This window comes from Oryctolagus cuniculus, chromosome 7 (assembly GCF_051225735.1).
Source record: "Oryctolagus cuniculus isolate XC-2025 breed Fujian yellow rabbit chromosome 7, ASM5122573v1, whole genome shotgun sequence".
NCBI lineage: Eukaryota > Metazoa > Chordata > Mammalia > Lagomorpha > Leporidae > Oryctolagus > Oryctolagus cuniculus.
Window position 1 is genome coordinate 18,248,913 of NC_142873.1, and position 70,783 is coordinate 18,319,695.

At 52.4% G+C, this 70,783-nt stretch overlaps 1 protein-coding gene, 1 long non-coding RNA gene and 1 pseudogene across 2 annotated transcripts; 2 read left to right on the plus strand and 1 right to left on the minus strand.

The window, feature by feature from the left end:
- Window positions 1-6,428: 6,428 nt before the first annotated feature.
- On the plus strand, window positions 6,429-16,989 carry LOC138850377 (uncharacterized). The gene is given in 10 exon segments (XM_089299373.1): window positions 6,429-6,734; window positions 7,885-8,573; window positions 8,575-9,016; window positions 9,952-10,043; window positions 10,357-10,411; window positions 12,299-12,551; window positions 12,885-12,942; window positions 12,944-13,089; window positions 13,874-14,323; window positions 14,326-16,989. Coding segments are annotated over 10 exon segments (2,979 nt in total). The 3' UTR covers window positions 14,814-16,989.
- A 6,137-nt stretch (window positions 16,990-23,126) lies between these two features.
- LOC138850272 (adenomatous polyposis coli protein 2-like) lies at window positions 23,127-36,306 on the plus strand (annotated as a pseudogene).
- Window positions 36,307-48,647: 12,341 nt separating this feature from the next.
- On the minus strand, window positions 48,648-51,066 carry LOC149125337 (uncharacterized). Its single transcript, XR_016211376.1, has 3 exons — window positions 50,755-51,066; window positions 49,677-49,725; window positions 48,648-48,843 (listed from the first exon to the last, which is right to left on the minus strand). It is a non-coding gene; the product is annotated as an uncharacterized LOC149125337 (long non-coding RNA).
- Window positions 51,067-70,783: the final 19,717 nt, after the last annotated feature.

Below are 70,783 nucleotides of genomic sequence, written 5' to 3' on the forward strand. Positions count from 1 at the left end.
GGATCGGCACAGCTCTGGACATTGCAGCCATCTGGGTAGTGAACCAGCGGATGGAAGACCCCTCTCTCTCTCTCTTTGCCTCTGCCTCTCTGTAACTCTGCCTTTCAAATAAATAAATATTTAAAAAATAAAAAAAAGCATATACTGTCTCGTGTAAAAAAGACATTTCACAATGTATGTCCATGTAAAAGGCAGACAACAGAACCAGCGAGCTACCTGCTGGTTCACTCCCAGATGCCTGCAACTGCCAGGGCGGGGGCCCAGCCAGGAGCCTAAAACCCAGTGCTGGTCTCCCCTGTACTTGAGCCATTGCTGCTCCTCCCAGGGCACACCTTAGCAGGAGCCTGGAATCTAAAGCAGAGCCAGGGCTGGATCCCAGGCCCTCCGATGTGCAATGGGAGTGTCCCAGTGTCCCCATAAAAACAAAAAGAAAAGGTCCTATTGGAGCACAGCCACACTGGTCATTGTGCCCCGGCTTTGGCTGTTCCTGGGCAGCGGAGTGAGAGCATCCGGGCGGCCAGGGCCTGAGCCTGGCGTGGTCACCGTCCGGCCCTTTGCAGACAGTGGCCACTCTGTACCTCTCTCCAGGGCCTGAAGGGCTGGGAGCCACGCTCAGTCCACTGCCGGGCCGGCCTGGGGAGTGCTGTGCCCAGGGTCCAGGGCAGGCGACGGCTCATACGGGGCTCGGTCAGCCTAGGCTGGGCCACTCTGTCTGCCAGGACAACGCAGTGAAGAGCTGGAACACCCAAATGCCCCACGTGGGATGCGGGCGCTTGCCCTATGTGCGGGCCCCCCAGGAGCCCCTGTGCTCAGAGGCTGGGCGCACGGTTCCCAGATGTCACTGATGTCCCTGTGCTCACGGGGCCCGCCCATGGCCATGCACAGCTGTGGTCCAGGCACTGGAGACCACCAGAGGCGGGCGCAAGTCCCAGAGCCCGTGCCCAGCCTACGCTTGTACCACCACGGACAGCGGCTGTGAAGCCCCGGGCCGTAGAAGCGCCAGGCTCCCATCTCACGCAGAGACCCGGCTTGCGGCCTCAGTCGTCTCTGCAGGGCAATGGGCGGCGGGCGAAGCCCCCACGGCCCCTCTGCAGCGCCCTGCCTCCCCTTCCCGACCGGCCCGCCCCTGGGTCACGTGTCGCGCGGGGGTTTTCCCGTTCCCCTGCCTTGATGATGTCACCGCGGCGAGCGGGCCAATGTGCACGCAGAACGGCGGCGCCTGGGAATTCCGCCGCCCCCCTCCCCGTGCCCCCCAGCAGCCCCGGGCACTGCGCGTCCTGCCCTGCCTGAGGCCCCAGCCCCTGCGACGCTTGTCCAGGCCACGATCCTCCGCGGGACAGCTCGCGTGCGCGCTTGGGTCTGGGCCGGCCTCCGAGCCGCGCGTCCCCGCTGGCCGGGCCATGCCGAGTCGCCGCGTCGCCAGACAGCCCGCTGCGCCGGGGCTGGGGCCCTGGATAAGCAGAGCCCGGGTTGGGAGAGGGATGAGGGGGCTCCCGCGGAACGCTGGGGGCGGTGCGGAGACGCTGCGCTCGGGGGAGAAAGCCGCAGAGTAGAAGGGTACAGCCCTAGGTGCGGGCGAGGTTTCCCAGCGAGGAGTGAGAAGTGGGCGGGACCTGACCCTGAGGCGGACAAGGGGCGGGGCTCCGAGAGGCGAGCGCGATGGGGAGGGGCCTGGCCCGCGGGGGCGGGGCCTGCGCGCGAGGATGGGACAGGGTCTGGGCCCAGCGTAAAGAAGGAAGCGTGGCGCAGTGGGAGGGCCGAGGGGGCGGGGCATGCCGACGGGAACGCCCCGCGATGAGGCCCGCCTCCCTGACCATGCAGCCAGGCCGGGTGTGACCCTGGGAGTAGAAAGGGGCTGAGGGCTGGCGCCGCAGCTCACTAGGCTAATCCTCCGCCTAGCGGCGCCGGCACACCGGGTTCTATCCCGGTCGGGGGTCTGGGTGCCGGATTCTGTCCCGGTTGCCCCTCTTCCAGGCCAGCTCTCTGCTGTGGCCAGGGAGTGCAGTGGAGGATGGCCCAAGTGCTTGGGCCCTGCACCCCATGGGAGACCAGGAGAAGCACCTGGCTCCTGCCATCAGATCAGCACGGTGCTGCGGCCGCGGCGGCCACTGGAGGGTGAACCAACGGCAAAGGAAGACCTTTCTCTCTGTCTCTCTCTCTCTCTCACTGTCCACTCTGCCAGTCAAAAAAAAAAAAAAAAGAAAAAGGGGCTGGGGGTAGGGGGCTTCCAGGCTCACCTTAGCAGGGAGGAGGGGGCCTGAGCACGAGGAAGGATGGGGTGCTGTGACAGGAGCTGAGGAGCGGCCGGCCTGCGAGTCAGGGAAGAAGACAGCGGCCACGGGTGGGGCTTGCGCCCGAGGGGCGGGGCTTGGAACCGAGGGGCGGGGCGTGGGATGCTCTGGTCCTGGGGCCGCCCCGTATCCTCCCCAGAGTCCAGCCTCTCTCTGCAGGGTCTGCTGACCTGTGCTCGCACTCACCGTCTCCAGGACCACAGGTGAGCATCGCTCCATGGTCCCTGCGTGCCGGGGATCTCGTGCGAGTGGGGCTGGGGGAGGCCGGGTGGGCTCCGTTTAGGGGGGATTCTCGCCTGACAGGCGGTTGAGGTGGGCCCCGAGGGGTCCCCCCGAGACAGGAAAACCAGTCACCTGCTCTGAGAGCTGCACCGTGGGACTGCAGGGGTGGGGGTTGGATTTCAGGTCTACAGGCTGTGTGAGCTTCTGCAAACCGCCTCCCCGCCCAGGCCTCAGTGTTCCTCATCTGTAGGATGGGCATGATTGAGAACACAGGGACCCCGGGTCGGTGCACCGGATTCTGTCCCGGTTGCCGCTCTTCCAGGCCAACTCTCTGCTGTGGCCAGGGAGTGCAGTGGAGGTTGGCCCAAGTGCTTGGGCCCTGCACCCCATGGGAGACCAGGATAAGTTCCTGGCTCCAGCGCGGTGTGCCGGCCACAGTGGCCACTGGAGGGTGAACCAACAGCAAAGGAAGACCTTTCTCTCTGTCTCCCTGTCCCATCTGCCTGTAAAAAAAAAAAAATAGCAGAAAAGAAACTATGCTTATAGACAGACTTTAGCAGGGGAATAGAAATTATAAAAATATTCAAATAGAAACTTTAAATTTAAAAAGCACAGTATTGGCCAGCGCCGTGGCTCACTTGGTTAGTCCTCCGCCTGCAACTCCAGCATCCCATGTGCTTGGGTCCCTGCACCCGCATGGGTGACCATGAGGAAGCACCTGGCTCCTGAATATGCATCGGCGCAGCACCAGCTGTGGCAGCCATTTGGGGATTGAACCAGTGGATGGAAGACCTTTCTATCTCTCCCTCTCACTGTCTGTAACTCTACCTGTCAAATAAATAAAAATTAAGAAAAAAGTTCATGGAGCTGGCACTGTGGCTCACTTGGTTAATCCTCTTCCTGAAGTCTGGCATCCCATATGGGCACCGGGTTCTAGTCCCAGTTGCTCCTCTTCCAGTCCAGCTCTCTGCTGTGGCCTGGGAGGGCAGTGGAGGATGGCCCAAGCACTTGGGCCTCTGCACCTGCATGGAAGACCAGGAGGAGGCACCTGGCTCCTGGCTTCACACTGGTGCAGCGCCAGCCGTAGCGGCCATTTGGGGGGTGAACCAATGGAAGGAAGACCTTTCTCTCTCTCTCACTGTCTATAACTCTACCTGTCAAATTAAAAAAATGCAATATCTGCAAATCAAAATCTTCATGGGATAGGCTTAAATTCAAGATGTCTCTGGCTAAGGAGTCAGTAAATTGAATATCCATCAGAAGCAATTAAAAATTTGGAAATGTAGATCAAAATGAAGTGCAGAAAGGTGAACAGTTTCCTTGTAGTATGTGGGACAACACACATGGAAGCCAAGTCCAAGAATCATAGAAAAAGAGGGAATGGGGTAAAAGATACAGAAATGATAAAGTCTGAAAATGTCTCCAACTTGATGGAAGATGTAAGTTGACAGATACAGAACGCTCAGCTTCCCCAGATAGTGTAAATGTGAGGATGTCAGACTGATGGAACCAAAGCTAAAGAGAAAACCTGGAAAGCAGCTCAGGACAATGACTCACTACAAATAGGGGCAAGTGATACGTGTGACAGCTCATTTGTCAACCACAGCTATGGATGGTAGATGGTAGGACAACATCTTTAAAATGCTGAGGGAAAATAATTGAGCCAGGCCGGCGCCGCGGCTCACTAGGCTAATCCTCCACCTTGCGGCGCTGGCACACTGGATTCTAGTCCCGGTCGGGGCACTGGATTCTGTCCTGGTTGTCCCTCTTCCAGGCCAGCTCTCTGCTGTGGCCAGGGAGTGCAGTGGAGGATGGCCCAAGTGCTTGGGCCCTGCACCCCATGGGAGACCAGGAGAAGCACCTGGCTCCTGGCTTGGTGCACTGGCCGCAGCACGCCAGCTGTGCCGGCCATTGGAGGGTGAACCAACAACAAAGGAAAACCTTTCTGTCTCTCTCTCACTGTCCACTCTGCCTGTCAAAATAAATAAATAAATAAATAAATCTTAAAAAAAAAAAAAGAATGCAACTCGCTACATTGTTAACAGTGGCTTCAGCCTGGCCCAGCCTAAAGGACTGCCTAAAGGATGAATGCTCAATGCCCTCCTTAGATCTGCATTATAATACAGGGCAAAGGGCAGTAAGGACGGAAGTGGGGGGAGCCTTCTACCAGTGGCTAACAGACGTGGGGCTACGACCTCTGGCTTGGACAGAAAAGCAAGAAAGCAGGCCAGAGATGCAGAAACGGGCCCACAGTACCACACTGACATTGGCCTGCCGACCCCCAGCCACACTCCCCACCCTTCCAGGTGGATTCTAGAACAGTTCCATGGCACCGCATCTCACTTTTGCCACATTTTACTCGAAAGGCAAAGAGGCAGAAACCAACAGGGAGAGATCTTCCACCTGCTGGTTCCCTCCCAACACACGATGCCCAGGCTGGGCCAGGCTGGAGTCAGGAGCCAGGAACTCCCTCGGGGTCTGCCACGTGGGCGCCAGGAACCCAGCCATCACCTGCTGCCCCCCAGGGCCCCTGTGCAGGAAGCTGGGAGGGAAGCAGAGTGGGTAGGATTCAAGCCAGGCCCTCAGTGCACACTGGGTGGCCCCAGCACCAGCTTCACCTCTGTGCCGAACGCCCACCCTACCTCGCAGTTCCTGAAAGAAAATTCCAGAACCCCATCGAGACCTCTGGGCCCAGAAGAGCTTTACAAAAGTGCAAAGAACAAAGGCAAACAGGATATTTTATGAATTAAAAGTTTTAAACTTCTTTTTTTCTGTAAGTGTAAAAACAAAGGGCAATCGATCTAAAAACACAGAACAATATTTGCAAAATACATGCCGGGCAAAGAGGAGCCCGGCGGGCGTCTGCAGAACCCTGCACCCCAGTAAGGAGACGTCCAGGGTGAGCGCTGGTGAGAGCACTTCCCGAGAGAGCGCACAGATGGTGAGCAGCACCCGGGAAAGCAGCCAGCTCCGAGCCACAAGGCGCACGCACATTAAAGTAATGAGAACCCACTTTCTCTCTCCTCGCCAGATTGGAAAAGAAATAATTTTAATAAATGAGACCCACTGGTAATCAGGAAAATGAAAATTAAAACAATGGGGCAGCATTTACAGACCCTCGGATTATCAGCGTTTTTAATCTAACAAGAGAAGGACTGACGTCCGTGAATGGGGGAACCGCTCGGCCCAGCCACGCGTCCCACAGATGACACGTGTGGGGCCTGGACAGAGCGATAGCAGCGCCCTGGACGGCAGTGACCGCGAGAACTAGACGGTGGGCACGGGCACTGGAGGGTGGGCACAGGTGCTGGACGGGGAGCGTGGGTGCTGGACGGGGAGCATGGGTGCTGGATGGTGGGCATGGGCGCTGGACAGTGGGCACATGCAGGCAGGAACAAAGTTTGCCCTTGGCAGCCAGGGTGTGGGAGGTGAAGCTGGTGTCCCAGCAGTGCTCTGCCCCAGGGACCTGTTGATCTATGGGCGTGGCACAATGGAAAGCTGTCACTTCAGTGGCTCAAGATGTCACAGGACAGAGGTCAGGGCAATGAAGTCAGAAGGAAGATGCTGAAGAGGAGGCGGCTGAGGGTTCGAGACCCAGAATCTGGGCATCACGGCTGACCACGCAACAGCTCATATGGCTGACCGTGCAATGGCACACACGGCTGACCACACAATGGCACACTCCGGGTGGCTCAGGGCCTGGAGATGCAGCGCTGAGAAGAGCAGCTTGGAGCAGGGAGGAAGGGGCGTGTGTTGGACGTGGGCCCAACTCAACTCCTCACTGGAACCCAGACAGCTGCTTGGAGGAACACAGCTAAACACGGAGTCTACAAAGCAGGAACAGAAAACAGAAATTACCAGGCTGCACGGAAATGGGCACTGAACGCTGAGCCCCAGCCAGGAGGAAACGAGGCGATGGACGCTGAAGTCATCCAGATGCTGAAGCTGTGCCAGCAAATGACTCAGAGGGCACATTCCAGCACATTCCAGCACATTCCAGCACATTCCACTACATTCCACTACATTCTAGTACATTCTAATACATTCCAGTATATTCAGGACCTCAGTCATCATGACCGAGCTGATGCGCTCTCAGCAGACATTGCACAGAGAGCCACGGAAATTCTAGATCTGAAACACATCAGAAGCAGAAGAGTCAGTGGACGTGAGGACGGAGTGAGAATCGAGGTGCAGCCCCCGGGCCACACCAGGACACCCCAGGTATGTGACCTGTGACCTGGGCCATACCAGGAGGTGCCAGGTGTGTGACCTGTGACCTGTGACCCCGGGCCACACCAGGACGCCCCAGGTGTGTGACCTGTGACTCCTGAGCCACAGCAGGAAGCCCCAGGTGTGTGACCAGACTCTCAGAAGGACAGAGGTAAAAAACTCTACACCCCAGACCACCGGGGTCTCCTTGGATGCCACTCCCCGGGATCCGTGAATACTTGTAAAGCTCCGGGCCGGTCTTGCTCTGTGCAGCAGCGACCAACAAGAGGGGCTCGCGGCTGCTGGCATGAGGCCGGGGCCTCTTGGCGGCGGTGGTGGTCTCAGGGTTGATTTCACACTGGGCTCTGGCCACCGTGACGCAGGGACAGCGGCAGCTGGGTGCACGCGTGTGTGCCTCCTGGGCCTCCTGCCCGCCAAGGGGTCTGGGCGTAGAGGATTGCCGCTGCTGCCGCTGCTGCTGGGGTGAAGGAAGCGCTGAGAGCCTGCAGGACCTGGGAGGAACGCTGGGCACAGGGTCGGACAAGCGGGCTGGGCCGGGAGCTCTCCTGAGCACTCAGGGCCCCCCATGGAGTACGGCTGGGGGAGACAGAACCTTGGGCTCCTCCTGGCCCTGGGCCTGCTGCGCTGCCTTCCCCCTCACACAGCTCCGTGCACGCACATGTCGGGGATGTTCGTGGCGCACCAGGCCCGGCCTGACCCACTGGGTCCTCACAGGCCCATGTGTGCCGACCACTGGCATTTCTGGGCCTCGGAAATGAGGGGACCCAGGAAAGGTCCCAGGGCCCGGCAGCGGCACTGCTGCCTCTTACTCCCCCCTGGCCTGACAGGGAGATCCAGTCCAGAGAGGCACGGACGCCTGGGGTCTCCAGGTGGCCCCCAGCAGGCAGGAAACCCAAGGCCCCTCCCAGCGCAGGCAGAGCCAGGGCCGGTCCGCCTAGCAGAGACCCCAGTGCTCCAATTCCCTCAATGACCGCCAGGGGGCGAGGAAGCTCCAGCTCCAGCTCCACTTGGGCTCTGGGGTGAGGCGGACACAGCGGTGCTGGGGGCAGCGCCGCCCATCCCAAGCTGGTTATGGGGTCTGCTTCCCACCCTGCTCTGTCCCTGAGGGGCTTCAAGACCCCCGTGTCCTCGCGGCCCCAAGTCCTGGACTGCTGGGCGCCAGAGTGAAAGTAACCGCAAGGGGTCCAAAGTCCCTGGGCAGGGCGAGAGGCCTCGGGCGCCACCTCTCAGGGGGTCCCCAACGCCCGTCTATTCCCTAGGTGAGCGCCTGGCCACCCTGCTGCTCACGCTCGCCGCCTTCTTCCTGGACAGCCTCGCGGAGGATATGCTGCGGGATCTGCACGACGCCTGCCGCGAAAGACCCTCCGCCGCGCGCTGGCAGTTCCAGGCCGTGCTGTCCGTCCGGGACCAGGAGCGCGTCCGGGCCCAGGCCCAGGAGGCCGCGGACCTGGGCTTCGCCCTCTTCCAGGAGGCCGTGCGGAGCCGCCCAGAGCTCCGCGAAGACGCGGATCGCGAGCTGCTGGCACAGGTGACTTGGGCGCTCTGAATCCTGCTCCGCGTGGCACTAACCGGGGCCCAGCCTGCGCTGGGAACCCGCCTGGCCGAATGCCTGCTGCTGGCCGGGTACGTGGCGGGCGTCCGGGCTCTGTGCGAGGGCCTGCTGCGGCCCGCTGGCCCTGGGGATGCCACCAAGGTCCGCGCCGGGGAGCGCGCACCACTGCTGGCGCTGCGAGGCTTTTGCGTGCTGCATGGCAGGGACGCGCGGGGCGCCCGGGAAGACTTCCAGGAGGTGGTGGAGCAGGGGGCGCCGCACCTTGGCGGCTGCGTGCGCGCTGTGTGGCCGCGGGCTGCTGCAGGTGCTGGCCAGCAGCGCCTTGCTGGGCACATTGGACTATGTCACCGCGTGCGGGCTTTGGCCAGAGGAAGCGCTGTTGGCCGCCAAGGCCTTCGTGCCCTGGAACCAGCGCAGGCTGCTGCTGATCATGCTGCTGGAGGAGGGCCGCCTGATGCTGCAGCGCCCGCCCCTGCTGGGCTGCGGAAGCGAGGCTGCTGGGCCAGGCGGCGCGGCCCGGAGGGGTGAGTACCACCGCGCGCGCGCCAGAGCTGCTGTTCCTGTCTGGTCCTGCAAGGCTGCAGCTGTGTTTTTTCCTGTTCTGGGCGAGCTCCCGGGCCCAGGGGTCACCTTGGGCTCTGGGTTGGACACACCCCTCCGCCAGACACAGAGACAACAGCACCATTCAGCCCCTGTTCCATTTCCTTCTGGTCCTTTCTCTGTGCACCTGCCATACCGGTCACAGCGCTGAGCTTGGCTGTGCCAGGTGTGTATCAGGCGTGCACCTGCTCCCACCCCACAGCCCCAGATGTTTTGCTCTTAGTTCCAAGGCCTCTAGGTGGCATCCCCCCTCCCCTCACCATGGAGATGGCCCTGGGGGTGCTGGATCGGGGAGCAGCTCCCCTGCATGGCCCCTGACTTCGGAAGCCCCTCCCCCCATTTGATAGACTTAAGGACCCAACAGGTGAACCTCCAGCTGCTGCCATTCGTTCTCCTCAGTTGGGGGGAGGTGTGGGGGAGGTGCTTCAGCGGGCAGGGGGCAGCGGTGACAGCACACACACAGGTCCTGCAGTCCCCTGCTGGATCCTCTGGGGAGGAGAAACCCTCAGGACCAGGGACTCCCTCCATTCTCTCTGGGAAGTGTCACCGTCATCCAGTCTGCCCCCGACTGGCACCCCTGAGCCCACAGGGCCAAAAGGCTCGCGCCTGCTTCTGCAGAACAGAGAACTGAAGCAGAGTCTGCTCAGGGTCAGCCCTCCTGCTTACCCTCTGCCCACCCCCAGGCCTGCTGTCTGAAGAATGCCCACCCACGGGGTGGCAGGAGGCTGGAGCCAGAGGCTAGGGCCCAGGGTCAGCCACCAGGAAGGGCAGCCAGGGCCCTGGGGTGGGCGCAGCCCGTGAGGGTCCCTCTGGGAGCCCAGTGTCTTTACGGCCTGACTGGAAGGGCAGCCCAGGCCAGGTGCACAGGGACGCCTGCGCACCCCCCACCTGCATGGGTGAGAGGTGCATGACTCCTTCCTGCAGGGATGCCCGTGGTGTGTACCAGCTGGCCTCACTGCTAATGGAGCTGGACATGGAGGACAAGGCTGCACACCTGCTGGCTGCCGATGCCCTGTACCACCTGGGCCACCTGGATGATGCTCACGGGCCCTGCAGGTGGCCCTGATGCAGGGACCGACTACGGCCACGGTGCTGGTGCGGCTGGCGCTGGTGCAGCTGCGCAGGAGCTTCTCCTTCAACGCCACCAGGTGAGGAGCCTGGGCAGGGGCTCCGACTTCCGACCCCGTCTTCTGAGCTCTGCCTCGCAGGCTGTCCAGGACACAGCCTGGGCAGGTGTCCCCTGGCGGTCAAGGGAGAATCCTGGCCCTCGGGGCCTTGCCTGCCTGGCCCTGTGACCGCTTTGCTCCCCAGTGAGACCCACCCACACCTGTGTGCATGCTCCAGGGGCCTCTCTCTTGGAAGCAGGTTATGTGCGGAGCAGGGAGACTTCAGGCTGGGGAGGACCGGCCAAGGGTCCTGTCCACACCTCTGTCACCCCTGCCCTCCCCAGCATCCCCCTAGCCCTGGGGGCAACCGCGTCCTGGAACAGGAGCTGCTGGCCAAGGCACTGGAGCGCGCATGAGCGGCCAGCAGGTGGCGGCAGGGGGTCTCCTTAGGGACCGCCTCATGAGGTGGGGTTCTGTCCTCCCTGAGCCTTCCTGCTCTGTTCTTGGCTCTGAACTTGAGGATCTGGAAGCCCCTCCCTACACTCTGGCACGCAAGGCGTTCACCTGTGTGTGGGAGCCTGGTGACCCTGAGACCCCCACCCCAGCCTCATGAGGGCATAGCAGGGCCACACCCTGCACTTTTTGGGCTCCAATCCAGGGGCGAGTTGGGAGCACCCCCAGAGTCTCAGGAGCACGGGGAGGACCGAGCAGCTGTGCCTGAGGGGCACCAATGACCGGCTCCCCCTGCAGCTGGTGAAGAGACTCATCCAGGCCAGGGACACTGCCTGCCTCCAGCCCACCTTGGATGTCTTCTGCCCCGAGGACCTGTAGCTGCTCCGGGGCCACTGCCACACTTGGGCCCTGGCCATCCTGCGGGCACGGCCAGGCGCAGCCGACAGCAGGGCCCGCACCAGGGATGCCATCACCTATCTCTGGCCATCTTTGCAGGTAGGGGCCGGCCCCCTGCCCGAGAGGCCCATCCCGTGGCAGGTGCATGAGGGGGTGGGGGTGGGGTCTTTGCCGAGCTGCAGGTCAAGGATGTGAGGTCCGAGGACAGGGCTGGTCTCAGGTGTGTGCGCCCCGGGAGCATCTTGGGTGGGGGCACCTTGCACACAGGCCCTGGCCACGCAGGTGAACTTGCAACGCCCAAGACACGTCTGCAGCAGCTGGGCACCAACCAGGCGTCCATCCCAGCCCCCTCAGCCCTGCGGGCAGTCAGGCCCCTTTCCCAACTCTATCCCCACACCCAAGTCCACCTAGGGACAGTGACCGAGTGGTGGGTACCTGGCCTCCCCTCCTGGCTGAGCTCCGGGCACAGGGGCACAGCCCTGGGGGGTGAGACCCTTCCCACAGGGGATGGGGGGTATGGGCCAGGGGCCTGCCTGCCAGTGGTTCCTGGTGGGCCTTGCTGGTACCCCCTGGTCTGACAGAGACCCCTGCAGGGGGGGGGGGACTGAGTGAGTCCTTCCTGGTGAAACTGGTGGGGAAGGGACACGGCTGGTCGGCCCCCCCAAGCTGACCAGAGGCAGACCAGGGCCATGTCTGGGGCGTCAGACTCCCGACCACGAAAGGCTCTGTGCCTGGCAGATTTTCCGGTGAAGCACCTATGTTTAGACAGACCCACAGAGGAGGGAGAGACCCTGACCCCAGAGCCAGGCAGGTGCCCCCTTCAGAAAGCCAGTGGGAAACAGCACAAAGACCAAAGAAAGCAAAGCTCACCTAGACTCCGCATAACATGTGTTTTCACGGACTGCTGAAGCCCTCATGCAAGACCCCTTGTAAACGTGGGTGCACACTCAGCCAAACACCCACAGAGCAGATCCAGCTGGGCTGGAAGTCACCCCAGGAGTGGGAGGCAAGGTCAGCTGCACAAGGAGAACCACTCCTCACGTCAGCTTGGGCAGTGGAGACATGGGTCGTGGCCCAGGCACCCTCACCCCTGGCTGCCTCCTGGGCTGTGCAGGGCAGGATCCTGACTCCCGAACCCTCAGGGCACAGTCCCCAGTGGCCCAGGCACGAGGACGAGTCCCAGGCTGGCAGGCTGCCCTCACTGGGAGGGGCGGGCACAGGTGATGGGAGGGTGTGCTCTGGGGGCTGTGTCCAGCCTTATTCAGGAGCTCTGGGCAGCTCACTTCAGGACAGAGGCCAGCGAGAGATCCCCTCTGGTGCCCAGCAGAAAAGGGGTGGGGGGTAATGGGGTTCATTGTCGTGGCGGGGGGGGAGGGCAGGCAGGGCAGGGTGGGGCAGGCAGGGCAGCCCCTCCAGACGGAGCCCCACCCCACCCACCTCCCTTCCAGGAAGCCGTGGCTGACATCGTGTCTGCCCTGAAGCTGGACCTGGCCACTGTGGTCCCTGAGCTCCGCTCTCTGAGGCGCGATGCCCAGGACCTCCTTGTGCAGGGCCTGCACGCTCACTGCCGGGCCTTGCTGAGCCGGCCCCTCCGGGAGGACGACACCCAGGGCCTCCTGGCCACTGGGGAGGCAGTGGTCCAGATTGACGGCGCGCAGCCCAGTGGGCACCTGCTGCTGGCCAACGCCCTCATGGCACTGGGTATGCCTGGCCTGCCCCACCCTCTGACCTGATCAGCAGGGAAAGCGACCCTGGACGGCAGTGACTTCGGAGGCCCCAGCCATGACCACTGACCCCACTCTACGCCCCACGGAGGCCCGGCTCCGCCTGGGTGGCCTTGCCCCACATCTCCCTGGTGCTGTGCCAGCAATGTCCTGAGAGCTGGGTCCCCATTTCCGGTTCTGCTGGGGCTGGTGGGGGACGACCCCTTGCTGTGACCATGGGGGAGAGGCAGGGGCTGTGCAGCAGGTGAATCTTAGTGCCTCTGCCTGCAGCCCCTCGCCCACGCCCACACACCGCCTCCCACCCCCACAGGCAGCTTCCAGGCAGCCGGTGCCCATCTGCAGGGGCCCTGCGCTCTGCTCTGGCGTCCGCGTCGGCCAGGCCCAGCGGGGCCTGCCCAGGCTGAAGCAGGGAGACGTGCGGGCCGCGGCCCTGGATCTGCAGGTCCTGGCCTAGCCGGACGCCATGGACCTGGGCATCCTGCCTCTAGGCCTCCGAGCCGTAAAGCCTCGCCCAGGTGTGCCCGCGGGGTGCGCATCTCATGTGCGGTGGGCGAGAGCAGCATCACTGGCAGGGCCCGGGTCTCAGGCCGCCAGCCGCGAGGGCCACGGGCCTCTGGGCTCGCTCGCAGGGGGCATAAGCCTCCGGGGGGTGGAGGGGAGACCCCTCGGAGCCCGTCCTGCATCAAGTCCACCTCGTGCAGGGCGTCGCCACAGCTTCTCCCAGGCCTGCGCGTGCCAGGGGATCCCGCGGCCTCAACCAACAGCGCCCCATGGTGGGATGGGTACCGGAGCCCGGGACCGAGGGCATGCGCGGTGGTCTCCGCTCCAAGGTGGGGGCGGGCGGGGCCTCTGAGCTCGCTGGGGGCTGGGTGGGGTCTCTGGTGCTACAGGCGGGGCTGGGCGGGGCCTCTGGGGCCTCAGACGGGGCTGGGCGGGGTACTGAGCTCACGGGGGAGCTGGGCGGGGCCTCTCGACTTAGGGGGCATGCTGGGGGGCCTCTGGGCTTGGGGGCGGGTTCTCAGAATTCTCATAAGCACCTGGGCAGGGATCCCTTGGCTCTAGGAGGAACTGGGCGGGGCCTCTGGGTCGGAGGCGGGGCTAAGGCAGCATCCTTGAGAAGCTGCGGACTTGCCTCTGGAGTCCAAGAGGCTGCTGAGAGACGCGAGCAGAACCGGAAGTAGCCGTTCCACACTTCCGGTGGCTGGCGGCCGGTCCCCCCACTCGGTCTGCGCGCTCCTCCCGCTGCCCACCCAGCCTAGCTGTGTGGGGCCTGAGCACGCCCTCCGGGCCGGGCCGCAGTCTGGCGCGGGGTGTCTGTACAGCCTCTCCCGGGAGTTCATGAGCCCAGGAGGGTGACCGAGGGGGCTTCAGCTCGGCCCGGGAAAGGAAGGCGCCGGCGGCATGGCCCCGGGGAGGGTGCAGGGAGGGGGGGGGCCGGGACTGGGGGAAGCGCCGAGGCCTGGTCAGCAGCCTGCTTGTCACTCGGTTGGTTCGCTGCCTTCCTGGTTTTGGGTCGCGGAGGCCGGTGGGCCGCTGTCCAGGGGGCGGGGACAGCCTGTGCAGGGCCAGTGGGAGGGGCTGCAGAGCCAGCTGGGATGGCTGGGAGCACGGGGAGGGGGCCCCAGAGGTGGGCGGCGCTGGGAGCGGGCTGGGCCTACCCAGGCTCCCTCGCTCCCTCCCTCCCTCCCTCCTTCCCTCCTTCCTCTGTGCAGGCCGCTGCCCAGGAAGCCAATGCCCTCCTGGACACAGGGGGCCTCCGCAGGCGCTGGGCTTCTGCTCCCTGGCCGTGCTGGCCGGTGGTGGGGGCACCTGCCACCTGCGCCTGCGTGCCACCTGCCTGGCCCAGCTGCGGGAATGCAACCTAGCCCTCAGGGACCTGGACCAACTGCTCTAGGAGGGTGCAGGCGATGGGGACCTCCCGCGGTGGGCGGAGGACCTCTGCTCCCAGGGCCGCCTGCTGCTGAGCCTGGGGGACGAGGTGGGGGCCGCTGCGCCCTTCAGCCAGGCCCTCACGCTGGCACCTGCCCCTGCCCAGAGCAGCCTGTGGGGGCAGCCGTGCCGGACCCCCACCGTCCGCCCGTTCTTGCACCAAGGGCAGCGCTGCCTGGAGCAGCAACGCCACGTAGAAGCCTGGACAGCAGCCCAGAGAGATCTCCTGGTGGACCCCGGCCACCGCGGCCTGAAGCAGCTGAAGGCCAGAGCCCAGAGAGGGGTGGACTCGGGCTGCCGACTGCACTGACCCAGCCACGGGAGCCCATCATCTTCAGCCTCGGGGTATCGCCTGCGCAGCGTCCCAGATCAGGAGGTGCCCGGCGCCAGGGTGGGTCCCAGTGGAATGAGCAGCCTCCGTCTTTTTGACCCTGGGAGTAAAGGGACAGCTTCCTGGGAGGGTCGTCCTGAGGCTGGGGACTCTGGTGCGCACCTAGAGCTGGGAGGCTGAAGCAGCAGCCCAGGTCTCCCCCTGGCTGCACAGGACCAGGCCACGCCCTCACACTGTGCCTGGAAGCCCCTCTTTGGGTCCGAAGCTGCCTCCCACCTTCGCCCTGGCCTGAGTCTGAGGGCTGCTGCTGAGTGCTTTCCTGGAAGTCACTCACGGTGCTGCTCCCTGTCTCAGGCCATCGGGGTCCCAGTGAGCCTGCAAATCCTGAGGGGACCCTGCTTGGTACTTCCCTGGATCTGGAGACAGCTGGGGACTAACCATCCAGGCAGGCTCTTGCTTCCTGCCAAGGATCATGGAGACCCCTCCCAGGCAGGCGGGGGAGCCCAGCCATGCCCTGTCTCTGCCCATGCTGCAGCATGCATGACAGGTGCTGGCAGACCAGACCCCAAACCCCCTCCTGGGCCACCTGCCCCAGTCTCTGCCTGCTCCTCCCTTGGGCGTGAGCCACAGCGCCCCCGCTGCTCACCTCCTGGTAGGCACCTGTCCCACCCCAAGCAGCAGAAGTGGCCCCCAGGGTCAGCAGCTCCACCCCCATCCCCTATGGGCCCTCCCAGCACCCCAGTACCTGCTGGGCTCTGACCGCAAGGACAGGGACTACAGGGACAGTGCCTCCCACTGTGAGGATGAGGGGACTGGGAGTCCACAGTGGTGGGGGAGCTCCACCGCCTCTCTCCTCTCTGCCTCCCCACTCAGAAGCTCCCAGGAGGCCTTGGCGAAGTTTCCTGGGGCACCGTTTTCACCAAGTTTCTCCTCCAGTGTCCACGGTCATCCTTCTGTGTCCACCATGTGCTCGTGGGCTCCACAAAAATGGCCTAACGGTGTGAGGAGCCAGGGATGGGGCCAGGTTCCGGTCAGTGCCCAGGCAGTGAGGTGAGGGCAGGTGCCGAGGGGCTGGGCAGCCATGCCTCTGCCCTTGTCCTCCCCACCCCGGTGCCCTGCCCTGTCCATCACTGGGAGGCCATCAGAGCTTGGCTGCTGGGGTGCAGACACCCGACCTGCCTGGCCCCTCCCACCCCAGGGGGCAAGTACCCTTGGCTCATCTGGCAGGGGAGGCACTGGGCTGACACCCAGTGTCAGGTTGAAGCCCTCACCCCCCAGGGGGTGGGACTGTGAGGTGATAAGTGGTGGGACTCACGGGGGAGAGGACATGGCTGCGCCCTCCTCAGAGTCCGCTGGAGCCTTGGCCTTGAACCCCAGCCTCCAGACTGAAAAAAACTCCTGTGCATTTGCAGATATAAAACTTAGTTTTGCGGCACCTCGGTGGAGGATGGCCAGATCCCCGAGTTCATCTTCTACACCTAGCAGGGCCCGCGAAGTGGGGAGGCAGCCTCGGTCCCCAGAGCCCCCTGGGCCCCGAGGTCGTCTGCACCTAGCACAGTGCCCCCAAGCTCCCTGGGCCCCAAGGTTATCTACATCTAGTGGTGCCGGCTGCGGGGACCCCGCCCAGGGTGGGCAGGTGGGCCTCGGCCCCCCGAGCCCCGAGGTCTTCTATACCTAGCATGGGGCCCCTCCAGGAGGGCACCCTTGGTCACCCAGAGCCCCCAGGCGGAGGCTGGCCATGGCCGCCGTGGCCATGGTCATGGCCGTGGCCATGGCCACATAGCCCATGCCCAGGGTGGCACCTTTGACCCCGGGGCCGGGTGCTGGCCGAGGCTGCGGCCAGACCAAGAGCGGTGCCCACCTGTACATAGCCGAGCCCCCACCCCCACCTCGCCCCATGACCCCTGCCACGGGAGGCTGCTCACGTGCCCCCGGATGATTTTTTTTAAATAAAGGAAGAAACGCAAAAAAAAAAAATCTTAGTTTTGTTCATTTAGTTTCTGTTTAAGCACCTTCTATAATGTAACAGTGCCAGTTAAGAAAGTAAAACCCTACAGGTGTCCCTCACGTCTTTCAGAACACAACAGAAACACCTTAAGTTAGGCCCTCTTGGTGCTTCATGACCAGATTCCTGCGTAATTTTCACACATTCAGATACAAAGCATACTTGAAAGCCAGCTTCAGACACCATCCGCCACAAGTAGAACATTTTTCCAAGTCCATGATTATACTTGCTCATTTCTCTCCCAGATTTACTTATACCAGAATCCTTGTCATCCTCTATAATGAGTATACTCTCCATTTATAGTCCTTTTATTATTTTTTAGTCTATTTTAGAATCCATTCTTTGGATTATTACCCTCCCTCCTCTGCTTGACCTTGAGTGTGTGACGTGTGGTTTTTGTCGCTCCCCCTCTTCGTGGAGGAACGACACTAAGCCCTGCCTAGGCTTCATATCCGAGTCACGGCACCATTATGTCGCTCCCCCTCTTTATGGAGGAACGACACAGGACCCTGCGCTGTTCTTTCGTCTGCTCGGCCCTCCCCGGGTTTGCTGCTGGTTCTTCCCGGGTTGGCTACTGTCCCTTCCACCTCCGTGGAAGGGCGGTTCCCCCTGGCCACATTCCCCACTTCCGCAGGGGAGCGGCACTCCGCCGGCCGGCTTTCTCGGGGGCTGCACAGGTGTTCCTTCAGCTAGATGTTCCCCTTAGATGTTCCCGGTGCATGCCGTCTCTCTCCTCCTTTATAGTCCTCCTCTGCCAATCCCAACTCGGCTGCCCACACGCCGAGTACGCTGCTCTCCAATCAGGAGCAAGTCCTACAGTTTATTGGTTGAACTGGAGGCAGCTGTGCAGAAGCTGTTTACTTCTCTCCCAGCGCCACACCGCGGGAGAGCAGATGCACAGAATAAGTCTTAACTCCAGTAACTCAGTCCAGTCTGAATTGCTCCCCACAGTTTTCTCTTGCTTCCAGCATTTCCAACAATCCTATCCACAGTGAAACCCTGGTGACTACTTCATTCCCGCCCTCGCTTTCCTGCAAACACAGTGGAATCAGGTGCTTGTTAATCATGAGATGTAAACAGTGAGTACTGGGGCCACATTGTGGCATAGTGGGTAAGCCTGCCACTTGCAATGCTGGCATTCCATGTTAAGTGCCAGTTTGTTTATGGCTGCCTCTCTTTCAGTCCAGCTCCCTGATAATGGGAAGAGCAGCAGAAGATGCCCAAGTGTTTGGCCCCTGTCCCTCAGGTGGGAGACCTGGATGAGCCCTCAGCTTTCCCCTGGCCCAGCCTTCCTGGTTGCAGCCATCTGAGGAGTGAACACATAGATGGAAGATCTCTGTTTCTCCTTCTTTCTCTGTAACTCCGACTTTCAAAATGAATAAAACTTTTTAAAAAGTGAGTTATCTGGAATCTCTTAATGATGGGTACAATCGCCCCATGCAATATGTAGGCTGGACTTGGTGAAGGCAATGGATATTTGGGTGCTTTGCCCAGGTTGTCTTTTCTGGAGAGAGCTGGAGATACGTAGAACAAGACTTCACAACAGCCCCTTGTACTACTAACCTCCCTGCTGACCACCTCTCTGCTGTTTGTATTTTTTACCACAAAATAATTGATGCTACAATTTAGAAATGATAATATAGGTCATCTCCTGAGACCATACATGAATTCTTTTTTTTTCTTTTTGAGGATATCTAGGGCTTTATTTTGGAATGCAGAGGCCATACAGCAGATGGAAGATCTCTCTCTCTCCCTTTCATTGTAAGTGTACCTCTCAAATAAATAAAATCTTGAATCAGGGGGAGAGGGAAGGAGAGGAAGAGGAGGAGGGAGAGGGGGAGAAGGAGAAGGAGAAAAGAATAAAACATGCCTTCCCTGTCCCGGAGCCGGCATGGGTTGCCACTTGCACCATGGGCACCAGTTCGAGTCCCGGCTGCTCCACTTCCCATGCAGATGGCTGGGAAAGCAGCGGAAGACAGCCTGAGTGCTGGGGCCCTGCACCCACATGGGAGACCCGGAAGAAGCTCCTGGCTTCAGCCTGGCTCAGCCCTGTCCGATGGGGCCGCTTGGGGAGTGAACCAGTGGATGGAAGACCTCTCTCTCTCTCTCTCTCTCTCTCTCTCTCTCTGTGTCACTCTGTCTTTCAAACAAATGACCCAAGACAGCTTCAAAAGCAAATGAGGTCTGAGCTCTGGGTTAACACAGGGACCAGGATCTGCCCACTCTCCATGAAAAGTCCTCTTCTGCACAGGGAATGCTGGGAGCTCTCTTTCCTTACTCAAAGCTCTGCTCAAATAACACCCATCCCAGCCTTACACTAGCTGTGCCCCCGTTCAGGGGCAGCCAAGATGGGCCCGAGTTGTGGAGGCAGGTCAGCTATGTGTGGGCTGCCTCAGGGCCTTTGCACAAGCCACTCTCCACCTGACTGCTCTTCCCATTCATCTTCCATCTGGTCGCTACTCACGTGTCACCTCCTGCACAGATCTTCCTCAGACACTTTATCCATGTCACCAGGAGGTAGGTCCTATGTCTGACCATTGTCTCTGCAGTTACACAGCCTCGCCTTAGAGTGGCTGTCTCTGCCCACACACCATGAGCACCGAGGAGCTGGCAGACAAATCTGCCCTATCCCCCTGATTTTTTGCTTGGCAATTTTGCAAGATGATTGCATTTTCCAGAGAAACCCCAAAGGAAGGTTAGTTCACATAGTCAGATAAAGCTGAATAGAAATAACACAAGACAGAGAAATGCAAGGAGGGTAGGGTTCAGAAGCTTGCAAAGCCTTTGAGATCTCAAGATTTATTTATTTATTTGAAAGGCAGAGTTAGAGAGGGAGAGATCTTCCATCTGCTGGTTCACTCCCAAAATGGCTGCAATGGCCAGGGCTCAGCCAAGCTGAAGCCTGGAGCTGGAATGCCATCCAGTTCTCCCATGTAGGTGGCAGGGCCAAAGGACTTGGACCACTCTCTGCTACTTTTTCAGGCACAAGACTCAAACAGGTTCATGTGGATTCTGTCATCAGAGGTGATGGCTTAACCAGCTCTCTTGGGGTTTGTTTCCTATTTTTTGAGAAATTCTCTAAAATAAGTTAACTTTGATTTTCATTTGTCAGAAATTTCTCAGTAAGTAAAACAAACTGCTGGTAGTTGTCATGAAAAGTGCAAACAGTTAGCTATTTCTTAAAGGAGAAGAGACTTTCACACAGATAAACCAACAGGTCACTCTGGTTAGTCAACAGTTTGTGTTTGTGCACAGTGCCTTAGGGTCCCCAACCAATGCAACAATCAGTTGAGCTGGAAAACAGGCTGAACTAAGTGGCATGCTTTCACAAAGTGACCAGTCAGGATTTCCCATACAAGAGTTCTGTGTGATTCTAAAACAAAATTCCACCAATTGCTTTGACACACATTTGTCACTGGTCTAGTGATCCTCAATTCATTAGCCCTCAGACTTGGCTTGGCGTGGCTTGGATGCCCATCTAACCTATGCCTTCTAGAATGACTCCCTTTACAATTATCAGACAAAAACCTATCACATTAAGACTTTGTATACATAAACAACTGCATCTTAAACTTCTAGTCCCTAGAACCATGAGCTTAATAAATTTCTTCCCTTTATTTTTTTAAGACTTTATTTCTTTACTTGAAAGAGTTACAGAGAGGCAGAGGCAGATACAGAGAGAGAGAGAGAGAGGTCTTCAATCACTGGCTCACTCCCTAGATGGCCACAATGGCCAGAGCTGTGCTGAACCGAAGCCAGGAGCCAGGAGCTTTTTCCGTGTCTTCCACGTGGGTGCAGGGGCCCAAGGACTTCGGACATCTTCTGCTGCTTTCCTAGGCCATAGTAGAGAGCTGAATCAGAAGTGGAGCAGCTGAGACTAGAACTGGTGCCCATATGAGAAGCCGGCACTGCAGGCAGCTGCCTTACCTGCTCTGCCACAGAACCGGTCCCAACTTTTTCCCTTTATGATTATCTAGTCTCAAGTGTTCTGCCTTGGTGACATAATAAGAACCAAGACAGTCACAAACTCTGAGATAGTAAAATACACTGAGCATCAAGAGCCCAGTGGAACTAGTCAGAAGTCAAATTACCAGTCAAATTACTGACTGCAGATCCATTGGGCAACTGGAGTTTAGGGCCCAGTCAATGCACCTGTGTTCCAAGCAGTCTATGGTGAGTCAGCGAATGGTCTCAGTAGAATCTCCAGAATGACCACTGTTGAGGATCTGAGATAAAAAGACACAGCTATGGTTAAGCCTTAGCGTTACAAGAGGAAACTCTGCTTGCAGATACAGTCCCTCAGAGCATAGCAGAATGCTGATCATCCATGACTGCTTGGGGCAGCGTGGCGCTCAGGGACTAAAGGATGTTCAGAGGGGGGGTGAGCTTGCATCACTGTGAAGTGTGGCTCCACGGGTGAGAGTGCTGCTGGCTATTGGTGCTCAGAGGTACAGTTCAGTGGTGAGTCTGCCCTGATGGGCTGACTTTCACAAGTGAGAGCTGACACCAACAATTTAGTTTGGCAAATGTGTATTCATAGAACTGCATTGTCCTTGATCATTTAGAGAGGTTTAAACAATGAACAAGGATCTTTATTGCCACAGCTACAGAACAATCAGACTTGTCTAAGTTTGCAGGCACATTTTTATTCTCACCCTTGCATAGTGGAACCAATGTGTCAGACTATTTCTAGTTTGAATATCCTGATTACTCCATCAGATTCTTGTGACCCATCATGCATTTTAACATCACATTGCTTTAGCCTAAAAAATCTCCTGAAACCACACTTCCCAAGTACAAGGTGCTTTTTTAAGACTTATTTTATTTGTTTGTAAGGCAGAATTAGAAAGAGAGAGGGAGAGATAGAGATACAGAGCTCTTCCACCCAATGGTTCACTCCCCAGATGGCTGCAGTGGCCAGGGCTGGGCCAGGCTGAAGCCAAAGCTAAGAGTCAGGAACTCATCCAGGTCTCCCACATGGGTAGCAGGGGCCCAAATACTTGGGTCAGTGCTGCTGCTTACCTGGGCCCAGTGGCAGGGAAGTAGAGCAGAAGTGTAGCAGTGAGAACTTGAACCAGGGCTCCAGTATGGGATGCCAGCATTGAGGATTAACCTGCTGTGCCACAGTGCCAGCCCTGCAGATGTGAGTCTTTGTTCCTTCATTCAAGTAGCTACTATTGATGGAAATCTATTGGTTATCTGAGATAGTAATAGGAGAGTGAAGCAGAATGGTTAGAGAGAATGTAAGAATATGCTAGGTTTGGGATTGATCAGTAAATAATTTTTCAGTATGTAGACACTTTAAAAGAATGAGCTCTAATGCAACTACCTGTCCCCAAAGAACTCATTTATTGGGGAAAGGTGAGGTTAAATGGCACAATAGCTGGGATGCCACTTGGGACACAGGCATCCAATATAGGAATGCCTGATTCGGGTCCTGGATCCTTTGCTTCCAATCCAGCTTCCTGATAAGGTGCATGCTGGGAGGCATCAGGTGATGGCTGTAGTACTCGGGCCCCTGCCACCCATGTGGGGAACTTGGATTGAGTTCTAAACTCCTGGCTTCAGCCTGACCCAGCCCTGGCTGTCATGAGCATTTGGGGAGTGAACCAGCAGCACTCTGCTTCTCTCTATATATTCATCTCTCTCTCTCAAATAAAATGAAAACAAATATTTTAGAGAATGTTTATATATGAATATGAAATTGTGAGGTATGTGTTTTAAATGCACTTCAGAAATTATTAGGAAAAATCTAGTTTGATTTGAATATTCACTTTTTTGAAAAAAATCACTCCCCTTTTTTTGTGAGTCTACCAATGAGCATGTTGAGTACTTGTAGTAATGAACATGATCAAGTGCTTCATTGCAATCATCAATTAGTAGAGAGCAAAGAGCTAGGTGGTCCATAAGTCAGAGAGGCACAGAATGAGCAAATACATCGACATCTGAAGACATTAGAGACTCAAAACTAACAATCAAAATGCTTTTGACAGTTGGAGTCTCTATCATCCAGAGGTAGCCCTGTAAATTAGCCACATTCTTTCTTCTGCCAAGGAACTTGATGTTGAATGCAGCACCAAAAGACGGCCCAGTAAAATGGTCTGTATTCACATTAGGGTAAAATACATGCATTTCTGAAAAACACAGAATTGGATGACTCAACTACAAAAAATTTCTGACTCATGCAAACCCCAAGTGTTATCAGCATCATGATCAGTGTGAGCAGTAGCCCCTCGTGACCAGTGTCCCCGGAATGATTCTGGACCCCCAGTGTCACCATCCCCGGCATGAGCAGTGAGACCAGTGTCCCAGTATGACCCATGTCACCATGCCCAGAATGAGCAGCCTCTACGGGTGACCATCTCTAGCATCCCAGGTCACCAGTGTGTCCAGCATCACGAGGAAGGTGAGTCTGCAGAGGGGAGAAGAATTCAGTCAGAATTATTGTTCTAAGTCATCTCTGGACAACCGGGAAAACTGCCCTCCCTGGTGTTCTTTTGAGACTTTAAGGAAACTGGTGGCTGTATTTGTTTTCTGTTACTGTAACCCAATACCACAGACTGGATAATTTATTAAGAAAAGAAATCCATTTCTTGGAGACTGGGAAGCCCAAAGTTGGGGGCTGCATCTGATGGGAGCTTTCTGGTTGGAAAGGAACTCTCTGCAGAGTCCTGCAGTTGTGCAGGGCAGCTCATGTTGAGACAGAGAAAGTGTATGAGCTTTGGTCTCTCCTGCTTTTCTTATAAAGGCACTAATGCAAACCCAGGAACCCCACTCCCATACCTCATCTAATCCTAATGACCTTCCAAAGACCCTCACCTCAAATACCAAGTAACATTGAGGACTAATTTTTTTTTTCTTTTTCTTTTTTTGACAGGCAGAGTTAGACAGTGAGAGAGAGAGAGAGAGAGAGAAAGGTCTTTCTTCCGTTGGTTCACCCCCCAAATGGTCGCTATTGCCAGCGCGCTGCGCCAATCCAAAGCCAGGAGCCAGGTGCTTCCTCCTGGTCTCCCATGCGGGTGCAGGGCCCAAGCACTGGGGCCATCCTCCACTGCACTCCCGGGCCACAGCAGAGAGCTGGACTGGAAGAGGAGCAACTGGGACAGAATCCGGCGCCCCAACCGGGACTAGAACTCGGGGTGCCAGCGCCGGAGACAAAGGATTAGCCTAGTGAGCCATGGCGCTGGCCTTTTTTTTTATTTATTTATTTAAAATTTATTTGAGAAACACACAACACCACTCCCACCTGCTAGTCCACGCCCCCAAATGCCCACAACTGCCGCCCAATCCCCAGAGGGCATGCCATAGCCTTCTGCTCTGGCCGCCCAATCCCAGGAGCGTGGGGCTGGGCCCTCTGCACTGGCCTCCCTATCCCAGAGGGCGGGGCGGGGCCGTCTGTTTCGGCCACGCCCAACCCTGCTCCGGGACCACAGCTGCCTGCAGATGCTGCTGCAGCACCTGACCTCGCACAGCCTAACCATTGTGAGCAACGCGTGCGGCATGCTCTGGAACCTGTGGGCCCGCAGCTCACAGGACCAGGAGCTGCTGTGGGACCTGGGCGCCGTGGGCATGCTGCGCAACCTGGTGCATTCCAGGCACAAGATGATCGCCGTGGGCAGCGCCGCCGCCCTGCACAACCTGCTGGCCCACCGGCCTGCCAAGCACCAGGCACTGCCATGGCCGTGTCCCCCGGCACCTGCGTGCCCAGCTTCTATGTGCACAAGCAGGGGCGCTGGAGGCGGAGCTCGACGCCTGCCACCTGGCGCAGGCGCTCAGCCACCTGGAGATGCAGGCCCTGCCAGAGTCCGCGGAGGCAGCCGCCAAGAAGCCGCTGCCGCCCCTGCGGCACCTGGACGGGCTGGCTGGGGACTATGCCTCTGACTCAGGCTGCTTCGACGACGACGACGACGACGTGCCGTCCGTGGCCGCAGCCACTGCCGAGCCCACCAGCCCAGCCATGCTGTCCTTCTTCCTGGGCAGCCCCTTCCTGCAGGGCCAGGCACTGGCCTGCGCCCAGCCAGTCCGCCGAGGCCTGGAGCCCGCGAAGGAGGCCGGCGGCGAGGTGGCCGTGGCGGCCAAGGCCAAGGTCAAGCTGGCGCTGGCGGTGGCGTGGATCGACCATCTGGTGGAGGACATCTCGGCCTTGCACACCTCGTCGACCGACAGCTTCAGCCTCAGCTCCAGGGACCCCGGGCAGAAGGCGCCTAGGGAGGGCCGGGCGCAGTCCTGCTCCTTCTGCCGCGGCCCCGAGGGCGGCCGGCCAGAGGTAGGGGGCCGGGTGCACACCCTGTTCTGGCTCAAGACGGCCCACGCCAGCCTTTCCAACAACGGCTTTAACAGCGGCAGCACCAGCTACTGCCCGCGGGAGCACGTGCCACCCTGCCCGCTGGCCGAGTATCGAGAGGAGCTCCTGGGCGGGCAGCTGCAGCCAGCTTGGCTCGACCTCAACCTGCGGGGCAGCCAGGCCGAGGGGCCCACCCGGGACGCCGCCAGCGCCGATGCCCGCGTGCGCACCATCAAGCTTTCGCCCACCTAGCAGCACGTGCTGCTGCTGGAGGCCAAGGGTAGGGCAGGCGCGGGGTGCCCCCCCGCGGCCCCAAGGCACACCCCCCACGGCCTGGAAGCAGGCCTGGCTGCCAGCAGAGGGCCTGAGCCAGGTGCCCGAGAAGCTGGGCACTGGCCGGCCGCCCCCAGAGGCTGGTAGCTTAGGAGCAGCCCCTCTCACTGTCCCGCTGCAGCTTGCTGTCCTCGCTATCCTCCGCTGGACACCTGGGCCCCTGCGAGGCTGGAGACCTGGACAGCGACTCCTCCCTCGAAGGCCTGGAGGAGGCCAGCCCCGAAGAGGCAGAGCTGGGCGGGGCCTGGAGGGCCCTCCTCCCTGCCCATGGCCATCCCGGCGCCCCAGCGGGGCCATGGCCAAGGCCTGGGCATGGAGGATGCCACACCATCCAGCTCTTCTGAGAATTGTGTGCAGGAGATACCGCTGGTTCTGAGCCGCTGCAGCTCCGTGAGCTCCCTGGGCAGCTTCCAGAGCCTGTCCATCGCCAGCTCCATCACCAGTGACCCCTGCAGCGGGCTGGGCAGCGGCACAGTGAGCCCCAGCGAGCTGCCCGACAGCCCTGGGCAGACCATGCCGCCCAGACGGCTTCACTGTGGAGAAGCTGGACGAGAATTTCTGCGTCTCCAGCCTCAGTGTGCTCACCCTGCCCGAACACTCCCTGCAGCAGGACGTGGAGCTGCAGCTGCTGCCACCCGCCTGCCCCGACCGCGGCACTGGCAGGGGTGGCGGTGGTGGTGGGCGCCGCTGGGGAGAAGTCGCCAGATGCCAGGAGGGGCCAGCGCCCGCGGGCTCCCACAACCACATGGCCACGGACCAGGAGCTAGAGGTGCTGCGCTAGTGCCTAGGGGCCGCAGTGCCCGCGTGACTCCGCAAAGTGGCCTCGGCGCTAGTGCCCGGCTGCCGGGCGCTGCCCATCCCTGTCTACAAGCTGGTGCCCGGGAGGATGACTCGTGCACCGACTCAGCCGAGGGCACGCTGGTCAGCTTCTCCAGCGCCGCGTCCCTCAGCGACGAGGCCCTGCAAGGGCCACCCAGGGAGCAGCCCCGAGGCTGCCTGGACAGGCAGGAGCCCCCCCGGCCTTGCGGCCCCCTCTAGCCAGGTCTCGGGGCACCGGCTCAAGGCTGGGGGCACCAGCTGGAGCCCGGAGCAGGCCCGGGGCACAGGCAGGAGCCGGGGCGGGCTGAAGCTGCCCCTGGTCCGGCTCCCAAGTGCCCATTTGGACTGGGCTTAGGGTGAAGGGGGGCAGTCCCTGTGCCTCAGGACACCCACCGAGGAGGCCGGGTACTGCTTCTAGGACTCTGATGAGACGCCCTCCTCAGCCGGGCCGCCCCTGTGGTGACCATCTGCCATCCTGCGGGCTCTGAAGTGGGGCGGGAAGGAGGCACGGGCCCCAGCCAAGGCGGCTGCTCAGGTCCAGCTGCACCCCTGGGCCCAGCCCCAGGTGATCTCCGACGAGACCCCACCTTGCTACTCCCTGAGCTTCTCGGCCAGCTCGCTCAGTGAGCCCGAGCCCTATGAGTGGCCAGCCAGCCACCTGGGAGGCTGGGAGCCCATGGTCCCCCAGGCCCCGCGCCGGGGAGGTGGACATGACAGCTCCCCCAGCCCGCACTCTGAGGAGGCGCTCCTGCACCACTGCATAGGCTCAGCCGTGCCCAGGCGCCGGTCTCCGGCCTCTGGCCCTTGACGCCGCAAGGCATGGGCTGCCAGGCAGGATGAGTGGCTGGCAGAGGCGCCCCGGGACTGCAGCCAGGAGGCGGCCAGCTCAGACAGGGCCACCGACCTGGACAGCATGGAGTGGCCCGCCATTCAGGAGGGCACCAACTCCATGGTCACGTGGCTGCACCAGGCGGCTGCAGCGGCCCCCACGAGGCCTCCTCCCAGTCTGACTCCCTCCTGTCCCTGGGTCTGCTCTGGAGGACTAATTTTCAACATGAGTTTGGACACACACATACACAGACAATAGCAATAGCTTTTTTTCCTTATTGTCAAATAACTAAGGCAAATATTGTGGCTTGATTTCTATAAATGAATCTCCTGAAATGTGTATTTAGATATGTATTAATAAAATCAGAAAAGTAATGCTGATTCCATTGGGGGTGACAATGAGGTATACAAAGAGAGATTTTTCACTAATTTTTTAAAAAATTTATATTTCCTTTTTTTTAAAGATTAAGATTTTATTTATTTATTTATTTGAGAGGTAGAGTTACAAATAGTGAGAGGGAGAGAGAGAAAGAAAGGTCTTCCTTCTTCACTCCCCAAATGGCCACAATGGCGGGAGCTGCACTGATCTGAAGCCAGGAGCAAGGAACTTCTTCCCAGTCTCCCAAGTGGGTACAGGGGCCCAAGGACTTGGACCATCTTCTGCTTTCCCAGGCCGCAGCAGAGAGCTGGATTGGAAGAAAAGCAGCCGGGACTCAAACCGGCACACATATGGCATGCCGGCATCACAGGTGGAGGATTAATTTACTGTGCCATGGCCCTGGCTCCAGATTTTTCATTTCTTAATTTGTATGTTTTTAAGGATTGCTGTGTGATAGAGTATTTGTTTCAGTATTTGTGGTATCAATTGTAATTATATGATTTTGATGATTTGATATTTTGCTGTTTTTCAAATAAACAACAGTAAGGCTGTCATACTTTTTTTCAAGGATAATAAATCTATTTTAATAACGTTACGTTTGACAGCGGTTTTTGTCCATGAATGTAAAGATAACTCTCGACACCGCCCCCCCCCCCGGTCTCTTACAAACTGGGGATTGGCCTGCCCTTGCCAGGAAGTGAGAAAGCTGCAACATGGACAGTCTGTGCCTCCCACTTGGAGAAGAGGACTCCACACCGTGTCGGGAAAAAAGACCTACGCGTTCAAATTCCTGGTTGTACACCTACCTGTACATTGGTGTCAATTAAATGGCTCAAATTAAACAAATATAGATTCCATATATACAAATATTCTATCATGTATAGGTATAGTATATCTATTGTAAAAGGAAAAAAATTTAAACTTTTGACTGTGCATGCACGACCCAAATCTGGTTCTCACTCCTTAATCCCAAAGTGTGAATGGGTCCCCCTCTAACCCGCTGTACCACCTTCACCCCAACCCTGCCCTTCTGTGCACGCCCTGTCGCCCCCACGCTGCAGCTCCTGGGCTCCTCTCCTTAGTGTGACTGCGCCAGCTCCAGAGCCTCTGAGCCCAAGACAGTGCGGGATGATCTGCAGCCACCTTAACCTCACTTCCTTAACTTAACTTTAACCCACAGAGACTTCTGCCTGCAACAAAGTTATAAACTACAAGCCTGCACGCAGGAGGCAAGGCCTCCTTTCTCTAAGAGAAAAGACAGCAGGATTCTAGCTCCTGGAGACTGGTAAGTTTCAAGTCAGTTTCTCTGCACAGCACCGGAAACGCCGTGGGCCTGGCCTGTGCTGTGTCCTGGTGGGCTAAGCCATGCAAGATGGCCCGAGGGCTTGGGGCCTGCTCCTGCCTGGGAGACCCCTTGTAGTGGCCATCTAGAGAGCGAACCAGAGCATGGAAGACCTTTCTCTCTGCCTCTCCCCTCTCTGTAATTCTCTCTCCAATGAATAAACACAACAGTAAGAATGAAAGGCCTGGAGTTACAAACACCAGGAGGCTGTGGTCCCGGAGAGCGCCCCCTGCCGCCCGGGCTCCGCAGCCCCGCGGCCTCCTCCAGGGGGCCCGGCCCTTCCCGCCCTCCAGGGAGCTGTGGGCGCGGCTCCCCCATCCTCCTCCCAAGAAGCAGCGTCCTGAGCCTGGGGCCGGCGCCCGTCCTCCTGGAACCCTGTCCCTCTGTGCGGGGTCCGCCCCGCGTCCGCGTTTCCCTGTCTTCTCCTCTGACTCCGGTTCTGGAAGGCGGCCCTCAAGTGACCCCGCACCGCTGTCCCTGTTCCGGAGCCCTGGCGCGGGGTCCTCCATTGTCCACAGCTCTGTTTTCTGAAGCGGGGTCCGCATCTGGGTTCCCCAGGGGGGCGGCAGGCCCCAGGGCCCTGGGCGGCCTGCAGGCCAGGCTGGGGGTCATCAATGGCGCCCTCGGGGCACAGGGGCCTGGGCTGTGTGAGGGGCTGAGGGCAACGGGCAGGTGGGCGGGGCTTGCGGAGGGAGGGAAAGCGCAGGGCCGCGCGGCAGTGGTTTGGCCTGTGGGAGCCCAAGGTCTGGTGCGGGGTTGTCCCGCGTGTCCGTGTCCCCGCCCTTCCCAGCTGTGTGGGAGCTGATGGAGGAGCAGGTGCGTGGCGCTGTGGCCTGTGGGGTTTCCCCTCTGTGGATGTAATGATCGCTCTGCCACCTCGAGCTCCGGCTTCTGTTCTCTCTGGGGGTCCCGACCCTTCCTCCCTTGCCCGTGGACCACTCTTCCCGGGGTCTCTCTGGCCTGGATCCTGAGGGAGCAGCAGAGTCCGGAGGAGAAACCAGCGCTGCCCTGGGGGAGCTCTTTGTGTCCCCTCTGCCCTGGCCCCTCGCTGAGCTGCTGTTGCTGTCAGGCTGTGGTGCCCTGAACTCCAGCGTGTGTGTGTGCGCATGTGCGTCCACGCACTTTCCTCACGGAAATGTATTGATTAAGAAGTGATTAGTCCCTGACGCCAATCACTAGTGCCATAAACCACAGCATGGGGCCCGTTATTTCCCTGTTACATGCGTTGATTGGGGAGTTGGATCACACGTGGGGACTTAACCCACTGCACCGCCCTGTGCCGGCTCCGTAGTCAATGTTGTTAAAGACGCAGGCACAGAGCACAGTGCAGAGGCAGGGTGGAGCCATGAATGAGGAACCTGCTGGAGGCTGTATTTAAAAGCCTGCTATGGCCAGCACCGCAGCTCACTAGGCTAATCCTCCATTTGCGGCGCCGGCACCCCGGGTTCTAGGATGGGTCAGGGTGCAGATTCTGTCCCGGTTGCTCCTCTTCCAGTCCAGCTCTCTGCTGTGGCCCGGGAGGGCAGTGGAGATGGCCCAAGTGCTTGGGCCCTGCACCAGCATGGGAGACCAGGAGGAAGCACCTGGCTCCTGGTATCAGATCAGCACAGTGCACTAGCCGCAGCGGCCATTGCGGGGTGAACCAACGGATAAGGAAGACCTTTCTCTGTCTCTTTCACTCCCTCACTGTCCACTATGCTTGTCAAAAAAATTATAATAAATAAATAATCAAAGTTCTCTAAAAAAAGAGCCTGCTACATGTTCTCAGGGCATTTCCTGGGGACCCGATGTGCAGGGTGCAGACGTCCCTGTGAGGTCCAGGGTGCAAACCCGCCCTTTGGGAGCCCCCTCTGCCCGCTCATCTCAGCTGCTGCTGTCCAGAGAGCCCTCTCAGAAGTTGGAGGAGTGACCCCAAGTGCCCCACAGGGAAGCTCAGCTTCCCAGAGTTTCATGGAGGTTGCTAGGGCTGGGTGCTTTGAAAATGCAACATAGTGTGCTTTTCCTGTTGTTTTCCTGTGGCCCCCAGGACTGGGTTAGACCTGGGGCCTGGAGAGGGATGGGGAGGGGAAACCCAGCTGACAGCAGGCATGGAGTCCCTGTGTCTCTGTGGCTGTCCTGGAGTGCAGAGGGGGAGGAGGGGCATGCTCATCAGGAGAATCCTGGAGGCCTGGGAAGAGCCCTCAGCACACAGCTGCCTCAGAGAGAACCGCTGCCCTCTTCCCTCTCTTTCTTGCTAGGCAGGGGACAGAATTGGAGTCTGGCTGAGCTTGTCTGAAATCCACTGTGTGAAGGCGACAGTCATTGTCCAGAGGATCTTCAGGGTCCCAGTGCACCAGGCACTGGAGACAGGAAGAAGGCACGAGTGCACTCACACAGACCAGCAGGCACTGCAGCCCCCAATTGGAGGACACTTGAGCCCACCCTGAGTGACAGACCCTGAGCTGCACAGGTGACACCACTGGTCCTAGGAACTAGACACTGCCCGTGGACAGGATTCTGCTGTCCCTGGACACTGTGAGGCTCTTGAGATGGGCTGTAATTATGTTACAGGAGCCAGCATGAATTTTCCCAGTGCCTGCTCCTTGGGTCTCTCCTTTCACATCAAGAGCTGGTGTCACTGTGTCAGAATGGCCAGTCCATGGAGATCTTCCTACATGGTGGAGCCAGGGAAACTGAGAAAGCAGGTGTGGGGCCCTCAGTGTTCAGAACGTAGAACATTCATCACACATGGGAAGGGGTTTGGCAACAGCATGTCCTTGGTTGGACAAAACATCCTGAGGTGGCCAACTCTGCAGGAGGCCTTCTGCAGACAAGTAGAAGTACAACCCCAAAGGTGCCCACACATGTCTGTGAACAACCCGTCCCCAGGATATCAAGTACTTGGGTTCCTGCCACCCACACAGGGAGACCTGGATTGAATTCCCTGCTCCTGACTTTGGCCCCAGTCCAGCCAGGCAGTTGCACACATTCGAGGACTGAAACAGAGGGTGGCAGTACTCTCTGTGTCTCTCCCTCTCAAACAACTAGTTTCTGTGATGGAGCAGTGGTTTACTAGCCCAAGCATTCGCCTGGAATGGCAGCATCCTATATGGACACCTGTTCAAGTCCTGGTTGCTCCTCCTCTGATCCAGCTCTCTGCTATGGCCTGGGAAGGCAGTAGAAGATGGTCCAGTTCCTTGGGCTCCTGCACTCATGTGGGAGACACAGAAAAAACTACTGGTTTATGGCTTCAGATTGGCCCAGCTCTGGCCATGGTTCCCAATTGGGAAGTGAACCAGTGAATGGAAGGTCTTCTCTCTGTCTCTGGCTCTCCATGATAATTCTCTTTGGTTCAAACTCTGCCACCTGGGCCCAGGAGGGTGGCAGCATTATCCCAGACATTTCCGGAGCCTCTACTGCTGGTCAGTGCAGTGTCCCATGGCTTCTGTCTTGCCTGTCAGCTTGGGTAACAGATGCAGGAGCCCTGATTATCTTGGAATCCCCTTCAGGGTCACCTTCATTCTTCTTGACAAAAACTGCATGTTGTCAACTGACGCACTGCATTACTCCGTCCTCTCCATCCAGGAAGGCCGTCAGCCCACTTTCATTTCAAAACCATTCCGCTCAACCTTGGTGAAACCTACAGATTCTGTCCATGTCATACAAGCATCTTTTTCAAGGCACAGCCTAGCCACACCCTGGTGTTCTCTTCCAGAATACATTTCATTTGTTGTAATATGGATAGACTCTCCAAATCTTCAAATTCTAGTTTCTTTTTGTTCAGAATTCCCAGAAATTAAATTCTCTTTTTGGACGTTACTATAAAGAGTCAGATGGCCATTGGCCAGTGCTGTGACATAGAAGCCTAAGTCCCCACCTGCAGTGTTAGCATCCCATATGGGCACCAGTTCAAGTCCAAGCTGCTCCACTTCTTATCCAACTCCATGCTAAGGTGCCTGGAAATTAAGCGGAAGTTGGACCACTTGCTTGGACCCCACACACATCTGGAAGGAGCTCCTGGCTCCTGGCTTTGGCCTGACCCTGCCCTAGCTATTGGGGATTGACCCAGCAGCTGACAATCTCTCTCCCAGTATGTCTGTATCTCTCCCTTTCAAATAAATTCTTTTGAAACACTGCCAGAAGGCAAGCCCCTGAATCAGCACTTTGCTTAGAATTCACCTCCATTTAATGTCCAGTTTCATTCCTGGCAAGTTATACCTTTTAGAAAAATGCCAGAAACCAAGTTCCCTGCCTCTTACAAACAAGGTTCACCTTGTTCCTCGTCTTCAATCACATCTATTCCTCATTTCCACTGCAGACCTCACCAAAATCCCCATTCCCATCCATAGCTCAGTGTGCATCTGAAAACGCCTCCAGTGGGGACCTGTTCCCCAGGGGCAAAGCTGCTTCTGTCCTTGCAGGGTTCATTAGACCTGCACCTCAAGTCTCAGGACGCTAATCTGTGTCTGGTGAGACCCTGCGAGGACTTATGGAATATGGACAGTTGTCCATGAAGCTCTGTGTCAGATGGGGTCTGGGATCACTTGCAGGCACTAAAGTCACCATTGCTAAAGTGCTGTACATAAATGGGTAGCATTTGCATTGGACCAAATATTCTCCCATATGTTTTCAGTTGTCCCTAGATATCTTATAATACCTAAAGACACTACGACATAAATGGTATACTGTGTGTAGAAGAATTCAAGGGGAAAAAGATGGTATATGGCCAGTACAGATGCATTCTTTTTCAATTCTCAAAATCACTGTGAATGGAATCTGCACTTGTGGTCCCCTGGATCCCAAAGGCATCATGGGATAAGGCACTGTGTCATGTGGTCATGTAGGCTAGGAAGTTCCAAGACCTGCTGGCAGATGGCTGGCCTTCCAGGAGAGACACTTTGATTCTGGCCTGGAGTCCCAAGTGCAGGAATGGAAACATTCAAGGCAGCCAAGAGGTTTTTCCTGAATTTGCAGGCGTTTGGGGAGTGAACCAGTAGATGGAAGGTATTTCTCTCTCTCTCTCCACCCCAGCACCACTACCTCCCTCTCCCTTTTCTCCCACTGTTCATCCTCTGCCTCTTCACTGTAATGCTGCTTTTCAATAACTTTTTTTTAAAGAAGGCAGGTGCTGACATCGTGGGACCCTGGGTAAAGCCATCAGTGTGACAGCGGCTTCCATGTCAGAGTGCCTGGTTCAAGACCCAGCTGCTTCTAAGCCATATTTCCTGTAGTAATGGGAGGAAGCAGATGGCTCAAGTTGTTGGATTCCTTATTTCAGCCCAGTTTAGCTGTGGCTGCCGCAGGCATTTGAGACGTGAATCAGATGGAACATCTCTGTGTGTGTGTTTCATTCTATGTAGCTCTCCCTCTCTCTTATGTTTGCCTTGCAGATAAATAAATCAGTCTCTTTAAATATTGGAAAACCTGGTTCTGGCACTGTGGTATAGTGGGCTTTGCCTCCACCTACAGTGCCTGCTTCCCATGTGGACTCTGGTTCAAGACCCGACTGTTCCTCTTCTGATCTGGCTCTCTGCTATAGCTTGAGAAAAGCAGTCTACTTCATATATAAATAAAGAGAGAGAGAGAGAGATACAAGGGTAAAACATCGGCACACCCAATATGAGATGTAATGTATTATAACACTGAAATTAAAAAATCCAAGTGACAGAGAAAAAAATTCAATGGTATGGGCTAACAGGATATTTGCAATAACATTCCACGTTGGGGTGAGAATGCTTTTGAACTACAGAATGCCAGGATCCAGTCTTCAGGAAGAATTCTATTAGAAATCTAGTATTAGACTTGACTATAATAACTGACACAGGCATGAATGGTTAACGCATGGTAAAATTGTTAAAGGAAGGCCATTTTCAAACATCTTCCATTTTATACATCTTCCAAGCAGCACTCTCCAAAGTTTTTATTTCAACTCTGAAATTTTATTATCCAAAGTGTATGATTTTTACAGAACAAAAGTAAAAGCAGGTATCAAAATCAGCAGAGTTTGTAAAATTTCTGCAGAGAGTTTCACCTAAGTTAGGGCTGGTGAAAGTGGTATCCAAGGAAAAACCTAGATGACTGCCGATTTGTCTCTTGGCATAAATTACCAGGCGGTTTGTTCTGCAGGTACTGAATAACTTGTCATCATCAGTGGTCAGTTGTTGAGAACCAATTCAAGTTGTCAAACAAAGCAAAAAAATTTTTACATTTTTTTGTTGCATTGTGGCATTTTACTGAAGTGGCATTTATTTTTTTCTTCTTAGTAATTTCTTTTTGTTTTGAAATTTTTTCATTAGTTTTTAGCATTTTCTTATTTAGAAAGATAAGTGAAATGGCGTTGTACGTTGTTTCCTTAGTACTGCTATTTTTGTTTTAAGTTTCAAATTTTTGCAAAGTTGTTAAATTTGAATTATTTGGCATTTTCTCCATTAAATGAAACAGTGAATAGGAATGACATTTTACACTTGTTCTGAATAATTGTTTTTCTCTTTTGTCATTTGTAAAGTATAATCATTTTTAAATTTTAAATTTTTGGCATTTTTGCATTTACAAAAACACTGAACTGAAATGGAATTTTACTTTTATTTGCTGAGTTTAAATTTTTTTTAAAAAATTAATTTCTGTATATTTCTAACTTTTTCCTATTTAAAAAGTTAATAAAATTAAGTGGCATTTTAATTTTCCTATTAGTACTTTCCTATTTTTGTTTTTTATTGTTTTTAAAGCTTTTAAAATTTTTAATTTTAATGTTTTCAGTATTTTACTTTCAAAAACACTTAAATGGCATTTTTTCTAATTTTTTCTTTTTAAAATTTTTAACGGTTTTTAAATTTTTAATTTTTTTAATCTTTTTCCTTTTTAAAAAACAATGCAGAACCATTTTTCTTTTCTATTTTTACTTTAAATTTTTTTTTCTTTTTAAATTTTTAATTTTTTTGGAATTTTTCTTTTTAAAAACAACTAAAACAGGGAATACATATTGGGATCTGAATCAAATTTTTTGAAATTCCAGTTACACTCCAGAACACTGGAGACACTTCTGGGCCTGGACAGCGATATCTTAATGACAAGTTGTAGATTTTAGGAGCCCAAGATGTGCTGACAGGGTGTCTAAGGCAGCTGTTACACTGAGAGGAGGCACACTCAGGTGGAAACATAATTCCCTCCCTAGGATCCCAATTTTCATGAAAGGAAACAATTGTGTCATCACAGGTATGACAGACAGTGGAAGTAAGAATGGTAGCTGTGAGAAACAGGTCCACCACAGGGCAGCGGTGCCATTGGCTCAGATTGTTCTTGGACCAGGAGCACCTACTAAGCAGCAGATGTCCAGAATCTGTGAGGACTCGGTTTTCCATGATGGGGGGGAAGGCATATGCCCCCCCCCCCTTCGTCCTGCAGCTGCCTCAGGTTGGCAGGAACACGGCCTTGCTGTTTGCTGGGGCTCTGGATGCCTTGGCCCACGTCCTGCATCAGGAGCCCCCAGTTCTCCTGCAACACTGAGTGGAGTTGGCAGGACCAGCAGCTGCAAGAGATGAGCGTCCTCGTGATGAGGTCCTGCCCGCATCTGTGCTGCCTGACTCTGGACGTGGAGAGAGGAGTGTTCAGAGAGGTGTCCGGTTCCTTGATGCAGGCTCAGTCCACCTCACCCACCTGGGCCCTCCTGGCCACAGTGCTGCATTCATCACCATGAACTTGCAGTTATCACGCCCATCGACGGCCGCCTCTTGGGTTGATGACCGGACCTCTGCCAGGGCCGCTGCTCACCCCCTTTTTGCTCAGGCTCTGAGGGGTCACCCTCTCCACAGTTGTTAGGATACAGAGGAAGGAGCACATCTTTAGGATGTACAGATCAACAGACAGCTTTCACCAACTGACCGATGCCAGGGTCAGGGGACCTGATGGCACACAAGATGTTCTCTGCCTCCTGCGGGGATGTGGGAGGGAGCACACAGCATCCCTGCATCGGGTGCTTGGCCAAAGAGTGAGGCTGAGTGTAAAATTGAGGAAAGCATCAGAGATCCTCAGGATGCAGACCCCGAGCCAGACACCTGGCCTGCGCCTTCACACAGTCAGCGTTCCCATCATGGAAGACAGCAGAAGGGGGAGATGGTTGGGGTTCAAAAGGAGGAAAGAGACTCTTCTTGTCCTTTTGAGCCCCAAAGTCTCCTCCTCCTGCAGTCCTCTATGCGGAACGCTGGCTGTGTGAAGGAGAGGGCCAGCTGTCTGGGTCAGGGTCCACATCCTGCAGAATCGATCCTCTCCTTTGCTCACATGTAGCCTTGTGTGCAGGGCACTGTGTCTCTGACACTGCCCACACCAAGCTCGCCCCATCCAAAGGCAGTGTGTGCCCAGGGTCCTATGCTGTTTGCTTCCAGCTCCTCCTGACCTCAGATCTCAACAGGAGGCAGTTGGAGAGGAGCCAGGTGGTGTTCTCTCCAGAGCAGCTGTGGAGTCAGGCCTGGGTCTCCTTTGGTGTTTACTCAGATTGGAGTTGAAGACTGTGCCAGCTCTCAGGGAAGCAGCCTAGTGGATAAAAATAGCCGAGGGCAGGTCATGGTGTTGAAATTGCGTTCTTGGTGTTCTGGTTGCTGTTGAAGCGGAGCTCCTGTGTTAGATGTTTGGAAGAGGTGGGGATGTTACAATCAGCAATACTGTTCTGTACTTCCAACTGTACTTGGGATCTGAAAGAGGGAGAGAAGAAAAATCAAAGGAGAGCAGGGTCAGGTCCAGGTAAGAGCTGAGCCTGCATCTGGGCCACCGTGGGGCAGAGGCCAGGCAAACTCAATTCTAGTGGGGAGACTGGCTGAAGGGGAGCCCTGGGCTGCTGAGAGGGAAGTGGCAGCCAAATGAGCAGAGCCCTGCCCTGAACTCCAGCCCAGCTCTGCAGTGCTAGGGAACCAGGGCCCTTGGCCTCTCCTAACCAGGAGAGGGTGATGTCACCCCACTTCCTCCTGCTCTCTGGTGCATTAGAAATGGACTAGTTTTCTGCAGTAAGCAAAGAGAGCCGGGAGTGTAACCACAGCACAACTCATGTCAATAGAACAGACACCAAGTTTCTCTGAAGATGATTCCACATCTAGTTACACCTAGGACCATTCTGCTGTGTGCCTAATAGCTCACTCACTCAACTCTGAAGGGAACATTAACTTTAAAACAGGCACTCTTCAGTCATCCTAGAGTTTCCCCATTTTTTTTTCAGTTCCCCTAAGAAATTTTCTTTTTGAGAATATCCTGTTTGTATACTGGTCAGAGGGAAGGACAAACATGGGAAAATGAGACCTAAGAATCTGCATTGGAAATTGGCCTAGGAATAAGATCAGATAAAATGTGATTGTTCAATGTATATTTCTCAACCCAATAGAGGACTTGCAATCAAGTGAGTGGATGGTGAACAGCATGTTTTAGGGAGAGAAGTTGAACTTCAAACATTTTAACTTGATTATGAGGGGAGGTATCCTATTTTGTGGGTCAGGTTTCTACATGACAAGGATTTCTTACTGTATCTTCTATTTCAAATTATTGATCCAGAGAGGTTACAGTTCTATCCTATCTGAACAAACAGAAATGAGCTATAATCTGTGCACAGTGTAAGAAGGAACAAGTACATCTAAGACACACACACAGGATTACCTCTGTCTAGGCGTGAAGGCCCAGGAATCTGAAGGTCAGTGCCCACATGTTGGTCTGTGGTTTTCCCTTCATCTCCTGGCCAGGAAATTGGCACGTGATTTTCCTCTCTGTGGGCTGTGGTTTTCCCTTCATCTCCAGACCAGGGAATCGGCACGCAATCTTCTTCTCTGTGGGCTGTGGTTTTCCCTTCATCTCCAGGCCAGGGAACCGGCAGGCCAGTTTGCATTTCCTGGGCTTCCATTTTCCTTTGATAACATTTTCTTTTGGGGTACTTTGGACATTGCTGGGGCTGATGCTATGACTCTCACACTTTCTGGTGATGGGATCTTTGTGAGGACCTCCCTCCAGCTGGGAACGGGTCTTCCTCTCGGGGGCAGCAACAAAACTCAGTTCTGAAATAGAACCACAGCCATCAGGATTGGTATTCATGCTCTCTCTCTAGCAGTCAGGCCTGCAGCAGAGGGACAACAAGTAAGGAAAGGGGCCCTGCACAGTCATGTCCTGCACAGGCACTAAATTGTTTTCATTCGGGTTGATTTTATACATACTCACTGATAATTTATCACTAGGCAAAAGTAATAATCATGGCTCAGATGATCAGAATATTCAACAAAGTTGGACTAATAAAACACACAGCTCTTAAGCTTTTAAGGCACAGAAACCACACTGGATATCTGTTGAAGGTTTGGGGGGATGGAGCAGGATCATCTAACCTGGAGGGCATTGTAATGAGAGACAAGGACAGGGGACCACTAATAGCTGGAATGAACAACACTAGCACAAGAACACATGCATTTCATACATGCACATGCTTTGCTGAACATACACCAAGCACATCGATTCATAGGATATATGCCTTCAGTGCCTGTCATATAGATAATAATATATATGATGTGGCCATCACTTTTCTGGTCAGTTGAAGTGGGAACCTAGTTACAGGCACCTGAAGAATGGAGAGACAAGCTAAGCTGAAACACAAAAGTCAAGAAGAATTCCCAGGTGGGCTGTAAGGCATTGCTCTGGCCTAGCACACACATCTCCCTCCTGAGACAGTGTCTGTGCACTTGCCTTCCTCCCCATGACTGCCCAGCCCTGGCACTGGGTGTTTCTGAGACAAAGCCATACAACCACTGGTCTGTGGCAAAGACAAGTTCAAGGCCTCACTGGGACCCTGAGTACAAAAAGCCTGAGGGGAGAGACTAGGAACTTTCAGGCCATGGGACACTCCTGAGCTAGATCTCTATCTGGAACACCTCAGTGAGGTGCTGACCCTGCTCAGGGACGAAGCACACTAAGGTCTTCCAAGTGGGAGATGTTGTGCAGGGCCTTTAGAAGTTCTTGTTTGCAGACCAGAACTTTTCTTCTGATATTTGAAATTCTCTCAACACAATTTGTTACAGAAGAAAAGTTTTAAGTGTGAGTACCCATAGCAGCCACATCGCTGGCATGTGTGCTGAAAACAAGTGGACTGAGCCTACAGACAAGGGCAGGCCAAGGAGTGGTCTCTGATTGCAATGCACACAAGGTGGGGTGACCTGGGAGAGTGACCTTGTTGAGCCTCAGGATCCTCTCCCCAAGGTGGGGACAGAATCTCCACCAGGGGGGTCTAGTGAGGGTTGCATGGATCAGGACGGCACAGGGTCTAGCACAGCACAGATGCCCATGAGAGTGGCCTTCATAGCTGGGTGTGAATCGCTGTGTCCTGGGATGACTCTGCGCATCTCTGTATGTCTGTACAGAGGAAAAGCGCATGGTCTCACCAAGAAAAGGTGTCTGCTGATCTATAGCACTGGGGGGACAACTGTCATTGCCAATTCTACTGCAGAACACTGAGAAACAGGGAAGGACATCAGGATTTCGTGATTTTCCTACAGAATGATTTGATGAGTGAAGGTGCCTCAAACCCTAAAGATTCCTCCTGAGAGAAAGTGTAAAACCTCATCAAAGCTCAGATTCAAGGAAATTGGACTTTTTCTCTGCCCCCCCCCCCCCCCCCCGCCAAGTAGCCATACTCCAGGGCTCCTACTCAACAAGAGGCACTCTGCCGGTGATGATGTGAGGGACCTCTCAGCCTCACTCAGTTACTGAATTGATTTCTGTCTTGGTGCAAGGTTATGGAGGCTTTGCATGAGAAAAAAATGCCGAGTTTAGACACTGGATTAAAACTACAGGCCTCATATGAGCACAAATCAGTACTGTGAAGCAGAAGATGAAAACCTCACCATGGACACAAGTGTGGGACTGGACTGCTGTGGTTAGCACCAAGCTGCTTCAGAGAAAACAGAGTCTGCTGACCAAGGATACCTAGTGTCAGATAACTAAGGAAACATTGTACAGACTGCCAAAGCTTTAAGCCTGAGAAGTTTGGAGGATGCTGTTTACAATTGCAACTGCTGTTAAAATTAAGAACATCACAGTGACTTGTTAAAGAAGCCTCTCCAAGAGAGCTGGTGGTGGCTCAGTGGTTGCCATCATGCCTTCCCTTCCCCTCCTTCCCTGTCTTGACGTCAAAAGCTGCACCTTGAAAGTGGGCCTGGTAATAGCCAAGGGATTCCCCCGTTGGATGACTATGAACAAACTCCACCCAAAAGCCACATCCAGACTGAGATAAGTCCCCAGGGCCTGAGTGCACAGTGGTCTGTCTCACCCAACACAGGTTCAGCAACCCAAGACTACAGAGGCCACCTGGGAGACTAGTGGAGTGTTCCTGTTCACAATGGAGCACTCACTGTCTACAAGAGCAGAGCAGACAGGCTGTTTCTCCAGTGAGGACCAGGTGCTCCTAGAATGGGACCAGTCAGAAGCTTCCAGAAGAAGTGTAGGAGTTAAACATGTACCGTGAGAGTCTTGTGAGACATCTTGATCTTCAATCTCTGGAATCTCCCTGATGAGACTGGAGGGAGGGAAAGGTGGGTGAGAAACAGAAAGGGAACAGAAAGCCCCTTTCCAAGCAGTTCCAAAGAGGAGGCTTCCAGTAGTGGCTGGGCCGAGCAAGGGGCCACCCACAACCTTGTCCCTATCTGGGGAAGACTGGCTTCTAATTTCCTAGTAGTCCATGCTACTGCCTCCCAGTTACCTGAAAGTGTATGTGACAACTTGCTCTTGTACCTCCACTTCGTGATATTGATTTTCTGCAAACAAATTCAGAGAGATTGACCAGGTTAAGCAGGTTTTGGGTCAGATATGAGTATCCAATGGCCACTACTACCAAGGGGACAGATTGTTCTCGTGTGAGAACAGGAGACTGTGACAGAAATCCTCCAGGAGGACTAAGTTGACATCAGGAGATGGCCTTGGTGAGCCATCCTGGGCAAGGGGTCAAATCTCCCTATTCACAGTTGGATCAGCATCTCAATAACCTCTGCCCAGAACCCTTAGAAACAGCCTGCAATGGTCCTCAGGGATTCTAAGCTCACAGCCCAAGAACTTTCTAGGAGGCAAACTGCAGTTGTCAGGCTGCTCTCATTAAAGGACCCAGGTTGCTGACTGTGGAGAGGAGGTAGAACACTGGGAGAGAGCTATGCATGGAGTCTGCATGCCCTGGAATTGAAACCTGTTTGATGCCACACAGAATCTTGGCTATTCTAAGAGTTGCTCATGAATAATCTCCCTCTTGTCTTTGGGAACAATACAAGCAATTCAAGAGCATGTATTTCAGGATGAACTCTTCCCTAGTCAATTCATCTTCCAATGGAAATGCCATTGAGAACATGAATGACAGAGATGCCTATATGGATTCTGTGGCCTGGACAAGCATGGATGTCAAAGGGCAGAGCTGAGGTTTGGGATTGAAGAAAAAGTAAGCAAGTGGCGACAGTGATCCTCCAAGGTTCCAACCAGGAGGGAGAAAACACCACCGGGGCACATGCTGCTGAGCTTGCTGTGAAATGGTCACAGCTCTGTTCCATAACAAATAAACAATATGAATTCTAACTCCTGCTTACAGCTCAATTCAGGATTTTGAGTCTACAACCACAAGTCTGTAGGTCTGGCATGTAGCAATGACTTCACTCATCCTCAGTGGGGATAGGAGTACAAGGACAGAGCAGTCACCAGGGGCAGAGATGAAGGTTTACCTGCTCTCAAAAGGGATCATTCTGTACATAAACTGCCCACCAATCTGCTCTGGCTTTCTGAGCATAAGCAGCTCCTGTATGCTTGCAGTCAGACATCCCAGGCACAACTGGAGCCTAGAAATGTTCATCCAGGGAACTCTGTTCTGTGAAACAGCAACCACTTTCGACAGAAATGCAGATGGGCATGCCTCACTGGGACCCTGAGTGCAAAATGTCTGAGGGGAGAGACCAGGAACTTTCAGGCCATGGGACACTCCTGAGCTGGAGGTCTATCTGAGAACCTCAATGAGGTGCTGACCCTGCTCAGGGATGAAGCACACCAACGTCTTCCAAGTGGCAGATGTTTGCAGGAACTTTAGAAGTTCTTGTTTGCAGATCGGAACTTTTCTTCTGATATTTGAAATTCTCTCAACACAGTTTATTACAGAAGAAAAGTTTTAAGTATGAGTATCCATACTAGCCACATCACTGGCATGTCTGCTGAAAACAAGTGGACTGAGCCTACAGACAAGGGCAGGCAAAGGAGTGGTCTCTGATTGCAATGCACACAAGGTGGGGTGACCTGGGAGAGTGACCTTGTTGAGCCTCAGGATCCTCTCCCCAAGTTGGGGACAGAATCTCCACCAGGAGAGGTCCAGTGAGGGTTGCATGGATCAGGACGGCACAGGGTCTAGCACAGCACAGATGCCCATGAGAGTGGCCTTCACAGCTGGGTGTGAATCGCTGTGTCCTGGGATGACTCTGCACATCTCTGTACCTCTGTACAAGCAAAAGCACATGGTCTCATCAAGAAAAGGTGCCTGCTGATCTATAGCACTGGGGGGACAACTGTCATTGCCAATTCTACTGCAGAACACTGAGAAACAGGGAAGGGCATCTGGATTTTTTGATTTTCCTACATAATGACTTGATGCCTCAAACCCTAAAGATTCCTCCTGAGAGAAAGTGTAAAACCTCATCAAAGCTCAGATTCAAGGAAATTGGACTTTTTCTCTGCCCCCCCCCCAAGTAGCCATACTCCAGGGCTCCTACTCAACAAGAGGCACTCTGCCTGTGATGACGTGAGGGACCCCTCAGCCTCACTCAGATAATAAATAGATTCCTGTCCTGGTGCAAGGTTATGGAAGCTTTGCATGAGAAAAAAATGCCGAGTTTAGACACTGGATTAAAACTACAGGCCTCATATGAGCACAAATCAGTACTGTGAAGCAGAAGATGAAAACCTCACCATGGACACAAGTGTGGTTAGCACCAAGCTGCTTCAGAGAAAACAGAGTCTGCTGACCAAGGATACCTAGTATCAGATAACTAAGGAAACATTGTACAGACTGCCAAAGCTTTAAGCCTGAGAAGTTTGGAGGATGCTGTTTACAATTGCAACTGTTGTTAAAATTAAGAACATCACAGTGACTTGTTAAAGAAGCCTCTCCAAGAGAGCTGGTGGTGGCTCAGTGGTTGCCATCATGCCTTCCCTTCCCCTCCTTCCCTGTCTTGACGTCAAAAGCTGCACCTTGAAAGTGGGCCTGGTGACAGCCAAGGGATTTCCCCGTTGGATGACTATGAACAAACTCCATCAAGAGCCACATCCAGTCTGACATAAGTCCCCGGGGCCTGAGTGCACAGTGGTCTGTCTCACCCAACACAGGTTCAGCAACCCAAGACTACAGAGGCCACGTGGGAGACCAGTGGAGTGTTCCTGTTCACAATGGAGCACTCACTGTCTACAACAAGAGCAGAGCAGACAGGCTGTTTCTCCAGTGAGGACCAGGTGCTCCTAGAATGGGACCAGTCAGAAGCCTCCGGAAGAAGTGCAGGAGTCAAACATGTACCGTGAGAGTCTTGTGAGACATCTTGATCTTCAATCTCTGGAATCTCCCTGATGAGACTGGAGGGAGGGAAAGGTGGGTGAGAAACAGAAAGGGAACAGAAAGCCCCTTTCCAAGCAGTTCCAAAGAGGAGGCTTCCAGTAGTGGCTGGGCCGAGCAAGGGGCCACCCACAACTTTGTCTCTATATGGGGAAGACTGGCTACTAATGGTGCAGACAGGATGCAATGTCTTCCATTTGAGGAGGCTCCTTGCTGACCACCTGGGGTAGACAAACTGAACGTTAACACAGGCAGCTTTCATGTGAGGAAAAATGAAGTGCTCATATGAAGCACGTGGCAAATGGAATGCCAGGTAAAACAGAAACCCCACTGCCTTCACTGAGAATAGTTTGTATGTGTAGATATATAATATTTACCCATGAATCAACTACAGCCAAATATTAAACGTTATTAAATCTATGTGTGCTTGTAGACTTCTTTTTGCATATTTGTACTGCTTGAAGTCAACGAAAAGTAAACAGTCAAACAGTACTGTCATCTTCTTGGAGAAAGAGTATTAGGTTTGAGGTGATAGGTGAGTAGCAGAAATATTGAAAGTGCATGGAGACAGAAGCAGAGAGAAATAGAGGATTTCCTCTGTGATGAGGTCGTTAGGATCTCAGCCTGGAGAAATGACTCTCAGTTGGGCCACTAGTACCCATGAGTATTTGGAAAACGAAAACTGGCTTCAACAGATTTATGTAAATTACATGCAGAGTCAATGAATTCACATTTTAGGATACTGGAGAGTATCACAGCTTTAGCTGTCAGTCTTATTCTCAGTGCTGAGGCACTAGTTTCTGTCAGGTGGTTTCACGTGATGAATGGGGTGCAGAGAAGCTCATGAGAAGAGGAGACCTGTGAGCAGCACCCTGCCCTTCACTGCATGTGAGAGAGGCAATGATGGCAAGGAATCCCTGGAGAGGCTCCTTCATGGAGTCAGCCTGCTGCAGGTCACTACGTGGAAAAGGTAGGGAGAAGTAGTACCCTAACGATGGCACACAGCAGTGCTTATGGGGTACCACAGGGTTGGCTCAATGGATGGGAGATGCCCAGTGGCACTGCTCTTCTTCCCTGGACCAGGAGTCTGCCCGTGTCAGCACTAAGCTCACTGCCCAGGGTTCCTAAGACTCACCTGGAGTGTGATAGGGCTTGTGTCTCAACTTCTACTTCATCATTGTCATTTTCCTTTTCTGCAAATGAATTCAAATAGGCACAGTCATCTAGGATGATTCCCTCAAAGCCTGTACAATGCGCTGTCCAGTGCTAGCACAGCACACCAGTATCCTCAGTGTCACTGCCGACTCCTCAGATAGGAATTGTCTAGAGGGTTGAGGTCATTTCTGAGGGAACTAGCTTGTTCATTTTTCTTTGACACATGAGGTAAACCTCCCTATTCCTCCAGTCATCACACCAATAATTGCTGACCTGATTCCCTACACAAATGAAACAAATTTTCCCAAGTGTGGGTGCTGTGGCATAGCAGGTAAAGCTGCTGCCTTTAACCCCAGGATCCCATGTGAACGCCGGTTCAAGTCCTGGCTCTTCTACTTCTGATCCAGATCCCTCTAATGCACCTGGGAATGCAGTAGAAGATGGCCCAGTACTTGGGCCCTGCACCCACATAGGAGACCTGGAGGAAACTCCTAGTTCCTCCCTGGGCCTGGTCCAGTCGATGCCATTGTGGCCATGTGGGGAGCAGACCAGAGTATGCAAGAGTTGCCTCTCTTCTCTCCCTGTTTCTCTCTCTAATTCTGCCTTTCATAAGGTAAAATCAAATCTAAAATAATATTCTCTGGAGACACTTGGTTCCTAGTGTGATTCCTTTCCATGAGAGGGAGTGCAGTGCCCATGGTTCTCAAACAAGCTATCTTGGTAGTTTGTGGTTTACCATATTTTGTGCATTGAGGATAAGATAAAAGGTGGAACAGGTGAATTTTCAGTTCTGGGTATCAGAGTGCATGTGTGCAGCACAAGAGAAAACTTGGCTACTCATGGAATCTCTAAGCACAGGTCGCAGACTTGCAGCCTGGGGACACACTACTAAAGGAATGGCAGAACATTCTGTACGTGTGGTAGGTAAAATGATGCCAACGTTGAAGGGACAGACAACGTGGTTGGGTTCAATGAAACAGGGGGAGTATCTTGACTGCAATGGAGACAAGCATGCTGCTGGCTCTGACAGGAAACAATGTCACATGACAGGGATGGGGAATGACTCGTGTGATCAACACTGCAGGGGGCGGAGGGGTCTGCTTCATTAGGCACAGACGGCAGAGACAAGCATGAGATGTGCTGCTTAGGTTTTGTGCATCTGTGACATTCTGGCAATGACTGAGCACTGGAACCTGAGTGACAAAGCCACACAAGGAATGGGAGGACAGCAAGGCTGGATGGGCCAACCACACCTGTGCAACAGACTGGTTGAAAAAGAACAGATGCTGAGAATGTCTCAGACCATCCCATGTCCGGGAGCCCTCTCAGTCAGGTGGGAGTGAGGAGTGCAAGGATAGTGCGGGCTCCTTGGCAAGCAGAGGGGGTTGTATCACCTCACAGTGGGGGACTCACCGTCTGCATCTGGAGCAGAGAGCATGTCCTGCTGCTGCAGGGGGCACCAGCTGCTCCACGTGGAATGGTCAAGCTCAGAAACAACCGGAAAAATCGAGGGAGTGAGGTAGCACTCGTCCAGCGAGTCCTCTGGGTCTTCCTGCTCTTGCTCCTCTGGGAGCTCCCTGCTGAGATGGGAGGGCAGAGACACTGAAGACACACATCACAGGTACAGAAGTGACTTTGTCATCAGACTACAGGTAAAAATATGTGAGGGATTTTCAAAGGGGGAATATAGAGGGAAACAATACAAAAGGGAACGTTAGGAACAGAGCCATTTCATCATTGGCTGAATGTTCCAAATGGCTCTAGTCACCAGTTCCTCCAGCATTTCGATTTCCTAGTAGTCCATGCTACACTGTCTGCTCTGCCTCCGAGTTACCTGGAAGTGTATGTGACAACTTGCTCTTGTACCTCCACTTCGTGATATTGATTTTCTGCAAACAAATTCAGAGAGATTGACCAGGTTAAGCAGGTTTTGGGTCAGATATTGGTATCCAATGGCCACTACTACCAAGAGGACAGATTGTTCTCGTGTGAGAACAGGGAACTGTAACAGAAATCCTCCAGGAGGACTAAGTTGACATCAGGAGATGGCCTTGGTGAGCCATCCTGGGCAAGGGGTCAAATCTCCCTGTTCACAGTTGGATCAGCATCTCAATAACCTCTGCCCAGAACCCTTAGAAACAGCCTGCAATGGTCCTCAGGGATTCTAAGCTCACAGCCCAAGAACTTTCTAGGAGGCAAACTGCAGTTGTCAGGCTGCTCTCATTAAAGGACCAGGTTGCTGACTGTGGAGAGGAGGTAGAACACTGGGAGAGAGCTATGCATGGAGTCTGCATGCCCTGGAATTGAAACCTGTTTGATGCCACACAGAATCTTGGCTATTCTAAGAGTTGCTCATGAGTAATCTCCCTCTTGTCTATGGGAACAATACAAGCAATTCAAGAGCTCTCTCCCCAGGCCCTTTAGGATTTATTTATCTAAAATCTAGGAGTGTTGCTATAGTACTGACTCATCCTATCAGACTGATCATGGTGAATAAGGGTAGAGGAGTTTCTATAGAATGCTGAATGAACTCCATAACACCTCACATAAATAATTCTATGAAGTTATAGAGAAACATTGAACACTGATTTTGAAGGGATGTTCCTGGATTCAGCTATTTTTTGGAACTGTACAGTGAGTACAGTATAAAAGACTTTGTGTCCTGGTTTTGAGATGATTGCATAGCTAAGATAAGCTGTCTTAAAGGAGATAGAGACTAGGGATGGAAGTAGGGAAACTAGGATCACAACTTGGACCACACATGGGAAGTGTTACCAAAAGCCTGCATGGGGCTAGAACTCCAGGGATGCAGTAGTAGAACAGAATGATATCACTGCAGATGACAGCAGGCATTATTTCTAAGTTAGAGTGTCTGAAAGGCACTTCCTATACAGGGCCTCTGTATGTTCCCATAGGCTGGGGTGCAGTGAGACAAACAGCATCTGAGGGGAGGGAAGCTCCTTGACTCTCCTGATGTCTATGTTCAGTGCCACAACCTGGACCCTGATTGAAACCAACTTGTGTCTGCAGGGCCTGTGCTCAAAAGTGACCCTAATCAACCCAAGAGTTATTGTGTACAAAGAATGGAGAGGGTACCTGGGAGAATGGTGACAGGTTCTTCTTTCTTGTGTGAACAAGCGTATTCCCCATCTACACCTAGCACACCGTGGGTGTCCTTAGCATCAGGAGACATTTGCACAGTGCCCTCAGGCAGGCAGGAGTCACTCGGCAGGTGGTCAACAGCACCAGTGATAGATGTTTCCTGCTGTGAACTTTGTGGGGTTTCCATTTCATCCACTTCCAAGAGCTCCCTGAGAAGCCAGGTGGGATAAGGATGACAGAGATTAAACCAAGAAGGAAGAGACACCAGGGGGTTGGCTGGTTTGGATGGGGTGCATAAGGGATCAGTCATAGACAGCATAGAGGTGGTTCCCTCCACTCTGGACACCGTGTGGCTGCCTAGGGGGAGAGGGCCTGGGAAGAGATCAGCCTCTGCTCATCACACTCAATACACAGCAGCTAATGAGGAAGCAGCCTCCACTGTCGCTGCATGGCACAGTCACAGCACAAGCACATATTGACAGCCATACGGGCTGACACCCTGTGCTCAGGTTGGGTTGTTGCAGTGTCCTGCAGCCATGTGATCAAGGTCCTAGGGGCTTGGCAGATTCTAGAGGTGTGCTACCTTCTGGGCCTTCTCTTAACCAAGTCACAGAACAGCAAACATGGTTTTGTAGAGGTGCTTTTCTGCAGTTGAACCTGGCTGGATTCTTCCTAACTGCTCCCTTTGCACATTGCCTCTTTGCTAGTTTTCTCTGATGAGAACTTCAGCTAACTCTGTAGAAAGGAGATGAGCATCTTCCTCCCTTTTCCAGAAAGCAGAGAACAGAGGTTCCCTTTGTGTGCAGGCAACACCTAAGGCTGTGAGTTCATGATGGATCCTATCAGCAACTAGGACCAGGACAACAGACAACTACTTGAACAGGGGGGTTTCCTAGTTGGCAAGGAAGGACTCAACACAATCTGCAGTTGTGTTTCTGCGTGCGTCTCAACTCCATGACTGTCTCGGCCCCTTTTCTGTTCTTTAGGAGACCCTGTGCATCCTTCACCCATTTGTTGCCAGCTCCTAATCATTCACTATTACCTGTCAGCAACAGGTCCTTGTGCTGGTGTTTCCTCCTCTTCAATATTTTCTGTAAACAAATTCAGAAATGTCCAATCAGATATTATAACCCCCTACCCCACTACAATCAAGGTGGCCTCTGTGTGCATAAGAATATCTACATATGGGCCAATAGTGGACAAAAACTTCAAATATTCTGTGTTTAAAGGAACACCTTGCCATTCTCTTGTGGTCCATCAGGCTTTGTGTCTCTGCACTTGGAGATCAGAATCATGGCAGATTCTGCCTGAAACTAGGCCAACATCCTTTGCTCCCATATCACTGGAAGCTTCTCAAGCTTCCCTGGGACTTCTGCCTGTTATCCCTCATCCTGCCACTAGTGGGAGTCCAAGGCATGGGTTCTATGTTCCCATGGGTCTCACAGAGAACCTCCAGCTGTCATGAAGAAGCAAAGAACCCGACTTCCATCCCTCCCTCACAGGCCCTCCACGTTTTCTCTGCTGTATCATTAGAGGAAATTCTCTCTGTGTTATGAGTTCCCTTCTCAACAGCTTTCCTCACTGAAGTTCTACTAACGCTAGTGCCTGGTCTGGCACTCCCAGGGAGAGGAGGGCCTTTGTCCTATTGGGAAACATACAAAAAACAGCTTCCACCTTTGATGGTTACATCTGCTCTGCCCCAGAGTTTTTGGTCCATTTAGTGAATGAGGATAGAGAAATCCTGGATGGAGAAAGCAATCAGCTGTCTACCATTTGAAAACCACACTGAGCACAGAGCTGGAGGCTTCCATTCAACTTAGCTCAGTGACTTTGTTCAGCCTAACAGTGGCCTCACTCCACAAGGTCTTTCTGGTCTTAATATGAGGATGGACCCTGCCTCTTCCCCCAAAGGCCCACCACAATCAGGAAGGGAGGAGAGCTTTGGGATACTGCAAACTTGAAAGACTTCTCTGCCCCTATCTGTTTTTCCCAAGCAGAGCTGACCTTGTCATGGCACACATGTTCAGTACCAGGAAGAGCTGAGGCAAATGCCCATGGCAGAGAGATGAATGCATCTGAACCCCTGAGGCTTCTCACATGACAGCCTGTGCCCAGCTTACCTGCTCCAAGCAGGTCCTCAAGGCTCGCTGACAGCCGGACAGCCTCAGTGAGCAGTCGTCGGAAGCCCTGCCCCGTACAGGTCTCAGGGTCATGCACGGTGAGCACGTCCTTCAGGTACTGCTGCAGGATGTGGGCTAGATTTCTCCCCCTTTGGACCTTTGGACGTAACTGGGAAAGTTCTTGGTCCTGATCTTCAAGGATGCCACGGCAATGTCTAAGGTGCAAGAGTGGAGAAAGTTCTAGATGGGAAGGGATGAGTGTTAGGTTCTCTGTGTTTCAACAGATTTTCATAACAATGCCTTATAGAGCCCTCCACCAGCATCACCACTCAGGTTTGGAGAAATAGCTGTACCAAGAAAAGCAAAGGACAACACAAGGCCTTTGCTCCCACTTTTAGAGAAAGATCTTGTCACAATTCCTGAGATTCCATTTGGGTTAATTTCTATCAACAGTGCAAGGATTCTTCCTTCCTCACCTGCCTTCATAAAGGTGCTAATTCAGTTCCTCCTTCCAGCCACAGGCATTTCCATGTAGGAAGACACACAGTGTACAGTGCAGTGACTGGGAATCATGGTGCACGCAGGGGTTACATGGCAAGAAACAAGAATGAAGGTCTGACAGGGCCAAGCTAAGCATCAGTCTTCTATATCAGGAGGTGATGGTGACTAAGGGTAAATGAGGATTGATTGCAAGGTGACCAAGCAGAGGAGCCCAGCATCCCCCCTCCTCCCCTGAGAAGACCCAATGCAGCTCCATCTCGAGGTGAGTGCCCACAGAAAAGCACCTCCACACTAAGGGAACCATGAGAACATGGGAAGAAGAGAGAACAGGCATAGCGCCACCTACAGAGGACCAAAGCTAACTGGTGACTGGATTCCCAGAAACGCAGCCATGGGGATTTCCTGTTGCAGAAGAGAGAGTAAACAGGAGGGCCCCATGGGAGCCCATCCACCTGGACACCTTACTTACAGACTCCACACTTGCAGCTCTGAATTCAGATTCCTCTGCTCCCTCCTTGCTTTATAACGTCTGAGACACAGGGCTTTGCTGTAAATCTCTGCCCTTGTTTGGCACAGGCTGGCTCAGTTTTTGATTTGGGCTGCCCACTAGTGAAACACATCCCCACCTGCCTGCCCTACACAGAGAGCCTTACCTGAGCAGCTCAGCAGACCTGGGCTTCTTTGGCAGGGGCCTCCACGTGTAGCTTCTTGGTCAACACGGACTCCATGATGTCTTTTTTTATTATTATTATCTATTCATACCATTTTATTAGGGAAATAAACAGTAATTGAAGAGGGGAAAATGTATTTTCATTTTAATTTCTCCTGAAGGGAGAATTTTTTCAAAGTACCTATTCACTTTTACTTTCATTGTAAAATTAATTTTTACCATTTATTTTTAAAAATTTATTCATTCATTTATTTTAAGGAATATACATTTCATAAGACAACGTTAGGAATATAGTTATTCTTCTCCCCATACCCAGCGTACCACCCACACTCCCAGCCCAGCTCCTCTTCCCTCTCTACTTCTCAGTCTCATTCTCCATTAAGATGCATTTTCAATGAACTTTGTACACAGAAGACCAACTCAATATTAAGTAACGATTTCAACAATGCCCACACACACCCACCCAAGAATAAAAACTGTTTGAGAAATGTTTCACTGTAACTCTCTCTTAATACAACTCATTGAGGACAGAGGTCCTGCATGGGGAGTCAGTGCACAGTGACTCCTGCTGTTAATTTAACAATTAGCACTCCTCTGTATGTTGTCAGGGACCACACAAGGCTCATGACATGAGCTGACTAGGCTATGGAAGCATTTTGAAAACTCTGTCTGTATTTAGACAAGGCCATCAGCAAAGTGGAAGTTCTCTCCTCCCTTAGAGAAAAGTGCATCCTCCTTTGATGGCCACTTCTTTGTCTGGGGTCCCACAGTGATCCTACATGGAGAACATTTTTTGCCACAGTGCCTTGGCTTTCCATGCCTGAGATGCCTCAGTTCTCCCTTCTGAGCTGCCCCACTGGAGACACCCACACACCTCCCACCTGCCTGCCCCACACAGAGACCCTTACCTGAGCAGCTCTGGGACCGTGGGCTTCTCTGCCAATGGCTCCTCCAAGTGGAGCTTCTTGGTCAGTATGGACTCAATGATGTTTTTAAACTTCTCACAATCTGGGGAAAGACAGACACGCAGAACTCAGGGAGGTGCTTTTGTAGTCAGTGCCTGCTGAAGACCAAAAGAACTCCAGGGCCAGGCTCCAGATTGGGGGTTTCACATCTGTATTTCATCACCTCACTACATAGCATCTGAAATTTCCTATTTTTAAAAGATTTATTTATTTATTTGAAAGGCAGAGTTACAGAGAGACATAGGCAGAGAGAGAGAGAGAGCGAGAGAGAGACTCCATGAGCTGGTTCACTCCCCAAATGGCTGCAAGGTTGGAGCTGTGCCAATCTGAAGCCAGGAGCCAAGAGCTGTTTCTAGGTTTCCCATGGGGATGCAGGGGCCTAAGTACATGGGTTTTCTTCTACTGTTTTTGAGGCCATAGCAGAGAGCTGGATTGGTAGTGGACCAGCCAGAATTGAACTAGTACCCATATGGGATGCCAGCACTGCAGGCAGCAGCTTTACCTGCTGAACCACAGCACTGACCCTGCTATTTCCCAATAAAATGGGAAAAAAGAACCTCAAAGATACAGAAGGTGACTTGACAATGTGATTCCACTGGTGTTTACAGAATCAGAGTTCCCAGGCCCTGAGCTCAAACTGAATCATGAGCCACTGGACTCAGCAAGTCTTGCAGCCTCTCAGGTCAAACAAGAACCTGGGACACGATGTCATCACCTTCTGTATGTTTGGGAGCTTGATAAGGGTGTAGGACTGTTTCCTTGCATTGGGTAAGATTTCAAGTGTTTGTTATTACAGTCTTAAGGGACCATCTTTCATGGAACTGTGTAGAGTACAATGTATAACAAAGTAAGGCCCTGAGGCAATATGGCCCAATAAAAAGTATAGTTCCTGCTAAATTAGAAACAGTGCAATAAGGGCCTCATGGATTTTGTTGATCTTGAGCAAGGAACCATCCTTGGAGTTGTATAGGAAAGAAGGAGCACATTTTATTGTGACAATCTAGATTGTACCTATGAATGGGAGAGAAATCAAAGTTACAGAGAAGGTGGGCAATGGGGGGCACTCAGGTGAGTAGCCCTGATTCCCCCTGTACACCCTGTGTTCCCACTCCCAGGTCTCAGGCAGCGTCTTCCTCTTCTGGAAGAAGAACTTGTGCTCCAGGAGCAGGACTTTCTCCCAGTGGGGAGGCTGTGTTGTGAGGGTGTTTCCATGGATACCAGAGTTCCAGTGCACAGGAGACTCTCTGTCTCTCTGGAAGCCCATCCTGCTCACTCTGAACACATGTCCACTTCTGGACCTAGGACAGTGCTTTGCCAATGGGAAGTCAACAGAAGCTTGAATTGAGTGACATACGTTAGCCCCAGAAATGAGGCCCACAGTGATGGTATAAGGCTGCAGGAGCTGACAACAGACAGGATGATCATAAACATGCACTCAATATGGTGGAGCCTGAGCCTGAGGACAACAGGCAGCTCTATGCCTCATCAGGAATCCATGACAGATTCAGCACTCCTGTCACCCTACACCTCACTGCTACCTTGAAAAACTTGTGAACCCTGTGTGTCAGCTTGGGAGTGTGGTCAGGAGGAAATTAAGTTCAGCAAAAGGAAGACAAAAATCACGTAGTGAGGCCATTTAGTTCCTCAGGAGAAGATACAGGACAATCATCACTGTGGTGAAATGACCTGAGAGAACTTACTGTATTTTTTCAGCTGCATGGCCAGGGCAAAGTTTGTAGCCTCAGCTATGAGAAACTTCTCCTGGAGCTCCCAGCAGTCCTGTTGGCTCTTCGCCAGCTGGGATCGCAATTGCTGGCATTCGAGGTCGTTCAGTTCTGCCACGGGATCTGATGCAGGGCTGTGGGATCCTGCCATGCTGATGGTGTGTCACAGCAGGACAACAGGGACTGGGGAGAGGAAACCCAAACACAGGCAAGGTTCAAACAAATGACATCCAAGAGTTTCAGGTAGGCTTGAGGGGTGACAATAACTGTCCAGCTTCACTTACTGATGTGAAACTCCTGATCCACAGCCCGACAACACTGGGAAGTTCTTCACTGGACAAACAAGGATAAAACTGCCAAAGTCTAGATTGAAGGCACTGCCTGTAGCTCAGTCTCTGCTAGGACTGGCTGTTGTGTGGCAGCTAACGGTCTGCCGTTGCCATCGCAGAATTAGAAGGTGGAGAGTGTCACGGAATCTTTGGAACTCTGCCTTCCAGGGGCCTAAGCTAGGTTGAGACATAAGACCCCCACTGGTGGGGACAACCTACCCATCTGCCAGTCTCATAGTTATAGATCCTGTACTGATACCACAGACCGTGTCCCCAAATCACCTAAGCATGTATCGCTCGTATAGTCATGTATGTGTATGAAAATACCGAGACAGAAAATGTGTCCCAACAAGCCTTCCTTTCTCTGGGCTGTTAGGAAGTCACCCCACCTGCTGTTTAAAGAGATCTCAAGGCTTTTCTACCTGTTTGAAATGCTGAGTTTTAAGCTTCCCTGATAAATGGGTCATTTTATTTTCTTAGAAAGGAATTTTGAGAGTTCTTTTACTTCTCTGAATAGAATTGTTATATCAGGTATGTAATTTCAAAATGTTTTCTCCCTATGTTGGCCTGTCTATTCATTTTCTTATCGATGACTTTGAACAGGAAATTTGACATATTGGGACATTTACGAATTTATTCTCAACTATTTATATAATGATGACCTACTTATTTTTAGGAATATGTGTGTTACATATTTGAAGTAGTTTTTAAATTAACTTCTTTATTTAATGTTGTATGTATGTCATAAATGCAACATTAAGAACGTAGTCCTTCTTCCCACCTACCTGCCCTCCCACCTATTCTCCCCCTCTTCCTCCTCCAACTCTCCTGTTTAGTCTGAGAAAGAAAAAAAGACAGAATGGAACAAGAAAACTAAGAGAACTGTTACTCAACAGCCTAGCAAAGGGCTGTCCAAGGTTACTGCTTCTCAAAGGTGATTATATCTCTCTGTGGTTTGGAATGGTGTTCCCCTGATGAGTACTGATAATGTGCAACTTGTCATAAACCTGGTACTTTCATGGAGTAATTCTACTCAGGTCCTTTGCCAATTTCTCAGATGAATGATTAATTATTTTGGCTACTCAGTTCTGTGAGTGCTATCACACTATAGCACAGAGAAAGCAAAAGCCTTGTGAACAATGTACATAGGTCTTGGCCCCATGTGGGGATCGTGGGGATCGTGGGGATCCTTACTTTGGGGCTGTGGAACTGCACCACTGCCATTTTATTGGATTGTGCAGTGTGTTGCATGGCAGAATTGAGCATGGATGGGAAAATGTACCTAGCTGAAGAGGGCAGGAAGGGTGCGCTTTCTCTTTCTCTCCCTCTTTTTTTTTTTTTTTTTTGGTGGTGACACTGAAGTTACCAGGATCTCTAGTTTGCATGGAAAGCTTGTGTTCAGCATAAACCTGCTCTGATTCCATCCAGGGATCTCCCTGGCCAGGTGCACAGGTTCACTGTGGAGTCAGTTTCTCTCCTGACCTCAGTGCTTATGGAAGGTGGCTCCTTCAGGGGCTGGACAGTGGAGTAGGCCTTTCTGAGTATCCCCTGAGGTTTCCGACACAATGTGTCCTTCATCTCACCCACACTTGGTCTCACCCTAACATTACCTTGTCATACTCTGGGTCATTCTCACATCCCAGAGAGCTGCTCGTCTTCCTTCATCTGCACCTTCAGTTCTGGGTTCTCAGGATGTGGACTCAGCTCCGGATCTGGGAGGAGACACAGAGGAGGGACTAGGTCAGCTCTCAGCCTCAGTTCCCAGGGCACGTGTGGTTCCCCAGGGACTCAGAAGAACTTAAGCAGCAGGACCTCAGAGAGGAACAATACACACTTTACCTCACTGATGAGGAACCTGAGCTCCATAGAGAATAAGAGGTTTTCTCAGCACCACAGCACCTGATGGTAGGAGGGCCACCCCATGAGCTTTGACCTCCAGCTTCCCTGTGCCGAGCATGGCTCTTATCTTCCAAGAATGCATTGTTGGGTTTTGTAGACTTCAGATAAAGCACTGCTATTTCTGCTGCTAAAAACAAACAAACAAAAGTATGAGGGTCATTCCTTGGACACAGCTTTTCCCACATTTCTATTGTCCCATTATGTATTCTCTGTCTGTTTTCAATCACTGGGTGATAGAATGGGACCAGAGAACACACAAGTTGAATGAGTATTTAACACAGCCCTGCCTGTCCTGTGTGGGCCCTTACCTCTGGAATTCTCCCTCAGGATTTCTCCTCTGCTGCAATGCTGGAGAGTGTCAGACCTTGTGGAGGTCATTTCTGTATGGAGATCCATGTTCTTCTTTTTGTCTCCTGGAGCCAGGGAGAGTAGAGATGCATTCTGGACCTCTGCGGACCTAGCTTTTCTGCTAGGCAATGTTGCCAGTTTCAATGATAAAAAATTAAAAACCACAATGACCAATGGATATCAGGTCAATAAAGATTTTCCTGAGGTGCCTGAGATCGTGAGAAAAGCCCCTGTTAGAAAGTGATCAGAGCCAAGCACGGGGCATTGGCAGACTGACTCAGGTAAGGTGTATGCGCAAAACAACCAAGAGAAGGCTGCTGACACCAGGAAGAAGACACACATCAGAGAAGTGTGAGAAGAAAGCATGATTACTGGATCAAATGAAGATGGAAGTATCACAGGCTGAGACCCAGAGGCAAGGCCCCACGTCACAGAGGATTAGTCCTCGGCCTTGAAAGCTATCCCAGGAAGTCCTGTTGGATTTACCCATCTCAACTTGATAACTTTTGGATCCATGACTTCCTTGTAGCCTCCATTTTTGCCCTTGCTGAATTAGAGTCACTGTCATTGTCACCCTATGTCCACTGCACATGGGGACAGATAAGCAGTGTGTTTATTGTCAGAGTAGCACAGATGGAAGGAATCACACACAGCATCCACATGTAACAAATGCCTCCAACACCTCATTCACATCTCCCTTCATGACCCAGGGAAATCCCACTTGAGGTGTCTACCTCACAGGTGCAGTGTTTCCTTTCCTCATATGTTCTGGATTATTAATTCTTTATTAGCTAACAGTTTGGAATTCCAAAGTCAATGGTTTTATTGTATACTCACAACCATCTTGATGAGAATTGATAAGTGCTATCCAATTCTATACAGATACAAAAAATTAAATACCTTATGAAAAGTTCAACCAGGATGTGAAAGTCCTCTTCAATGAAAATTCAAACACATTGAATCTAATGAAAGAAAATGAAGTAGACACAAAATAATGGAATTCCCTCATATATTCTTGATTTAGAAGAATTAATATTATTAAAATATCAAAACTACCCAAAACAACTTAGAGATTTAATGTAGTCCCCATCAAAATACTGATGACATCCTCACAGAATAAGAAAAAAATCTTAAAATTCTTATGAAAACACAAAAAGCTTGGAATACTCAAAATATTCTTAACAGAATGAAGCCAAAGCTGAAGGCACCACAGTTCAAAATTAAAGATATGCCACAAGGCTACTGAGACCAAAACAGTATGGTACCAACATAGCAATAGACACATAGGACAATGGAAAAAAAGAGAACCTCTAGAAATTCACGCACCTACATCCCACTTACTTTTGACAAAGTTGTGGAAAACAATACCTGGAGATATGTACATCTGTTTAATTGGACTGGGAAAATTGGATTTTAGTTTACAAAAATCAACTCAAAATGGATCATGATCTAAATCTAAGATCTGTAACTATGAAACTAACAGAGGAAAACATAGCACAAATGTTCTAAGAAATAGGCAGCATTAACACAGTTTTTGGGCTAAAACCAAAAGAACATGGACAGCAAAAGAAAATTGGAAAAATCTGATGTTATCAAACCAAGAAGTTTCTGCCCAGGTAGATACATTTTTACAGGCTGGGTAAGTGCACCCGATGCTGTGAAATCCAAAGAACTGCCTAGAAGTAACACACTGGCAAAGACAGAGACTGTCTTTGGGAAAGGATGGGAAAAGATGCTTATGCTAATGGATACTAGATGTGAGCAAGAGTACCTATGGTTGGATCAGATAAAATAGGTTTGATGATAAAAACTGGAACAAGAGATGACAGTAGCTATAAAATGATCAAGGGTTTGATTCAACAAGAGGATGTGACAATGGTAAGTGCATATGCACCCATTGTTGTAGCACCCTAATTTATAAAACAAAACTATTATATATAAAGGACACATGAATTCTAATGCAGTAATAGTGGGGGACTTCAACACTCACCTTTCATCAACAGGAAGAGTTCACCTGGAAAAAAAATTAACAAACATCAGAGAGAAGCTACTACAGACCAAATGGCCATAACAGATGACTACAGAATATTTCACTCCACAGCTGCAGAATACACATTCTTTTCATCTACATATGGAACATTCATTAAGACAGATCCATAAAGCAAATCTTACAAATTCAAAAAAATTATAATGTATGCTATAATAGTAGAAATCAACAACAAAAAACCCCCAAAGATATACAAATACATAAAGGCTGGATAAGAAACCAAGAGGGAAATTTAAAAATCCCATGAATCCAATTAAAACGGAAGCACAACACACTGAATTTGATGGGAAATTCTAAAAGTAGTATCAGAGGAAAGTTTATGGGATTAAGTTCCTACATCAAATAATTAGAAAGACTTCAAATAACCTAACAAAGTATCTCAAAAATCCTAGTAAAACAGGAGCAGACCAATCCCAAATCTGTGGAAAGAAAGAATAAGGATGCAAGCAGAAAGAAAGGAAAGAGAGACAGAGAAACGAGGGCCTCACACGCAAAATCCAGAACACTGCAGGAACCCAACATGCAGTGGCGTCCACCATGCAAGACTCGTGTGCTCGCATTGCTGTTGTCTGATTATCTCAGAACAGAGCAGTCATCCAATACAAGAGAACACAGAGCATCCCACTGATCGAAGCCTTTCCAGGCCTATTGAGTGTAATCTGAGTTGATAAAATCTCACAATAAAGAGTTAAGTGCTGGTAAAAGTTAACAGAAGGTAACAGGGGCTGTCTAGTTTCTGCAAGGGGGTATAGAAAAGAACATTCTCATCAGTGGCTGTGAATGTGAATGGGAAAATCTTCATGCCAGGCAATGGGGCCAGAACAGCACCATCAGGAATGTACCAGAAATTTGATCTTGCAATTGCCTTTATAGGATTACAACCTGGAGAAGTACTTTCACAATCAATAAGGGACACACCAAATATATGTAGATGATGCTCCTTGAGACATTATTAATAATACTAAACATTTGAATCATTTGAGGAATACTAACATAGGTGAATAGAAGGGTCCATTATACCATAAACAGTTATCCATGAGTCTAAGGCAATGAGGAGATTCTGAAAGAGCAGAGGGTGATGGGCTGGTAAGAACTAATGTGACTGAGTAGGTACTGTGTGCTAGACACAGACAGGCCTCGATGCTTTGCCCCCACATCTCATTAAAACATGTGCCAAGTCATGTAGAAAGTACTCCTACTTGTTCATTGTTTAGTGTCTTCTCTACCATGACTATTATGAAACACCAGTGAAAGAACCTGAAGCAGACACAAACACTAGAAAGACATCCATGTACACGGATTACAAGAATTAACATAATGAAAATGTCTACTCTATACAAAGCAATTTACAATTCAAGGCAACCCACACCAAAATATGAAGCACATTATTCATATAACTAGAAAAAGCACCTAAGAATTTATGCGGAAAAAGCACAAAAGACACAGGTGTTGTTTTCACCCTATTGGAGGAGGGATCCTTCCCATACATCCCTGCAATCTCATTAATGTGAGCACGGGGTTCAGGCAGGATTTCTCCACATCTGATTTAAAGTAGAAGGAGATGGGGCCCGGCTGTGGCTTTGTAGGGGAAGCCTCTCTCAGTCGGGCCAGGATCCCGTTCATGTCCTAGCTGCTGCTCTTGCAATTCAGCTCTCTGCTTATCGCTTAGGAGAGCAGTGGAAGATGGCCCAAGGGCTTGGGCCCCTGCACCCATGTGGGAGGCCCAGATAAACTCCTGGCTTCAGATCAGCCCAGAGCAAGGCATTGAGGCCATTTCGGTGGTGAACCAGCAGATGGTAGCCCTTTTTCTCTGTCTCTCCCTCTCTCTGTAGTGCTAACCCTCAAGTAAAGAAATAAATAAATGAATCACACACACACACAAGTAGATAGGATGAGGATAAGAGAGAACAGGTGCAGAACAAACTGAATGACTCAAATCCCGGGGTGGAGCTGCCTCGGGCCTAGCAACCTTTCAGGGAAGACATGAGTGAACTCATGTGGCCCACGCGAAAGGACACCACCCTGCTTCTTCTTTTTTTAATAATTATTTTATTTTATTTGAAAGACAGAGTTACAGAGAGAGGTGTAGCCTGAGAGAGAGAGAGAGAGAGAGAGGTCTTTGGTTCACTCCCCAAATGACAACAATGGCCAGAGCTGAGCTGATCCGAAACCAGGAACTAGGTGCTTCATCCAGGTCTCCCACGTGGGTGCAGGGGCCCAAGGACTTGGCCCATCTTCTACTCGTTCCCAGGCCCCAGCAGAGAGCTGCAGAGCCAGTGGAGCAGCCCCCATGGAGGTCGGGGCTACAGGCTGGGGCTCTAACCCGCTGTGCCACCTGGCTGCTGGACCCTGCCCTTCTGTGCACGCCCTGTCGCCCCCACGCTGCAGCTCCTGGGCTCCTCTCCTTAGTGTGACTGTGCCAGCTCCAGAGCCTCTGAGCCCAAGACAGTGCGGGATGACCTGCAGCCACCTTAACCTCACTTCCTTAACTGCACTTTAACCCTCAGAGTCTTCTGCCTGCAACAAAGTTATACACTACAAGCCGCACGCAGGAGGCAAGGCCTCCTCTTTCTAAGAGAAAAAACAGCAGGATTCTAGCTCCTGGAGTCTGGTAAGTTTCAAATCAGTTTCTCGGCACAGCACCGGAAACGCCGTGGTCTGGACCTGTGCTGTGTCCTGGTGGGCTAAGCCTCTGGCTGCAGGGCCGGCTTCCCCCATGGGCGCTGGTTCCTGTCCCGGCTGCCCCTCTTCCTTTCTGGCTCTCTCCTAATGGGCTGGGGAAGCCATGCAAGATGGCCCGAGGGCTTGGGGCCTGCTCCTGCCTGGGAGACCCCTTGTAGTGGCCATCTGGAGAGCGAACCAGAGCATGGAAGACCTTTCTCTCTGCCTCTCCCCTCTCTGTAATTCTCTCTCTCCAATGAATAAACACAACAGTAAGAATGAAAGGCCTGGAGTTACAAACAGCAGGAGGCTGTGGTCCCGGAGAGTGCCCCCTGCCGCCCGGGCTCCGCAGCCCCGCGGCCTCCTCCAGGGGGGCCCGGCCCTTCCCGCCCTCCCGGGAGCTGTGGGCGCGGCTCCCCCATCCTCCTCCCGAGGAGCGGCGTCCTGAGCCTGGGGCCGGCGCCCGTCCTCCTGGAACCCTGTCCCTCGGCGCGGGGTCCGCCCCGCGTCCGCGTTTCCCTGTCTTCTCCTCTGACTCCGCTTCCGGAAGGCGGCCCTCAAGTGACCCCGCACCGCTGTCCCTGTTCCGGAGCCCTGGCGCGGGGTCCTTCATTGTCCACAGCTCTGTTTTCTGAAGCGGGGTCCGCATCTGGGTTCCCCAGGGGGGCGGCAGCCCCCAGGGCCCTCGGCGGCCTGCAGGCCGGGCTGGGGGTCATCGATGGCGCCCTTGGGGCGAGGGGCCTGGGCTGTGTGAGGGGCTGAGGGCAATGGGCGGGTGGGCGGGGCTTGCGGAGGGCGGGAAAGCGCCGGGCCGCGCGGCAGTGGGCGTGGCCTTGGGAGCGCGGCGGCTCCGGAGGCTGAGGGCCGCGGTGAGGCCCTGGGGTGGGGCTCTGGGCGCTCTGGGGCCCTGCCGAGGAGCGCGCGGTGCCGGCTGAATGGAGCCCGGAGGGGTTTTGTGTGTTTGCGTGCTTTCTTGTTTTTTGAAAAAGTCTGTCTTTTGGAAACAGTCACTATTCTGGCCCTGAGTGAGGGACAGGCACTCGTCTCTGCTTTTGAAACAACTTCCCTACACTAGGTGGTTTCCTGTGTGCAGGCCTGGGTCACACTGTGCTGTGTGCTCAGAAGGCGCCTTCTGTGACCCCCCCCCCGGGGCGCCCCCTACAGACTCAATGATACTTTGTCTTTCTTGGCCTCTCAGCTCAGTGTCCTCCTACCAAAGGGCCCACTGGGCCTATCTTCACCTTCCTCTCCCTCTGTTTATCTTGGAAACTCTCTGAGGACAGTGAGTTGGAGCAATGACAGGGCTCACCCGCTGCGTTCCTGTCCCTGGTCTTTTTGTGCTAGCTGTCAAGGATCTTGAAAATACTGTCTATTTTGTCTGTTGCTGTTATTTTTAGTTCTTTCAGGCAGGAGAGCTAATTCTTGTTGCTGCAGCACCCCTACTTCAAGAATTCAAAGTTGGGGGCTGTTGTTATGGCATAGGGGATAAAGCTGCTGCCTGTGACACCAGCATCCTCTTTGGGCACTGTTCATGTCCCAGCTGCTCCACTTCTGATATAACCCTGGTAATCGCCTGGGAAGAGCAGCAGATGATGGCTCAAGTGCTTCGTCCTACCACCCATGTGGGAGACCTGGATAAAGCTCCTGGCTCCTGGTTTTGGCCTGGCCCAGCCTTAGCTGTTGCAGCCAATTGGGAATGAACCAGTGAGTTCAAGATTTTTTTTTCTCTCTCTTTTTGAACCTCAGATGTTCAAATAAATAAATAAATCTTAAAAAAAATTCAAAGTTGGAGAATGCCTATCTGGATTCTGAAAGGGGCTTTCACGGAATGCAGAAAACAGCCACAGACCGTGTGAAAGCTGTAACTAGGAAGACTTTAAAAAGCATCTTGCTTGTTCTAAGGACATTTTCTGCTTGACCCTATGTGTGTGTGTGTGTGGGGAGGTGCAGAAGCCCCACCAGCCCTGCCCCAGGAGCTGAGTATACATCACTGTGAGATCCATGGTGAGAGCCTGCCCTTTGGGAGCCACTCCTCTATGATCCTTCAGCCTTGTTCACTGCTGCTGTCCTAAGGGAAGGAGGAACAATGACTACAGCAGGCCACATGGACATCTCAACCTTCTCTGAACTTTTTGGGAGATTTTCATGAATAACAACCAGTGCTAAGCTGACCTGTGTTCCCTGGAGAGCCAGGGAAGCCATGCGCTTGGCCTTAGGCTTCATACAGGACCCTCACTGGGTACTCAGAGACCCCTGGAAGAGAAGGTTCCACTCTGAAGGTCTTTCCATATTGCAGGAACAATCAAGTGTGTTATTGGCTAAGCTGCAGACCCAGCACTGGGTATTGTCTGCAAGTTGGTGTGATTGCTGTGCCCAGGACAGAAGGGTCAGAATGGAAGCAGGAGGGAGATGTGGCCAGGTGAGACATCTAAAACATCTGGCCCAGGTGAGTGAAGACTTGGAGGTGTTTTGCCCCCTTCTGCATAGTGGGGAAGGCTGGGTGAGTGTGAGGAGAGGACACCAGTGATGGGCGTGGTTACAGAACTCTCAAGGAACTGCAGGCCCTGAAAAGTGAAATCACAATTAGAGGAGGAAGAAGGGTAGGAGTGCGGGTGGGAGGGAGGGTAGGATGGGAAGAATCACTATGTTCCTAAATTTGTAGATATAAAATTCATTAAGTTTGTATACCTTAAATAAAAGGTTCAGGGGGGCTATCAATTAAATAAGAAATGCCAGACAAGGGGAAACTCAGCTCCTCCACTACTACAAATTTTGCTGGCTCAGACTGCACACTATGTCCCCTCACAGGTAAGATCTCTCCTCCACAGGCAGGAAATTGGAGGATTCTGACTCTCCCAGAGGACACACACACTCCCCTTCCCCCTTATCAACTGTCTTGTTCATAGCCTTGAGCTCACTCCACACAGCTCTGCCTAGTCAAGTTCTTTTCTTTTTTTTTTTTTTGACAGGCAGAGTGGACAGTGAGAGAGAGAGAGACAGAGAGAAAGGTCTTCTTTTGCCGTTGGTTCACCCTCCAATGGCCGCCACAGCCGGCGCGCTGCGCTGATCCGATGGCAGGAGCCAGGTGCTTCTCCTGGTCTCCCATGGGGTGCAGGGCCCAAGCACTTGGGCCATCCTCCACTGCACTCCCTGGCCACAGCAGAGAGCTGGCCTGGAAGAGGAGCAACTGGGACAGAATCTGGCGCCCCGACCAGCACTAGAACCCGGTGTGCCGGCACCACAAGGTGGAGGATTAGCCTAGTGAGCCGCGGCGCCGGCCCCTAGTCAAGTTCTAACAGCATCTCTGGCCTACTTCTACAGCTCTGGGATTATTGGCCATTAAGTGGCTGCCTAACTAGTAGCCCTGTGCTGCCTGATCAACATCAGACACTCCCCACTGATGACATCTAAGACCTCTCATTTTCCCCAAGATACACCCCACCCTCTACCCACCTCTCCCCTCCACTCTGCACAGCTGCCCCTGGGGAGCACACACCCAAGGGGGCAGTGACATCAATATCTCCACCCACTTCAGGTGCCCAGGCATCCATGGCAAGTTAAAGAGGTTTCTTTCTCTCTTCTTTGGGTGCTTAACCTTTCTCCCAAGTTACACACCAAGGAGAGGAATACTAAGATCATCTATTATGTCCATACAAACCTTTTAAGTACAGGGAAAAAAAAAGGATGTGAAACAATGTATAAAAATTATAACATTGCTATGAACAGAATAAAAGTTGATGTGGGGGCTGACGCTGTGGCATAGCACGTAAAGCCACTTCCTGCAGTGCTGGCATCCCAGTGTGGGCAACAATTTAAGTCCCGGCTGCTCCACTTCCAATCCAGCTCTCTGTTATGGCCTGGGAAGGCAGTAGAAGATGGCCCAAGTCCTTGGGCACCTACATGCATATGGGAGACCCGGAAGAAGCTCCTGGCTCCTAGCTTTGGATCTGCTTAGCTCCAGCTGTTGGGACCATTTAGGAAGTGAATCAGCAAGTGGAAGACTGTTGCGTCTCTCTCCTCTCTCTCTCTCTCCCTCCCTCCCTCCCACCCTCCCTCCCTCCCTCTCTGTGATGCATGAAGGGACCCTGTATGGGTCCAGGGTTATTGCTCAGAGTACCTATGGGTGCATTTTCCATGTGTACCCTTCTTCCTTCTCTCAGTACCCAAGGAAGCATTTTTCCTTTTCTCACTGTACAGAACAGAAAACATGAAGATTCAGAGAAAGGAGCTGCTGGCTGGAGAAAGGGATAGAGGATGAGTGTCTACAGAGTGAAGTTAGAGTAGAAAGCTCAGTTCTGTCTGTGTCCAAATACTTGGACCCCTGCCACCCCCATGGGAGACCTAGATGTAGCTCCTGGCCTTGACCTGGCCCAGTGCTGGCCATTGGGGCCATCTGGGGAGTGAACCAGTGGATGGAAAATTCTCTCTCTCTCTCTCTCTCTCTCTCTCTCTCTCTCATGCTGACATTCAAATAAATAATTTTTTTAAAAACAATAAAACAGTAGTGATGTGTACAGTGCAATTTAACTTATCATCAAGACTGGATATCATCATGATAATTCTGGAAAAGATGAACTTACAAGCCGTACTCAGTTTTCCCTTTATTTCTCCACCTGTACAAGTCTTAGCTTCAGTCCTCAGTGCACACTGAACACACATCTCAGTCACCCAGCGACTCAGAGAAAACTGAGCAGGAAAGGCCCCCAGACAGGCCCATTGCCTTATCATAGTGATGAGGAATATGACTCCCAGAAAGAAAAAGAGATTTTCCCAAGCCCCTACCACAAAAAGTAGGGATTCTTATCTGCTTTGGTTACCCCATTTCCCAGAGCCTCCACAGGAGACTGTGGATAAATCAATTAATAATTGTCATATTCATAGCTAACAATCAGCAAGGATAACACACTTTTTTGTTTCAATAATAAGCATCCCTTTCTTTGCTAATGCCATTACAAAAACAGATTATACTAGCAACAAAAAAGTATCCTCTTGAATTGAAGTCAGAGGCAGTTACTCCCCAAAATGTTAAGTAAAACAGTGTACAACATCAGTATTAAAATGTGAAATTTTACATTGTCTTTACCACAGGTAAAGCTGCTGTGTGCAGTGCTGGCATCCATTATGGCCACCAGTTCAAGTCCTGACTGCTCCAGTTCCCATTCAGCTCTCTGCTACGGCCTGGGAAAGCAGTAGAAGATGGCCCAAGTCCTTGGGCCCCTGCACCCACATGGGAGACCCGGAAGAAGCTCCTGGCTCCTGGCTTTAGATGGGCCCAGCTCCAGCTGTTGCAGTCATTTGGGTAGTGAACCAGTGGAAGGAAGACCTCTCTCTCTCTCCACCTCTGCAGGACATGAATGTGGGTGAAGCAAGGTTAAATTCATTAAGTGTTTGTTTAATAAAAGGCAGAAGTGAAAGCCAATCACTTAGCAAAAGAGACATAAATCATAGGCAACAAAACTGCCAAAGGACTGTTTTAAAATTTACTGTAAATGAAAGAAGTTGAAAATATTTCCATTTGATTATTCTTTATGGGGCTAACCTATTGTCCAGCCTGTACTTTTTATTAGTTGACTTTTTCTTTAGTGGAGCACTAAGTCTTTGATTATAATGTAAATTGAAAATATATTATCTCAAAAATACAAAACAATAAGTTGAAAATAAAACTGCCGAGAGAGCTACACATCTTGCTCATGGTCACAGATTAGTGACTGAGTTGGAATTGGAGTCAGGTCAGGCCATCTGCAAAGCCCATGCTATCAGCTTCTGTGCTGTCGAGCCATGCTCTGTTTAAGGGTGGCTCCAGGAGAGCACAGGTTACATTTCCAGGGCAGAGCACACCAGGGACGTGGAGACAGTGAGGGTGGCTTTTACTGTCAGAAAACGTGGAGAGCCCGTGAGGGTGCAGACAGGGCAGTTGGGCTTCCTGAGTTTCCTCCCTGTGACCCCACTCTTGTGGCTGTCATCGCCTGTCCTCCTGCCTTCATTACAAGTGCTTGGAGAACAGAAAACTGTTAGGACTTTATCATGCCTTTGAGGGAGGCCACAGCGCAGGCGTCAGTTCAGTCCTTCAATATCCACAAGGGTCCCCAGATGGACAGGGTTACTGATGGATGGTGAAAAAATCCCTAGGACCCAGTTCTTGTCAGTCGTCAGAGTTCTATTTTCAACAAACAATGCTGAGATTTAATGATTTAAAAAATCATTAATAGGGACCGGCACTGTGGTACAGCAGGTGAACACCCTGGCCTGCACCACTGGCATCCCATATGGGTGCCGGTTCTAGTCCTGGCTGCTCCTCTTACAATCCAACTGTCTGTTATGGCCTGGGAAAGCAGTGGAGGATGGCCGAGGTCCTTGGGCCTCTGCACCCACGTGGGAGACCTGGAAGAAGCTCCTGGCTCCTGGCTTAAGATCGGCCCTGCTCCAGCCGTTGATCTCATCTTCACATGATTACATCTGCAAGAACCTTATTTCCGCATAAGGTCACAATCACAGATAGAGGTGTTAAGACTTTAAAACATCTTTTGTCCTGGAACGGGGAGGGACAACTCAACTCATATGAAGTGGATTGTGATAGGACTCTAAACTGCGTGCTCATTGCTACAAAGAGGGGCTGTTGATTCAGGAGGCTGTTTTATAGAATCCTCTATCTAAGGATGGAAACTTATGCAAGACCTTGAGTGGTGATGCTGGCTGAGACCCTGTAGGCAGAAGAAGAAAAGCTGTACTTGCAGATCTCTTCAAAGGATGCTGCCGACTAGTGGGCTCAGCACTGGTCTCTCTTCCTAGGAAGTTGATTTATTAGGCAGCAGCAGGAACTAGATCCATCACTAGACCAGTGTCGCTGAGAGGGAGCACATGCTGGTTCACCTATGCATAGGTTTCACCCTTCCACCATAGCTCCTCCGTGCTACACTCAGGTGGACAGCAACAAGGCTGGCTGTCATCAGTGGGCTCGGCCCTTCTACCTTTAGGGCTCTGTTCTGTGGTGAATAGTCTCTGGAGTGTGTTAAGAGTGAGAAAAAGATGCTCACACTTCATGCTTCTTCCCTTTTGTTCTTCCATCTGCCTCTTTCACAGATCTCCTTCTTCCAAATCTTCCACCTTCCAGGCTGTTAGCACTGTTCATGAGTCTCTGTATGTATATATTCTTTCCTCAGGCCATTTCTCTTTCCACACTAAGTGTATGATCACAGGCACCACCTAAAGCTATGCCCACTGGAGAATCTTCTCTGACCAGTCTCATCAAGGTTATTCTAGAGTGGGACCATCAGTCTTCTTTTTGACCTGACCAGCACACCAGACTGTCCTGTATGTGGACCACTCCCAGCTTCCCTCGTGCTGCACGGGCTTGTCATGCAGCCATAGCTCTGAGCTGGGGGGCAGGTGCTCAGGTTGTAGTGATTAACGACAGGGTGGTCTAGCCTACCCAATGGTGGAACTTTCTTGTACACTTTGGCTCTGCTATGTACACTTCTGTTTTATGTCACTTCCCTGCTGCCCCCACCCCATCTTGATGGTAGGTCTGCAGTAATCTGATGGCTATATTTGCTCCATTGTTTCTTAATGTCTCTTGCTTAGATGCTGTTCCTCTGCTGGAGTCCTGGTGTACACCAAACTGATTTTCAAATGGTACAGTGTTTTCTACTGCCAATGGTGTGTCTTTGTTCCAGAACCCTTAGAGGTCTACACTATGACTCTTTTATTGATGTTTATCACAAAATCCACATGGAGCCTCTTCTAGTACCATAATGTTGGCAGGGTTGCTGTCACCACAACCAGACCTGCTGGTGGAGTCTGTTCTGGCTCTTATCTAACAAAGCTGCCATTTTTCATGTCACCTACCATGGGGATAAGAGCAATATCCCCAGGTATGGTAATGTGCTGCCTCTAGCATCCAAAGTGCCTAGAGAGCACTGGGCTTCTTTATTAGCGGCAGGAAGTCTCCGATGCAATATATTTTCCTTTATATTGGAAGGAATGTCTTGTCATGTCACAGTCTACTGGCCCCTAATATCTTCAATGATATAATGGATGTCTGAATCCTCAGAGGTTTTTTTTTTTTTCCCATAAGAGCACATGAATGAAAAATGTGCACTATCATTTTATGTTTTTTTTTTTTTTTTTGACAGGCAGAGTGGACAGTGAGAGAGAGACAGAGAGAGAAAGGTCTTCCTTTTGCCGTTGGTTCACCCTCCAATGGCCGCCGCTGCAGCCGGCGCACCGCGCTGATCCTGGCAGGAGCCAGGAGCCAGGTGCTTTTCCTGGTCTCCCATGGGGTGCAGGGCCCAAGCACCTGGGCCATCCTCCACTGCACTCCCTGGCCATAGCAGAGAGCTGGCCTGGAAGAGGGGCAACCGGGACAGAATCCGGCGCCCCAACCGGGACTAGAACCCGGTGTGCCGGCGCCGCAAGGTGGAGGATTAGCCTATTGAGCCACGGCGCCGGCTGCACTATCATTTTAAAAAGATTTATTTATTTATTTTAAAGGCAGAGTTACAGAGAGAAATGCGAGAGGGGGGGGGGAGAGAAAGTAAGTTTCAATCTGCTGGTTCACTTCCCAAATGGCTACAATGGCCAGGGATGGGCCAGGCTAAAACTAGGAGCCTCATCCAAGTCTCTCATGTGAGTTCAGGGGCCCAAATACTTGGCCATTTTTCACTGCTTTCCCAGGCATGTTATCAGGGAGCTGGATCAGAAGTAGGGCAGCTAGGAATCAAACTGATGCCCAAATGGGATGGTGGTGTCACAGGGGGAGGTTTAACCCATAATGCCACAATGTCAGCCCTATGCACACTTCTTTCTATTACATCTTTCAAGGGGCCATCAAAGAAGGCTGCACTCTTCTCTGAAGGGAGGAGAGAACTTCCCCTTTGCTTATGGCC